Source organism: Hyalella azteca, unplaced genomic scaffold (genome assembly GCF_000764305.2).
Source record: "Hyalella azteca isolate HAZT.00-mixed unplaced genomic scaffold, Hazt_2.0.2 contig15263, whole genome shotgun sequence".
NCBI classification, from domain to species: Eukaryota; Metazoa; Arthropoda; class Malacostraca; order Amphipoda; family Hyalellidae; genus Hyalella; species Hyalella azteca.
The window spans coordinates 51,753-123,841 of NW_025945120.1; the positions used below are offsets into that span (position 1 = coordinate 51,753).

Genomic DNA, 72,089 nt, shown 5'->3' on the forward strand with positions numbered 1-72,089 from the left:
TATTTGGATCTGATTAACATTGTCAATTTCAATTGTTTCGCCAGAGGTGAAGATTCAATGATTTATTTTGCTTTCATTACTCTGTGAACGCTGTTATCTATATTATTTTATTTTATAATCTTAATTAAAGATTTATTATACTTACAGTATTTTATTACTCGAAGATATGGATTCTAACAGCATTCCTTTAACCTTATGTGTTCAGCGTTCAATTTTTACGATGGAAATTGTAGAAACAATTTTCTCTAGATGGAGAGGGAATGTGTGAGCGAGTAGAGAGGAATCTGAAATCGAAGAATTATATAGAATCTGCAGATCTTATCGAGGAATCTGAATCTCTTTATAATTTCAGATTCTCCGAAGAGGAATCTAAAAATTATAACTAACCATTAATTGTGCTGATGTCGTATTAATTTAATAATTCATAACTTTGTTTGACATGCCGCTTATTAATTATTAAGAACTTAGCATTAAATACCACAAGGTGTTTTCAAGATTCCCAGTTGGATTTCCTCCACATTGCATTGGAGATGGACGTGTATTTTTCTTCTAAAAGTGTCATCCTCCGGTTTTTCGTACTGTTAAGTAAAGAACTGTATCCTTATCTCTTAATCAATTACTTTTACAACCTTTATTACTGAATAATTGAGTAAGGTATGAACTACGATTTTGACCGGAGGTTCTGAACAAAATGTTTTCTTGGTTTTGTGTCCATACGATCGAGGACGATCTTCTAGACAGAGTGGAGCTGTCCGGTGTCAATCTGGCGTCTCATTTATTTAAGTATTTTTATTTTTTAAGATTGGATCATGTGGAATTGAGACGAAATTTTCACTAGACGTGGCAGAGATTGATGGAAAAGTACTTGACCTGAGTCAGCCTGGGCAACATCACGTGACAGATCAAGCGACCAAGACCTCTGTAGTGAACTGAAGTACGAAGTCTATATATGGGCTGGGAATCTTAATAAGGCCCCAAGTAACTGACAATTAACCCGCCATGTAACTCGCGTTATATAGAGCTACTCCGACCTAACGGTCGTCGTTTTAGCGTTATACGACTAATATAGCTTTAAAGCATTACCACTCCGTATCAAAATAATTTCTCGAGATCGATGGTGTGTTACTTATCCCTCTCGCACTTAGTCAACGAATCCGTGTCCTCGGCTAAAAATATTTAATCACTCAGGTGGCACTTAATATGGCCGCCTGGCATGACCAATTCGGCCAAACTATACAAGTAGCTAAAATTGAGTTTATGCCAGCAGGAGCAGTAGTAGTAGAAGAAGTGTCCGTTCCAAGAAGATAATAATCACAACTGACACTATCAGATTTTCTTACCGATTGAAATTCCTCGTGATGCAGGTAAATGTTATTGCTGCCAGAAATAACGACCGGATACACGCACACGGCCTCCCCGGTGAACTGCAGGCCCCTGCGAACCAAGTAGAGTTACAGATGATACTACGGTTCCAAGAAAACAATTCATCATCAAAAACACGATTTAGAAATTCAGTGTGAGAATAATCTTTCTACCTTATCACAAAAGAACGTTATGTAAAAAATATAATTAAATAAAAAATTCAGATTCCGGCGATATACGTAAAAAGGCATATATACGTAAAAAAAGTCCATGGCGATTGCCCGTTCACAACGAGCGATGACACTTTCATGTCCAGGTCTCCCAAGGAAGGTGAATTGGCATTGCTTTTGTATTCCTTCCCTGAGAAAATATCTCCTTCGTACAAGGTGAAGTATACGTCGTTCATAGCAGATGGACTGCCTGCATATCGCAGCGAAAGTACCTGTGAGAGAAAAGTTTTCTATATTGGATTATTCCAATGTTTGATATTGCCAAGTTTGAATTAATCGCATATAAATTGATTAGATTGTGGTAGTTATCAGTATTCATCTAGTCATTCTAGTGTCATGACTCACAGACTGTGGAGAAGAGAAGTTGAAGCACCTGTCGAGGCCATACAAATAGTATACATCTCTTTCCACGTTGTAGTCGTAGTCGTAGTGGTTGTACAACAGCCAACTGGGGATATAAATAAACTTTGCGTCCAATTGCCTATTTGAAATAACATTAATCTTCATATCATTATTAAATTTAACCTAATTTTAAATCCGCAATCGGCTCAACATGTTAATATAAATTGTTATGTGTGGAGCCAGTAAATCAGCAAATGAGCTTCGCCATGAAGTGCGGGCTCTTCGAAAACATCAAAGTTACTGAGTTTAACTGTTTAACCTTTTCGACGCTTAAATGCAGACCTAGCACGAGTCACGTGTACTACTATGAGTCACGTGTACTACTAATCCTGCAATACACGATCCAATAATCCTGCACGAGCAATAATCCTTTAATAATCCTGCACGAGTCACATGTACTACTAATCCTGCAATATACCAGGAGTCCCCGATCCCGTAGCAATGTTGCCTAAAACTTTGATAGAAGATGCCTAAATACAAGCTTACACGCCCGAATAACACGCGCGTTGGATGGTGTTGTCGACGCCCTGGACGCTCGTGTTGGAGGAGTAGTCCAGGAACTCTTTGAAGGGGCTGTCTGGCTTGTTGTCGTAGTAGAGTTTGATATACCGCAAGTCAGGTTGGTCTGCAGTGCAATAATAGATGTGATTAATGGAAATATAGCAGTATTTATGCTAGTCCACATTCCACTAAACACTATAAAGCTTTATTATGTGGTTCATATGCATTATAACGTAAATGCGTCTGACTTTCGTTTGGAAGGAAATTCATGAAAGTCGATCCTAACCTGGAATACCAAACTTCACGAGGGAGATATTAAGTATTTCTCATGAGGCTCACATATAAAGGAGTACAATTATTTATATGCCACAAATGTTTAAGTAACACCGTATTCATACAAAACATCGTATTAAGAAAAAACATTGCACTGAAGTTACGTCACATATTGGATTTTCGTTTCTGGCTAAAAAACGATTTCGTGTATCAGGGAGTTAAGCCGCACATGGCATAAATGATAGATGCAAAATCCATCGCTAATTACTAATCATTACCAAAGGATAGGGTGACACCGTAGGATATCACGGACGCCAGGGCTACAAAGATGCGGACAAGAGCAGCCATCATCTCGACTTGTTACTTCTGATGCACGGTGGCGTGGCAACTGCTTTAAGTGCCTGTACTGGGCCAGGTGGTCACTTCACAGTGATGATTACAGGCGGTCACTTCACAGTGATGATTACAGGCAGTCACTTCACAGTGATGATTACAGGCGGTCACTTCACAGTGATGATTACAGGCAGTCACTTCACAGTGATGATTAACGGGAAACGCATCAGCCGCATATCGTCTGCTAAAAAGTGGCCACTGATAGACTTACTAGGAATTTCACTTAAAAGTGGTATTGGTACAGGAGAATCAGATCCCCAATATATCAGTCCGCAACTTCGGTATAAGATAGTCATGGGAAGAAAGGTTAGTGTTCGATGTTCAAATAACTTGTAATTTAGATAGGAATGGCATTATGATGCACTAAATAATATTCTTATCAGCGGATATCTGATGGGAAAAAAGTCATGTGTAAATTTTTCGAACTCAAACGATATGGGTTCCCACAAACAGCACGCCTTGCCTCAATAAATCGTACGAGGTCAATATTTTATACTATATTAGAATAAACCAGTGGTTCCCAAAGTGGGCGATATCGCCCCCCTAGGGGCGATGGAAAGATTTTGGGGGGCTATAAAGAAGAAGAGAGCGTTTGGGGGGCGATAGGGGGGCGGCATTCGGAAGTCGAAGTCAGAAGTTCGAACGTTTGTTTGACGATTTGTGCACAACACGGGCAGCGCATCATGACTCCCAGCGATGGTTTTTTCACCCAGATCTGTTTTTAGCGCATTTACTCATTTATGAAAAAAATGCACTATATTGTGCTCGCCATGTCCGTCCGTCTGTCTGTCAGTCCGTGACTTTACGTTTTCGTCGACGACAAAATGCTCTCTCTGTCACTCACTGCAGTGAGTACTGAGTTAAATTTTTTTAACCTCTCCTGGGTTTACATCTCCGACAAATTAACGGCCGGACTCGCGGCCGGTCTCACGGCCAATTTCCAAATTCAATGATTAAGGAACACCTCTCAAACTAATAAACTTAACTGGATGAAACTTGGTACACGTATTCATTAGGACCTAACGGTAATGTAAAGCTCGTCAAAATTTTTTGAATTTTACCTTCAATTGTTTTTGCCATATTTATATGGCAATACGTACGGGCCGAATTCACAGTGATCAAGGAATTTCTTCCAAATTACTGAACAGATTCGGACGAAATTTCGAATTTACAGTCCTAACTACCGAACGGTGATGTTTAGCTCGTGAAAATTTTTTCGATTGTGCCTTCGTTCGCGAGTTTCATTCGTGATTTAAACAGCAATACGTGCTTAAATTCGCAGTAATCAAGAAATTTCCTGCAAACTACTGAACAGATTTGAACGAAATTTAGTATTTTAATACCTAACCTCAGCATCGGCGATGTTTAGCTCGTTACAATTTTTTCGTTTGTGAGTTATACGGCTATACGTAAACGACTCTTGGTTAAACCAGCCGGTAGAAAAGCCGATCTTTTCTCCTATATCTGTATAACTTGCGAACGAAAGCGAATAAGGAAGTGTGAAATCAATAATGACGGTAAAATGAAAAAAATCTCGCAAACGACGGTAAAATAATTTTTTTTCAATCTAAAAAACACCATTTGGTAGTTAGGAATGTATATTCAAAATTTCGTTCAAATCTGTTCGGTAGTTTGGAAGAAATTCTTTGATCACTACGAATTTCGGCCTGTATCGCAATATAACTCACGGAAGAAGGTGATATTAAAAAAATTTTCGCAAGCTTAACGTCACCGTTGAGTTCTGATGAATACATGTTCCAAGTTTAATTGAGATGCGTTCATTAGTTTGGGTGATATTCCTTGATAACTGAATTTGGAGATTGGTCGTGAGACCGGCCACGAGTCCGGCCGTAAATTTGCCCGAGACGTCCTAGGTTTCTAGTGCTGAAACGGTCAAAACAGCTAAAAAACACATTGGTTCACTAAAAGGGTCCAATTTATGAAATACACATTTGTTTTTAACCTTTATCTGTTAAAAGTGCAGCGTACTAAATTTCAAGAAAAAGGCGCAGGATTTTATATGTGTCTGTGGGGGGCGCTAGAAATTCACTAGGGAGCCAAAGGGGGCGCCAGCCTGAAAAAGTTTGGGAACCACTGGAATAAACAAATGCTTCATCGGTTACGTCAGTAGGATAATATATACACTTTATTTACGGAGAATATGGTCATGAACCTCTACGAATGCTCAGCTGCTCTTGAGTGACAATATATATATTTTTGTATAGCACCTGTAATAACAGGTGCTATAATTAAACAGCTTGTAATTGTAAAGTAATAACAGCTTGTATAGCACCTGAATTCTGAGTGTATAGCTTGCTCAGTATCAGCAACTCAATCACATCTAGGATGTCAATACCTACCTCTTTATTGATCAAAAACACAGAATTTTTAACGGAATCAATGAAGCTTGTCAAGCCTCTTGAACATACTCATACGCGCTTCACTTAACATGTGCATGCTAAAGCTCTCATGATTAATTATGACATGTGCAAATGGCATTCCTATTGTGAGAAAAATGTTATATAATTCGTATATGCATTTTAACCCAAATACGAAATGCTATATATAATGAAGCGCTATATTTCTGCCCCAAAATAATCACATCAACAGTTAAAAGTTGATAAACATAATAATAAAGCTGAAGTCAAATTATTATCAGACATCACCGATTTACGGTAAATGAAATGAAGCTTCCAATGACTGGAGATTCTGTTCCAGATTGCCGCAATTAAAATGTCACGTTTAATGTGAACAGGCCTTTTCGTTCTAGAGTGATCCTTGGTTTCCACCGATTCATATGATGATATTTATTATCTTAGGCGTTACGCAAAAATCTGCCCTATTCATTAATTCTCAAACGGATCAATGATCTGTCATGGAGCATTTATTCACATACCGTTCACGTACTTGTCTCCTTTCTGCTCCCTCAACCCTTCCCTCCAACCCTCAACCCTTCCCTCCAACCCTCAACCCTTTTAAATGCCAACCTTGATATATTGTGGCCTTGTTGCACAATATTCAAAAAATAAATAATAACTATATAAATGGTTAATATTATGGCCTTCATCTTAAATATTCTATCAAATTCAAATCCTGACATCAGCGACTCTATCTACAAACTAGCAGGTGCTATCAAGCCTTTTAATTTAATTGAGAACTTTGACGGAATAACACTTGACTGCGGTCAGGTGTCACGCATGGAGGCTCCATTATACTCACCGGGATGGTCCGAGGCGTTCACGTGTCTATTGTGAGCCATTGAATATTTCATATTTACGTGTGTGTATTTGAAACTGATAATCTGAATCGAAGACCCCAATCGGTTTCACTCCTTGCTCGACAAAACAAATAATCAGATTAAAATTACGAACCAATGTTTGTAAAGAGAATTTTTGCTGGTCAGGCAGATAGCCATTTATACAGGCATTGGCGATATTATAAATAAGAAATAACGCTGGCATAAACTACATTTGGCTTAGCCACCAGAGGGATTAAGAAGCGTTCGGATTTTAGGCTTTAATCACACCTCAAAACGCAGTGGATCTGAAAATAATGACGGTACAAAGGAATAAATAAACTAGCTACATATGAAAGGAAATGAACAATATATCAAATCTGATAACAATAGTAATGTCGCAATATGAGAGAACTTCTTAAATTGAGCACAAATTAACTTACGTATGTGCTTGACCCAATATTTCTGAATCCTGAATGAAAGATCTTTCCACCATTGAATTTCTTCCCTTTAGCGGCGGAATTTCCTTCCCCTTTCCTTAACTTTAAGCTTGCACGTTTTACTAACACATTGAGTGACAGTTGCGTGTAAAACAATTGACACAAGTAAATGAAAGTAAATATACATATAACAAAGTCATGAATAATACTCAAGTAATATTCCAAAGTAGTAAATTTGGAATACAGGAAAGGACATAACACCAAATTATCTGGTCGTACGTGTGTCGAGATAATGAACAGCTGACGTGCTCGATGTAGCGGTTCCTATAGTCTTACCACTAGCTGCATGAAGAAAGAATACGCCTGAAGAGAACATAATTATAAAGAAAAGATAATAAATCCTGTTGAAAAGGACAAGAAATTTACAGTTATACGGCATAACATTGCGATTGTCACAATAGTTTCGAGTATTAAGGTGATGAAGGAGGTGATGAAGGAGGTGATGAAGGAGGTGATGAAGGAGGTGATGAAGGAGGTGATGAAGGAGGTGATGAGGTAGGTGATGAAGGAGGTGATGAAGGAGGTGATGAAGGAGGTGATGAAGGAGGTGATGAAGGAGGTGATGAAGGAGGTGATGAAGGAGGTGATGAAGATACGTACTGCGTGCTCGTGTGTACAGTGAATGTAATGACCTGTACGTACTGCGTGCTCGTGTGTACAGTGAATGTAATGACCTGTACGTATTGTGTACTTGTGCGTTCATTGAATGTAATGATGCAAACGTAATCTTTGTGAGAACAAATTGCGTTATATGGTCTTGCCAGCGAAGAATTGATATACCATGTATGGCACTTATGTTACTTAATAACACATCGGCTAAATTGACATCCTCGCTAACGGATGAGTCACACAATGAACGAGAACAATCATAACGAAATTTACACAACATAATATCAAATATTGATCGAATACATTGTGTTACATACTCAAAAGTAACTGTATAGTTTTTAATAGATTGAGTAACGCGCAGGTATCCACCTATGTTAAAGACCATGTCACACCAGGTGTGGTTTACACTCACTTTTGCAGCACAACAAATTCCTTAGCGATAATTTATAAATGAAAACTTAACTGTGCTTTTAAAGCACTGAATTATAACATAACATTTCAATCAGCTAGTTCTTACATTAGCATCTTATTTTCCTGCCTTCTGATAATCACGTGATTATGCAGCACTAAACAAAGCATCTGGGACACGATGTGGCAGCTGTGGCAACCGTGGCACCTGTGGCATCAGTGACACCTGTGGCATCAGTGACACCCGTGGCGTCAGTGATACCTGTGGCGTCAGTGACACCTGTGGCGTCAGTGACACCTGTGGCGTCAGTGACACCTGTGGCATCTATGGCACCTACGTGGCACTTGAGTCACGTTGAGATAACAGCCTCCTGCCATCTTTCCCTGCCGCTTGTCAAAGACCTGCTTGTGACCTCAGCGATCTGTGTGATCTATGGCGAATTATTCACATACATGGAGGTCGCGATAAACAGGCCATAAACTGCCTCGCGATTAATTAGAATAGAATGTATGCATCGACGCCTAAATTAATATTGCAGTATTAAGGAGCTATATTCGCACAACATACAGTATAGGTCAACATATAGGTAAGTACTAGGTAGTTAGTTTGTTAGTAGAGGTAATTAGTGACTGGTATAAATTGAACATCAGCGAAGACATTCTGCATCCATAAGGCTATTACAATAATTAGGTGCAGGAGTTTGTTAGTACACAAGCTCCTTCAACACTAGGTAAGCCTTCACTAGCCTAAATAAAAACTCAAATATACTACATTTGTCGCATGTGGAACAACCTCGAAGATAAAGAGATCATGGGAACGGGAATAACTCCCGTACATGACATACAAACATCTTATGCTAATCGTGTACGAATTTGTGATGTACCGACTCTACTTGAGTCGGTACTAGTTCTTGTGCTAATTGAGTCGGTCTTGCGCTAATTGTGCGTCAAATGTGATGTTGCACCGACTCTGTACTCAGCGTATATCTTGTGCTAATTGTGCGTAAGAATGTGATATTGCACCGACTCTGTACTCAGCAGATATCTTGTGCTAATTGTGCGTTCAAATGTGATGTTGCACCGACTCTGTACTCAGTGAATATCTTGTGCTAATTGCATTACAAGAAATAAGAGTTAAGCCTCGATAAGATCTTATTAAGAAATGCTGCAGAAGATGTTGAAGACGCTGAGTGTGCTGATGCTGGAGCTCGGCCCATGCCGGTCTCTGCAACGAAGATAAATTATATCATTAGATGTTATTTTTCTGATCATTTCTCAATATTACATATTTTATTTTGTCCAATCATGAAAATTTTGCTTAACTACTCGTAGACTCAGACTAGAACCTGTTTAAGCAGAATTGGTAAAGTGATTGCGAGCCCTAAACGGGAGTGCGTTATGTGATGTTATACATTCAACTTATGTCTGGTGGTATGCTGACATGATGGCATGTAAGGTGGCATGATGGCATGTAGGGTGGCATGATGGCATGTAGGGTGGCATGATGGCATGTAGGTGGCATGATGGCATGTATGGTGGCATGATGGCATGTAGGGTCGCATGATGGCATGTAGGTGGCATGATGGCATGTAGGGTCGCATGATGGCATGTAGGGTGGCATGATGGCATGTAGGGTGGCATGATGGCATGTAAGGTGGCATGATGGCATGTAAGTGAGCATGATGGCATATAAGGTGGCATGATGGCATGTAAGGTGGCATGATAGCATGTAAGGTAGCATGATGGCTTGTAAGGTAGCATGATGGCATGTATGGATTGTATGATGGCATGATGGCATGTAAGGTGGCATGATGGCATGTAAGTGAGCATGATGGCATATAAGGTGGCATGATGGCTTGTAAGGTTGCATGATGGCATGTAAGGTAGCATGATGGCATGTGTGACTGTATGAATATTGTGATATTTTTTTTTTAGGAGTAACCTTTTGACCACGACTGAAACTAGGAATCTCCTTTGTTGTGATTTCATCTGTCTGTAGCGTTGCGTGCAATCGTCTGCTAGAAACGTATTGTGCAGTGGTCGCCGCCGCCCCGCCGGTCACGATTGCTACGCGGGGCGCAGCGGCCGCCACAATTTGTCCACTTAACGGTCAATGCCACACCAAACTTGCCACATTGTGGCACACAATGCCGCACCAGACTTGCCACATTGTGGAATACAATGCCGCACCAGACTTGCCACATTGTGGCACACAATGCCACACCAGACTTGCCACATTGTGGAATACAATGCCACCCCAGATCTGCCGCATTGTGGTGCAGAATGTCACACCAAACCTGCCACGTTGTGGCATATGTCATTCATCCTGCGCAACATTCTCCAAGTATGTTTGCAGTATCACGCATAGAATGCAAGCGCCATTCATCTGGCGCTATTTTCTGCAAGTATCCTGCACTGTCCTGTATAGAATGCTCATGTCATTCATCTAGCCACTAGATGAATAACATGAGCATTCTAGGCGGGACACTGCAAGTATCCTGCAGTGTCCCGCCTAGACTGCACGCGCTATTCATCTAGCGCAATATCCTGCAAGTATCCTGCAGTGTCCCGCTTAATTTACCCTGCAATTCATCTAGCGCAACATCCTGCAAGTATCCTGCAGTATCCCGCTTACCTTGCCCTGCCATTTATCTTACTGGCGACTTTAGTGTATTTTACCACCCATGGCTTCAGTGCCGCCCGAGGTCTCTTGTTTACTGCGCATCGCTCGGCTCATTTGTCTCCGGCAATAACGTGCTATTTAAAGGCCGTAATAAAGTTGTCCGGCCACCGCCTCGGGCCTTTTGTGGCCTTTAAAACTCGCGTAAAATTTTCGTTCTGCGCGCATCGTGCGCGGTCAACTAGAAAATAGGCTATGTTTTATTGCATATATTATACCAGCGAGCCGTGCAATATACCAGCATGCATTATACCAGTGAACCATGCATTATACCAGCATACATTATACCAACGAGCCATGCATTATACCAGCTAGCCATGCATTATACCAGCATACTTAATACCAGCGAGCTATGCATTATTCCAGCATACATTATACCATGCGAGTCTTTCTATAGACCATGCATGTATTATACCGTCGAGCCGAGCATTTTACCTGCAGGCATTATTAATATTATTAGCTAGCCTGTGTACAGACCGTACATGCATTATACCAGCGAGCCTGCCTATACACCGAGCATGCATTATACCAGCGAGCCTGCCTATACACCGAGCATGCATTATACCAGCGAGCTGCCTATACACCGAGCATGCATTATACCAGCGAGCTGCCTATACACCGAGCATGCATTATACCAGCGAGCTGCCTATACACCGAGCATGCATTATACCAGCGAGCTGCCTATACACCGAGCATGCATTATACCAGCGAGCTGCCTATACACCGAGCATGCATTATACCAGCGAGCTGCCTATACACCGAGCATGCATTATACCAGCGAGCTGCCTATACACCGAGCATGCATTATACCAGCGAGCTGCCTATACACCGAGCATGCATTATACCAGCGAGCTGCCTATACACCGAGCATGCATTATACCAGCGAGCTGCCTATACACCGAGCATGCATTATACCAGCGAGCTGCCTATACACCGAGCATGCATTATACCAGCGAGCCTGCCCATAGACAAAGCATGCATTATACGCCGTTCTGATTTGTTCTGCTGGAGTCCGTGTAAGTCTTCGTTTCGGTCCATCAGAGTGCGTTGTGCAGAAACCAGGGCTCATTGGCCCCAGTCTTCACTGCGGTCCAGCAGACAGCGTCGTACAACAGACAGGACTCATTGGTCCCAGATTTCACCTCGGGTCCCACGGCAAACCCCACGGCGTCTCCGAGGCTCCTTAGGCATCAGAAAAATCAACGCGGCTGTCAAATTGGAATGAAAAGTGCAGAAGTCATGGCCAGGTCCCTGACAGAGGCAATAAGAGAGCGCTAAAATCTCTGAAAGAGGCAAAAAGAAAGCGCTAACACCGCATCAAAATGTCCCGAGGTAAACGCCTGCCTTGGCAGGTGTTACTTTATATTATGTAAATGTCAGCAGGAGCTTCTCCGGCTGACCATTTCTTTTTCCAATGGTCGTTTATAACGTAGTTATTACATGAGTTTAGGTACACTAGTTCTTTCTATCTTCAGGGAATATTTTGAGGCTTGTAGGTTCTACAAATACTGTCCGAATATTTGCGATTAAGAAGTTCTATTCGTAGATAAATGAATTTCATAACTTCCTTTGCTTAATTCTACACTATAATTCCTTATATTGTATCTGGAATGATTAGTTGGTTTCGATATAATGAACTTTTTACTTTGACTTAATGATCTCTTGGTTCTAACGTATTGAATATTTACTTTCGATGTAATGAACTCTCGGTTTCGATGTAATAAACTCTTGATTTCGATGTAATGAACTCTTGGTTTTGATGTAATGAACTCTTGATTTCGATGTAATGAACTCTTGGTTTCGATGTAATGAACTCTTGGTTTTGATNATGCCTAACTCTTGGTTTCGACATGCCTAACTCTTGGTTTCGACATGCCTAACTCTTGGTTTCGACATGCCTAACTCTTGGTTTCGACATGCCTAACTCTTGGTTTCGACATGCCTAACTCTTGGTTTCGACATGCCTAACTCTTGGTTTCGACATGCCTAACTCTTGGTTTCGACATGCCTAACTCTTGGTTTCGACATGCCTAACTCTTGGTTTCGACATGCCTAACTCTTGGTTTCGACATGCCTAACTCTTGGTTTCGACATGCCTAACTCTTGGTTTCGACATGCCTAACTCTTGGTTTCGACATGCCTAACTCTTGGTTTCGACATGCCTAACTCTTGGTTTCGACATGCCTAACTCTTGGTTTCGACATGCCTAACTCTTGGTTTCGACAAATTTACCTCTTGGTTTCGGCTTCTACAACTTACTGTTTCGACCTATCCGCTTACGATGAACCTTCAAGACAGGGCAATATACCACACCGCATCCATGACAAACTGCTGCAATTTATTTATGGAAAAAATTGACATGCGACAAAATTATATGTCCATCTGGTTATTTCCATTAGCCAGAAATTAAAGGCGACATATGTGTCCAAATGGACGAATGTGCTTCATTCATAAATAAAAAAATGCTATTTTGAAAAGCGACGTATATGTACAGCTAAAAGCTGAAGGTTAAGTTTTGGTTCCGGCGTATTCAACTCGTCGGATGTCTTACATTCTTCTCTTGAACACGTTGCTCGCTCCTTGGAGGTTATATTGTCAGCATTACATCTAAAAAAATAACTTCCATGAATAGATTTTTTAATGTTTATGCATTTTTAACGGTATTTGGAACACAAATTTAGGAGACCTCGCCGTAAAATGATTAAACAATGACTTCATTTGCACCACGTATGTTAACATCCTTTTTCCGATTCACTCAGTAGAGCTTTTCGCTCTTCTCACAGCACTGCCCATGGCAGTGGCAGCTTCCATTGCCTTGCCACCGCCCCTGCCATGGCAGCGGCAGGTCTCCCTAATGAAGCCATCGCGGCGCTCAGACGTTAATCCTGCAACTCTGTAGGGCAGGCGACAGTGATCGCTCCCCGTGGTGCTGTTGGTTTATGTAACAAGTCACAACCTGCTAATGAGATGTAACAATGAAGGAGGTGATGAAGGAGGTGATGAAGGAGGTGATGAAGGAGGTGATGAAGGAGGTGATGAAGGAGGTGATGAAGGAGGTGATGAAGGAGGAGATGAAGGAGGTGATGAAGGAGGTGATGAAGGAGGTGATGAAGGAGGTGATGAAGGAGGTGATGAAGGAGGTGATGAAAAACTCAAGCTTCACTTACAATAAATAAGTCGTCTTCTCCTCTTCCTATCGCGAGCAGCCACTTTAATTGTCACTTTACGGCCCATATGCAAAAATGATATGTAAGAATAAAATTTGTAAATTTGAATTGCGAATCACTGAATTTATTTTGATATTAACTTTGGTACATGTAATTGTTGAAGAGCTCCCGAATACGAACCGACGCAGTAGTTACATGGGTTATATTTTGATCCCTGCATCTCTACCACAGAACATATCGTTAATTTTGGCCCCATTTTTGCTCTCGAAGACCTGCAGTAAAATAAATATTTCCAGACGATGATGCACGAGAAATTGTCACCCCTACCTCCACCGTAATTAGAAATTAACTTCTGCAAGCAGTTTTTTGCTTGTTCTCAATTAATGTGGCAAACGCTTTTTCACACCCAATGTTTTTGGAAAAAGTAAATTCCAGACATGAAAGTTAGTTTTTTCAATAGAACATTTTTATCCATGTTAACCTCCATCACAGTTATATTTTGATGTTGTAGCGCATCCACTACGGTTAAAAATCGTTAATGTTTCATGTGATCCATAGAGCCTGTATAAAGAAACAGAAATATCGCTGCGTGCGCTTTGATTAATTCCCAAATTATTTTACTAATGTTCGTATATAATTCATTTGATGTCAAGTGAAGACATTTATCGAGCTTTTTCGAATTACTGTCACAATTAATAAAATAATGAGCTAAAAATTACAGTTTGTAAGGACCTTGGCCTTATATTGTCTTGACACTTTTCCCTGTAGGTAGCGGCGACATTTCAAGAGTCGCTCGATAATTGCTCTTCCACACTTGACCTGAAATGCTTTATTGCTTGATAAGAACTATGCATTGACCTCATTGCTGAGAGGTGTGAGTACTGCAGCTCTATGAGTACTGCAGCTCTATGAGTACTGCAGCTAGCAGCTCTATGAGTACTACAGCTCTATGAGTACTACAGCTCTATGAGTACTGCAGCTCTATGAGTAATATAGCTCGCATGTGTCAAGTGGTCGTCTGACATCACCAGTTCAATTACGTAGGCACTCGAGGCTACGCTTCTTACTTGCAACTATATAATAATGATAAATGTTATCGAACTGTTCAAGGTCTGCACAAATATATTTGTAACGAATTAGTTTAATTTTCATATCTGAGTGTTCGTTAGCAAGAAAACTTAGACAAATGCGATAGACGAAAAAATAAAACAGTTTTAAGCAGAGGCAGGAATGAAGTCAAATGGAATCTTCCCTGCGAAAACAGCGTAAATTTGAAGCACGCCTCACAGAGCGACTCTGAACGTTCCTCATCATCATAAATAGCACATATACTATTTTTCTTCGTCACTCTCTAGGAATTGAATTATTTCGACAGAACCACTCCCAACGTCACGGCTGCAACACTATTCTGCCTCGAAAGACAGTCTCGTTACTTGCACTTTACTTGAAACTAGTAAAATGCTAAATTAATTGACTAAATTAATGTTTTCCAATGTCTTTCGTGAAGTCGACTATCTTTTTCAATGAAATTTGCCTGCATAGCTGATGTTATAGTGTCTAATGTTTTACCAACTCAAAAAAATACAAAATACTAAAAATATAACTCATAATATTTATGAGATATATTATTTCAACGTAAGAGTTTACACGAAGTGCTGCAAATAACTACAAATTGGCACACGTGTTTTGTGCGTCGTAAGAATCTAATACTTTAATGGAATTATCTAATCTAAAATCTGTCGTATGTCTCATCTTATAACTATCTAATGCTAGTACTGTTGATTAAAACTCCAGTAAATTCTCATGGGCCAATTTATCATCTTTGAATGAGTAACCTGCTTATCGCGTCACCATAAGTTTGGTATAACACAAGACGGTGTCGCTAGCATCGCATTACTACAACCGCTCTATACGGATCATCCGATGTCATAGTTTGCTAGTTCAATTAAGGGCCGGCGACTATGATGTGCAATTCACTTCTGTTTTCGTATGTTTAAAAATACTCATAAATTTATGAGTGTGATGAGTTTTATCCGTGTACCTACCGGTTGCACGTGTTAATTCATCACACAATTTAGAAGAGTCAAAAAGTGTGCCTTTGCGAATGAAGTTGATGCGAGAACTTGAGCAAACGTTACGAGCGTTTACAAGTTGCTGCAGAGTAACTGGCACTGTCAAGATTCCATTCAATTAGTTATTTTTATTTTTCTCTCAATGCATCTGTCTCGCTCTATAGTTTCGAACTCAACCTAACTTTCTGCTCCATTGCAATGATAATGAGATTGGTTTTATTTGAGTCTACTGCAATGTTGCAAAAATGATTCCATAAAATTAAATGAATATATACGAAATGTTAACCGCAAAACAGTCATGGAATATAATTTAATAATTAGTATATGACTGTTACGTCAATGTTTCTATTGAAGGAGGTGATGAAGGAGGTGATGAAGGAGGTGATGAAGGAGGTGATGAGGGAGGTGATGAGTGCACATCACCTCAGTTGGGACGAGCGCTGCACTGACACGAGGGACGCTGCCTTCCTGTTGGTGTACTCGTACCTACGAACAAGATTACATGCAGTACAATAAATGTAATGGCTTTGTGTGCTCCAAGAAGGGAAGTACAACATAACGTTGTAGCGACTTCTATCATCTTGTCTATAAATATAAATATATAGATTAAATTCGGTTAATGCTTCACAAGGGATTCGGATACTGAGGATACTAAGGATATCGTGCAGTACAACTATCGTGACATTGACATTACGATGTCCCCCAAACCCTACAGGGCAATGTTTGCACTCATTTGGAATACAATAAATAATATTGCTCTGAGGCCAGCAGGTATAAGAGTATTATAACCTATATCGCTGTGCCGTACAATAAACAATATTGCTGTGATCGCCACGTAGGTGTGAAGCTGGTGAGTCGAGCAGCTCAAGAGGCCGCCACTTGAGGCGCGTATAAAGACGGCGCGCTGGCGGGGCAGTGAGGCACACAGATGAGAGCCTCCTAGACCTGCGTTGTGTCCTCAGCCAAAATAGTTCCTAGGAGTACTCCCTTCACTCTAATACCTAGCCGTAGTTTGTAATATGTTTTATGATTATTTGTTATTTATTTACTAATATAAATTTGAGCAATGAGGCGGTGTATTGGAACTTTGAACTTCAATTCTGCAAATTCTTAAGAATAGAAGTTGTGTTCATAATTATTGTATCATTAGCGTGAGGATTTTTTGAACTAAGCCAACCAACATTTCACGAGACCGACGTGAACGTCTCTTGCCCAAGATCATACCAAAATTTAGCATATTTTTATACAAGTGTGTTTCAGTAAAAACTTTATTTTTTCTTCAGATTCACACCCTGGAATTTATTCCGTGTAAACAGAGCCACAAATTGTTTATAAGTTATTCATCACGCAAGTTATATTATTCAACAACATGAAGATGACCAAGCCTCTCCTCGTCCTCCTGAGCCTCGCCGTCGTCCTGCACGTCGCCGTCGCCCAGCCCGTGGACGTCGTCCAGGACGAGGCGCCCCTGCAGGACGCCTTGCTCCAGGACGAGGCGCCCCTGCAGGACGCCTTGCTCCAGGAGCTGCAGGAGTTGGTTCTTGCGGACGCGGAGTTGCAAGATCAACTCGGGGCGCTGGACGCGGAGCGTGACATGATCGTGACCGTGCCGATACCCAAGTGGCTGTGTGATGTGAGTCAAGCAGAATATTGAACACGACCATACCATTTACTGCATATTATGAGATGTACATACATATATTAAGAGTAATATACCTACCGGAGTTGTCTGATACCATCTGCAATAATTGAACAGCAACAGGATGCAAATCAGTGAACTTTTTCGGTTTCAAACATCGACGAAAGTTTAATGTCAATTCAGAACAATTTTTGAAGCAATTGGGCAGAAGGAGCTTAATCTGAAATTTTTTGAAGCAATTATTATTATCGGTAGAATTTCGATGATGAAGTTGTGAATGTTGCATAAATGTTGTCTTTCTTTTCAGGTCCTGAAACCTGTCATTCCGCTGAAAATAACATGCACTGATGCGATCACAGCTCAGTAAACCAGCGTTCCAAGCAGGATGGCACAAGATAACCGCAACTCTGGATACGTTTGTCGGAAAAATAAACATTGAAACAAACTGCGCAGTTACTTCCTTTCATGAATCTTCCAAATAGCTCTCGTATACTATAGTTTGAGCCTCCATTTTCTGAAAATTGTGTAGTTCCTTGCCTTAAAACACTGGGTTGTATAGATTGTTAGGGTAAGGATAAAAGCTTTATGATTAATGTCATCATAATTTATAAACGGCTGATGCCAGCGTTGATATAGATAATAAGGCATACATGCCACTGCTTGCATCAACACGCGGCCGGTCACTTAATTCTTAATCGCCCTGCCTCGCGTTGGCCAAAAACGTCGCACGGTTCACATGCCTTACAACGAAGGACGCACCTCGCAAGAATACGTGTCGAGATGATTTTTATTGAGCTTTAGCTGATGTCGGGTCAATCAAATTTACTCAGTGATAGTTTAATAGAAATCAGTTCCTCAGTTCGTGTAAAGCGGTCACACTTCGCAATGATGGCAAGATTTGTGTTTGTTTTACAAAGTCTGGTCTTTGGTCTGTCTTATAAAGTATTTACTAGATTGATAATGCCACTTCAGCAGGCCGCTCTACAGCAGGCATGGAAATGCTAAAACTGTGATGTTAAGAGTTGACTTTTTTAAGTAATAGCAAAAATTTTTTCTGATAAAGTTTCCGTCCCGCAACATATATAAGAAAAATTCTGTGACTAAATGCCTGATAGGTAAACGTTGATAATTTTTATTCGTCCAAATCTATCGTCTAAAAAATCAACGCTTGGAAAGAAAACTCAAAAAAGTTTAAATTATCTTCAATCTCGCCACTTCATGATTAGGCATAGAAGCCCGCAAGTTGCAAGCTCCCTGCGTGACATTTCCCATCAATTTTATCCTAATATTTCCTTCCAAAGATATTTCCCGTGCTTATATTTAGCATTCGTGATAAGTGTTGCAAACGTAGCAGTCCCAGGCTACGGGGACTATGATATATAACTTTAGCGCCAATGATGCCCTCAGTTGGGCCAGCTGATGCCCTCAGTTGGGCCAGCTGATGCCCTCAGTTGGGCCAGCTGATGCTCTCAGTTGGGCCAGCTGATGCCCTCAGTTGGGCCAACTGATGCCCTCAGTTGGGCCAACTGATGCTCTCAGTTGGGCCAGCTGATGCCCTCAGTTGGGTCAGCTGAGGCCCTCAGTTGGGACAGCTGATGCCCTCAGTGGGACAGCTGATGCCCTCAGTGGGGCCAGCTGATGCCCTCAGTTGGGCCAGCTGATGCCCTCAGTTGGGTCAGCTGAGGCCCTCAGTTGGGCCAGCTGAGGCTCTCAGTTAAGATGCCCCCCCACCCCCCCAGGAGGAGCTGGAGGCCGTGGTTGGGGCCCTGGTGGGGGTGCTGGGGGCCCAGCGGGGCCTGCTGGAGTACCTGCCCGCCATGGGGCACCTGCCCCGCCTCGTGGAGCTCCTGAGGGCCTCCCCCAGCAGCGCTGCCATCAGGGCGGCCCTCCTCACCCTCCACCAGACGACCTTCTCGCAGGTCTGGTCACTAGTTACAATGGTTACTAGTTACAATGGTCACTATTTACTACTAGTTACAATGGTCTTTAATTACTACTAGTCACTAGTTACAATTGTCACTAGAGCTAGGTTTTGCCTCTTAAAATCTAAGAATTTTAATTTAATTTAATTTTAAAATCTAAGAAAATTAAAAATTAGACTTGGATTCTAAAATACATGAATCATATTCATCAGAAACGGAAGCTAACATTCAAAATAATTTTCTAATGTAAATGCGGTCAGCTGAATGCGGTGGATGCGCAAGCGTATTTCCAGTGCGATAACAGCCCTTGTGTGTAGGTGTGCTGTGCAGAGCTGCAGACCACGCCTGTGCTGTCTGCTGTGATGTCTGCACTGCAGACGCGGCCTGATCTCATCGCTGTGTCTGTGGAGACTCTGCACAACCTGTTTCTGCACACTCTGCAGCCTGCTGCTCTGCACCAGCAGGCTCTGCAGGTCCAGAGATTGTCCTTTTGTGACCAGGACAGATTTTTTATTTCAAATTTTTTATTAAAATGCATTTCATGCTATCAAATAAATTTTCATATAAATTATTCAATTTTATTTCAACTTTTTTATTAAAATACATTTTCCTGTCATGTGGATACATTTTTTATTTTAAACTTTTTATTAAAATGCATTTCATGTGAAAAATAAATTTTTCATGTAAATTATCCAAAATAGGTATGTTTTTTGGTATATGAAATATCTAAATTATTTCTTTATAGAAAATTAGCGGACAAAAAACACAAATATTATTTGAAACACGAACCTTGCGTAATGATCAATGATCAAGTTAACCATGCTTTTCAAGGAACCATGAGTTTGCTGAAAATTAAATTGCACTTTATTGCCCTGGGATTCCGTTGATTAAAACTTCAGTTATCATGGATAAATCTCGACTTTTATTTAAGTAAAGAGCACTTAAAAGCAATACGTTTAAAAATACAAAAACTAGCACGATAGACATTACACTGCTTGATGAAGCGTTTGTAGCACAGCCACAAGAACTAATGTTGTGGCACAAGATCGCTAGTGGAGCAACGGAGCGAGGTTAGTTAAGACTAGAACCTTAACTAACCTTAGGTTAGTTAAGGCTAGAACCTTAACTAACCTTAGGTTAGTTAAGACTAGAGCCTTAACTAACCTCAGGTTAGTTAAGGCTAGAACTGTAGGGCTGGCGGGACACGAATGACTACCTGACTCACAGCCGCTCAGACCTGACTTTGCAGTACGTAGCCACCGCTGAAGTTGAGGTCCGACATCAACGTTACTAAGGCGGCTACTCTAGATGTGGCTTCTGGTATGCACATGAGATGAAAAATGAACGTGGCTAATAGTGAAATATGTCCACTCCACCGTTCACAACATTAACTCTGCACTCTGCTGATATTGTAACTCTGCACAGGTGGGGCTGGTGCAGAGTCTGCTGCAGCTGCTGCAGAGCTCGTCGCTGCCCGTCACTAACCTCGCCGCCACCAAGGCTCAAATTGTCGCCTGCATCAAGACATTGTCCGCGTCACCCCTCTACGGCACACAGGTGACCTCCCTACCTCTACAGGTGACCTGATGACCTGACCCCATAACCCCTTTCTATAGGTGATCCCCGAACCTCTCTCTACTGCTGACCTGACCCCTCCTAAACCTTTCTCTACAGGTGACCTGACTTCGTAGCCTCCCTTGTTTATGAGGCCGATAACGAGCAAAAAACACAAGTTGAAAATTGAGTCAAGTTGAGCAAAATTGTAGAAATTTTCAAGGTACCCCTAACCCCCCTCTACTGGTGATCCCGTTAACCCCCTTTGTAGTTGAACCTCCCTCTCTATGACCCCTTGTTTATGAGGTCGATTACTTCTGACTGAGGTTATCCCGGATCAGAATGAGAGGTGATCCTGGATCGCCTGGTCATCCAGAATCAGAATGGGATCGTCATATGATTATATTCTGGCTTTATTGAATTAAGTAAGGCTTCTATCCTAGCGAAAATTAGATGCGGGACCGACTCTGTATCAGGTGCCGCCCAGGATTCGGGGAGCGCTTAGATCAGCCGCTCATGTCCGCTTCGGCTCAGGGTTTGAAGGACAGCCTGCCGGCTCGGCAAGACACACTTGTCATACTCTCATGACACACTTGTCATACTCTCAGGACACACTTGTCATACTCTCAGGACACACTTGTCATACTCTCAGGACACACTTGTCATACTCTCAGGACACACTTGTCATACTCTCAGNACCTCCTAGCCTCCCCACGTACCCTTCACGTACCTCCTAGCCTCCCCACGTACCCTTCACGTACCTCCTAGCCTCCCCACGTACCCTTCACGTACCTCCTAGCCTCCCCACGTACCCTTCACGTACCTCCTAGCCTCCCCACGTACCCTTCACGTACCTCCTAGCCTCCCCACGTACCCTTCACGTACCTCCTAGCCTCCCCACGTACCCTTCACGTACCTCCTAGCCTCCCCACGTACCCTTCACGTACCTCCTAGCCTCCCCACGTACCCTTCACGTACCTCCTAGCCTCCCCACGTACCCTTCACGTACCTCCTAGCCTCCCCACGTACCCTTCACGTACCTCCTAGCCTCCCCACGTACCCTTCACGTACCTCCTAGCCTCCCCACGTACCCTTCACGTACCTCCTAGCCTCCCCACGTACCCTTCACGTACCTCCTAGCCTCCCCACGTACCCTTCACGTACCTCCTAGCCTCCCCACGTACCCTTCACGTACCTCCTAGCCTCCCCACGTACCCTTCACGTACCTCCTAGCCTCCCCACGTACCCTTCACGTACCTCCTAGCCTCCCCACGTACCCTTCACGTGCCTCCTAGCCTCCCCACGTACCCTTCACGTACCTCCTACCCTCCCCACGTACCCTTCACGTACCTCCTAGCCTCCATATGGGCACGGTCGTCTTTATTATTATTTTATTTTGTTCTTTTAAAATCATTCAATGTTCTCGGTTATCATTTTGTCTTTATTATCATTTCGTATCAGTGCACAAAAGTATTAATGATCATATGGATTCATTTCATACGGAGTGCTGGATTCATTCAGTTTTTGAATTTTTGTTGTATTTATACGTTATTAAGCTTTTCATTACAGAAAAAAGTATATGGAATTTAATTACATTATTTGTTTTCAACTTTTTTTGTATTAATGATGTATTAGGGACGGATCTATTTAAATATTCCTTGTATATTCCATAGGAGTTTGTATGGCCATACAGATGTATATTCCACACAGGTGTGTCTAGCGCCTGTATTTCCATTACTCGTATAATGTATTAGGTTCGTTACTATGTGTTACTTCTGTTTACTCTGTATTTCTGCCCTCGTATTGCTCTGTATTGTATACATCATACAATGACCTTGTATAATATAATTTTGTATGAACTTCTCGTTCTGCTGAGACACATTTAAATGTTTCTTATATATTAATAGTTAACATTAAAAAAACTTATTTCTTATAAAAAAAAACTATTATTTCACGTGTTTCTACAGTAAGAGAAATAAGTGTGTCGTTTTGACCCACAAATGCGCTACGTGTGTCAAAAAGTGCATCGAGATTTAAACGCGGTTGACTACTCTAAGTGAGTCATCCAGACCCACTTATTATCTCGGGAAATATAAGAATATTAGTAAGAAACAATCAAATGTTGATGATAAATGATACTCTTGTTACGTATTATCATTAATCATTATGTTTTTTATGTGTATTATTGGCCATTACATAAACTTATTGTTCTCTTTTGTTATAAGTTAAATATGTAAATAAATATTTACATATTTATGTAAATAAACTGCCTTTGCTATGGTAGTGGAGGCTAAAATACAAAGTATATTAATAATAATTAATATACAAAGTATGTTAAACTTTGTATAAAACATTATGCAAGTAAAACTTCTTCCACTCAACTTAAGTTGAACGAATTTTGCTATCCTTTTCTATGGTGATTGGCAGAGGCTTGGTAACGTGGCCTCAAACATGGGGATTGGTGATTGGCTGAGGCTTGATAACGTGGCCTCAAACATGGTGATTGGTGATTGGCAGAGGCTTGATAACGTGGCCTCAAACATGGGGATTGGCAGAGGCTTGATAACGTGGCCTCAAACATGGGGATTGGCAGAGGCTTGATAACGTGGCCTCAAACATGGTGATTGGCCGAGGCTTGATAACGTGGCCTCAAACATGGTGATTGGTGATTGGCCGAGGCTTGATAACGTGGCCTCAAACATGGTGATTGGTGATTGGCCGAGGCTTGATAACGTGGCCTCAAACATGGTGATTGGTGATTGGCCGAGGCTTGATAACGTGGCCTCAAACATGGTGATTGGTGATTGGCCGAGGCTTGATAACGTGGCCTCAAACATGGTGATTGGTGATTGGCCGAGGCTTGATAACGTGGCCTCAAACATGGTGATTGGTGATTGGCCGAGGCTTGATAACGTGGCCTCAAACATGGTGATTGGTGATTGGCCGAGGCTTGATAACGTGGCCTCAAACATGGTGATTGGTGATTGGCCGAGGCTTGATAACGTGGCCTCAAACATGGTGATTGGTGATTGGCCGAGGCTTGATAACGTGGCCTCAAACATGGTGATTGGTGATTGGTAAGGCATTGCGACGAAGCTTCAACATGATGAAATGTGATGATAACTCGCATCACAGCTAGCAGGAGGTTCAACACACAAGTCAAAAGCTAGAGTAAAAAAATCGCAGATTTTGGAATTTTCTATTTCACGTAAAAAAATAATACACAGTAGGAAATATGGAAAAAGTTCTTAACATTCGCACTTACTTGATTTACATCAATACGCCAAAATTATAAACCTCTCGAATAAATTTTGTGCAACTTTTACGAACATTAAGAATAAATAGTTAAAATTTACATAAAAACCTACATAAGCAATAACTAATTAAAAACGCAGTTAATTCAAGGTACAGCACGACTAGAAATTCAAACTAAAATTAAAGAGTTCAGGAAATCAAATTTTCTGATTTTCAAAAAGGAAAAATTTTATTGATATAATCCATGAACCAACTGATTGTACCAATCACTATAAAAAAAGATAATTTTATTCATACAATCCACGAACCAATGAATCATCACAATCAACTTTAAAAAAAGGGAAAAGCCAATAACAATTTGTCCTAGAACGCCCAACGTAAACATCACGACATGTAAAACATCGCCTGCTACGCTGGACTCGCCGTCCATTCCAAACAAACGAATTAAACGAATTAATCTCTCTTCTAATTATTTAACCCTCTACCTCCTGACACGAGTACTTCCCAAAAAGGATCACGCGCCTACCTCCCATAAAGGATACGTTCTAGTGAGCGCAAAGTGACTTGCACTGATGGTTGCCGCCACGTACGACAACTTTAAAATGTCCTCTGTTGCGTACAAACGTCCTCAGGTTGCTACACTCAATATTTTACGTATAATTTAAGTTGAAAGTTATGTTCTCGGAGAGTGACATACGGCGGTAGAGGGTTAACTTTAAAGTTATGTTCCCGGACAAGTGATTGTCACAATTACCATCAAAAAGGAAAATTTTATTTATACAATCCACGAACCAAGTGATTGTCACAATTACCATCAAAAAGGAAAATTCTATTTATACAATCCACGAACCAAGTGATTGTCACAATCACCATGAAAAAGATCATTTATATAATCCACTCATACGCTGTCAACAGCAATTCCTCGCAAGGCAAAATCTCCTCTCGCTGCAAGTTACTAATCAACTTCCGGATTTTTGCGTCTAATTGCGCACCAAATCGCTGAGCCTGCTCTAAGACATGCGACACTAGCATTACTCGTAAGTCTACGTGAGTCGCAAACTGATGAACTAACGTATGCTGAATTAATGCAGCCACTGCGCTGTTAGGAATTGAATTGATTCGTCGAATAATTAAAAGAAAAATTCTGAATTGATTTAACTAACATCTGTAAAAATTATGTAGCCACTGCACAGTTGAAGAGCTGAAGAAATCCCCGAGCGATTTTTTTTTTCGGTGGTGAAGCATTGTAGTTGTAGCAAACTGAAAGTATTATCTAAAAGCCTTTCACTTGGCAGGTTTAATATTATAATTATATTCAGTTCCTTAGCACTCCTGACGTGACTTCCGAATTGAATTTTAATTTAATGCCATAAATTTTATCAATCGTAAGTTCATTCATGCTTATACGAGCACAAGCAGCTGTTTCGTAGCTTAATACGTATTTCTTGCATAATGACTCGAAATAATAGTCCTACTTGCGCCTGTTTCGTGTCCAAGCAACGAGTCTATCCCTGATTCTCGCAGTTTACAGTCTATTATACACACTAACGCTACACAGTCTGCTCCTCGCCCTCACGGAACGAAGTATATTGCTAATCATCTCTGAGTAAACACACAGGTGGTCGGCATCTGTGCATACTTACCGGCTACATCTTTACTTCATCTCTTCAAGATGGTTTATACCAACTTCACTTCTCTTTATCCCATTCAAGCCGTCTCTATGAGTCATTTGAGAACTACGGAGCGTTCGGAGACTGGCGGCAACTTCCATGTGGGCCTTGGAGACGTTGGACCACTTAGGTAATGTAGCTGATGTCTGGTGATGTCAATTTGCTCTTCGGTATTTTGGTCCTAGCACATGGAACGTTCTGTCTGCGCGTAAGTACCGCTACTAGCTACAGCGCCCAAGGGATCGGGGGACCAGGGGCGGGATTATCAAAACATCGCTACGTACACGTAGCCACTTCTATTAGGCGTAAGTGCTTCTAGGAAGAAGTAACTCAGCTATCTGCGTAACCGAACTGATTGGTCATTCATGGAGATGAGTTGAGCGAAATAATTCGCAGTGTTCGCAAAAGCTTATTCATAGTGCCTTATCTCTCCATTCTAGGGTAGAACCTCTACTTGTGCATGTATAATTCCAAGAAAATTGGAAGTCCTATCTCCATATATTTGTATTTAATACTATACATCCCGATGCCTTATAGCAAAACCTACCTCACCGTTTTCCGGATTCTCAATGCTTTTTACCCTAACAAATTTTTTATGCGTATCTGACTCTGAAATGCGTGCCGCCTAGGACTCGGGCAACACGTAAAACAGCTTTTCTATGTCCTCTTGATTAGGAATAATATATGAATAATCTATGAATAGAATAGTATATGAGGGTAGGAGGAGAGAATTCAAATTTAGGTGGAGGAGCTAGAGCCGTTTAGTACGCGTGCGCGATACCGGCGGGTATATAAGAGCAGAGCAGTCGAGAGCGGGGAGGCCAGTATAGGAAGCGCAGTCAGAATCAGAGTTCAGTGCGGAAGGTTGAGGCATCCGGCCGTAGTGGTGTGACCAAGCTGATGGTCGGTGCAGTAATTCGAGGACTAGCTACCACAGTATAGATTTTTTCGCTTGTTCCCCCCAGAAGAGACTTATTTCCTATTCGTGTTCAGCGACGAACGTCCTGCCCAGAAAAGACTTATTTCCTATTCGTGTTCAGCGACGAACGTCCTGCACAGAAGACCTATTTCCTATTCGTGTTCAGCGACGAACGTCCTGCACAGAAGACCTATTTCCTATTCGTGTTCAGCGACGAACGTCCTGCACAGGAAGGACTTATTTCATCCTCGTGTTTTCGACGACTGCCGAAGCCACGATCGCGAAGAAGAATTCACGTAGCATCCCCGACTCTGCGAAGTGTACTGCAACCAACGGCAACAGCCAGACCGCCCTCAGCTTCGCCTTGGACTCTATCGTCTCCACGAGCCCGAGTGATGTACCACTGTGAAAATTGAGATACTATAGCACTTCCGTGTAGCCACCTTTGTTTAGTCTCGCTGCGTTAGTCTAAATTAGCAATTCCGGGCCTGTAGTAATTGTGTCTAGCGCTTTTGTCTCCGGCCCAGCTCGGTATAGGATAGGATTTTCTTTCTGCAAGTAGGCCTGTGTGCTCGTCATTTCACCGTACCCAGTTCTGTGTAGGATATAGCTCCCATTTTAGGATATGAAGTGATATAATTATTTGTGTCATTCTCCTTGTCAAGTCGTAGCTGCCAGTGTGAGAACCCTTCGTGTCCTGATACCCTCGTGCGAAACCTGACAGTTAAGTTAATTAAGAACTCTACCGAAGATCGAAGGAAAAAGTTCATTCGGGTGATGGATAAAACGACCATAGGCTTTGAAACATACAGTTTGAAAGTAATAAATATAAATACAGATCTTCGCAACCACTTATATCTACATCAATCATAGTTCAATCACAACGTAGAAATTACCGTAGTCTAATCACTCTTCCGCTCAGGGTTGAAGAGCAGCTTGCAAGCTCGGTATTGCTCGGCTTGGCCAACCCTTTTCTCGACTTGGCCAAATTCGTTAATAATAATCAGTTTTTCAAGTGTAAGTGAAAGAATTGAAAATCATAGACATCGTCATTTGAGCTGAGCTGAGTAATCAAGTCGATAAAATATGAAATATTAAAACTATATACTAACTTTCACCATATTAATTGACCCTAAACTTAATACTCTAGAAAAATTGTATAGTCGAACATTTAGAGGCAGTGAAGTTATATGTTAACTACAGGGTGGGGCAGAACCGTTTGAGCAGTTTTCAGGCGAAATAAAAAAGTAATGGAGGTACATAGAGAAGAAAATTTATTTTCCTCGAGGTTAAAATCCTGCTGTAGCCCCATCCTGCTGGAACCACACGTCTCTCAATGCTTCATTTTAAACAATGTTTTTTCATCCTGGTCTGCAAGAAATTTTGCAACATTGCAGCATAGCATTCGGAATTCACTGTCACGGTTACTCCCTCCTCCTCAAAGAAGTATGGGCCTATCACAGCAAATTGTGAGATGGCACACCAGACCGTTGGTTTGGGAGAATGTAGTGGTCTTTGATGAATAATTTGTGGGTTTTCTTCTACCCAGTAACGAAAATTTTGCTCATTTACAGTCCCACAGAGGTGAAAATGCGTCTCATCACTGCTGAAGAACGCTGTGTCGGGAGCAATCTGTTCAAGCATGTTCTCACACAGATTTCGGCGGCTGGCAAAGTCTGCTTCGTTCAATTGTTGGCCATCATCATTTTGTAGGAGGGATGGAAATGCAAATCCTATGCAGAATCCTTCTCAAACTGAGTGAGGAGATTCTCAAAGCAACGGCACGCCGTCGCGCAGAACGTCTTGGCGAGTGGATGACTGCTGTTCTCACCGTCTCGACATTTTCTGGTGTTCTGATGGACCTGCGTCGGCCATGTGTATCTCTTCTTAGTGTGCTACCAGTTGCCTCCAAATGCCTAACCCAGGACCGAATTGTGTTTGTCTGAGGAAGAGCATCATTGCGCGGAATATTGAACCGCCGCCGAAAAGCTCTTTGCGTTGCAATCACGGATTGATTGTTCTCGAAAAATGCGCGCACAGCAAAGCCACGATTTTCTCCTGACCACATCCCTGCGAGTACTGACTGCTCTAAATTGCTCAATCAGTTCTGCCCCACCCTGTAATAAAGTGTTATAAAGCCCTTATGATATACGTGAACATTTTGAGTTCATTCCAACATTCTGAGTTCAAAGATTCTATAATAATATAATATGATATAATATAATATATTATAATATAAAATATTATAAAATAATATAATAGGTACAAATATTTTCCTCTCTGGGTCTTTGTCCCAATAGCGTGGGTGCTACCATAGTTAAACTAATACAAGGTTGACATACGCACAGCTGCGCCTTGCGGATGTCATTTGTTATTCCACACGTGATGTCACCTTGGTCATTGTGACGTCACAAGGTGACGTCACCGTGTGATTCAAACTGATCTGTAACACATGTTCTGCTTAAATTAAAACTAGTTGCAGGAAATAAATTTTTTGTGCCATTCTAATGAGGAAATTTTTTTACATGGTTGAACTAATACAAGGTTTTCCCTAGTGCAGCTGCGCCTTGCGGATGTCATTTGTTATTCCAACTGTGACGTCACCTTGGCTAGTGTGACGTCACCTTAGCTCTTGTGACGTCTGTGACGTCAAACTGACGTCAAACTGATTTGTAAAACCGGTTTTGCTTAAAATAAGACCAGTTGCATGCAGTAAATAAATTTTCTCGGGCCATTTTTATGAGATAAATTATTTTAATGCTTCCAAAGACGAATTGAAAACAATGTGTTGATCTACGCTATTTACATTTTGTGCCCATAGTGGGTCACTCTAGAGAGATGCGCGAAACAGCGAAAAATCGTAATCGCCGTGGGTCAACCTTATATTAGTTCAACCATGGATGCTACGCCATCAGTGTTACGGGCAAAAGTGCGTCGATTTTAGCACAATGTGACTCATTCATTCTTCTGAGTGATTGTTAAGAACTAACGTCATAAGGGAAACAATTTTAAAATCCCGAATGAACTTTATCAGTCCTCTCTCATTTGTGGTATTTAAATTAATAAAGAATGTGAATATTTTGTCCTGAGAGTTAAGCACGTGCAGTTTTTTTCTAATTATGATGGGAAAAGACAACGTGCACATGTCAAAAATCCATGGAACTGAAACTACATCCCCTGGAAGAAGTGAAAGAAAGCAAGGTTATTGCAAATTATTCTGAAGTAAGGTTAATAAAAAATTTTTTGAAGCAAGTTTAATAAAAGTTTTTCTGAAGCATGGTTAATAAAACTTATTTTGAAGCAAATTTAATAAAAAATGTTTGAAGCAAGGTTAATACGAATTTTCCGAAACAAAGATAATAAAATTATTCTGAAGCAAGTTTAATAGAAAATTGTCTGAAGCAAGTATAATAAAAATTATTATGAAGAGTGGTTAATACAAATTATTCAGGGAGCAACTATTAATAAGGAATACATAAACGTTCAATTAGTCAGCAGTCCTCATAGTCAGTGGTCCAATCAGTCAGCGGTCCAGTCATCCAGTAGTTCGACTATTCAGAGGTCCGATTAGCTAGCGTCCCAATATATCGATACTTATTGCATTCATTTTCACCTCCCTGCTTGATCATTGCAGTGCAATTCACACAGGGAAAAAGCTGGAAGCTTTATTGCTTCAATAAAATTTTGACCATTCGCTGCCTAGCCAAGCTACGTGTTGCCGATGAGGCTATACAGGGGTTCGTTAAAGCTTTTAGGTTCTAATTTCTTGATAGCCTGTTGAAACATTTTTTGGTGATCATTTAGAAAAGCCAGTTGAACCACTTCCAGATGATTATTTCTGAGAAGAATATAACGTCTTCCGAAAAAATTTTGTACGCTGATTAATTCGCCGATATTTATGTCCCTCTCATTAACCATCTTTTTCACGGGGTCGAAATTGCAACAATTCATTGAATGCACAAAGTTGCGGCCAGATTTGATGTGCAGGCGCCGTTGCGCAGCCGCTTGGTGTTCGTGACGAGGAACGCGCACTGCCTTATGGTAGGCAGTGAAGGGTAGCCTGGTTCCAAGAGCGCATCGTTCGAGAGGAGCGTAGACCCGTCCCCCCAGGTCCAGCTTACTCCATTATAACTCAGATCAACCCAAGCCTCTGCACGAAAGAATATTTATTTGAATAAAAATAAGTGGAATTTTCAGATCAGCCCATGCAAGCCTCAGAGTGAAAAAATATCGTGAGTGAAAAACATGGGAAAACTTCAGATCAAAGTCTCATAAAGTTCTTGTAGGCCATGCAGTTCCGTTGAGATAACTCTATAATCTCTCAACGGAAACATCGAGTTGACGATATTTAAAAACAAAATCGCATAAAAAATTAAAAAATTATGGGTTCTATGATAAACTTACTGACAAGTCTCCCAAAGAACTGATAGCCAATAAGGTTGTTTCTGGAGTCGAGGAGTTTCAAGCGGTTTCTGGTGCACCGTATTTTGGCATCGCTTTGTGTGGTGAGGCGAGAGCTGTAGGCGTAGCAACTGCCCAGGGGACGGTACGGGAATATGTTCAAGCCATCCACTTGTCCTGCGGTGAAATATAGATCCCAATACAAAATAATCCTATTGGTACATCACATATTGTTCTATAGGAAAATATATAGTAAAAATGGGCTGAATGGAGATATGGATTTAGAACAAATTCAATGCTGAAAAAGTGCAAGCGGGAAGTTGTAGAAGTACATAAGAGAGAAGTTAGATCACTGTGCCCTGCCACATCTGTTATGATATATTTTGTGTAAGATTTCCTTTATGTATGTCATGGAAATTGAAAGAAATATCGCTTCTATGCAATTCCTGACAGTGGCCGACTTAAACCAGTATTAATGCTAGGTTAGGTAAAGTAAATATCAGAAAATGTTTTCGAAAAATCGAATTTGAAATTTGGAAATCGACAAAAGAACGCGTCCTAAATTGAATGTAACAAAACGTTTTTTCCATGGTACATTTCATGAATATAGTTTGATAGAAGCTGTTCCTTAATGCAAGTTTTGTAGTGGCTGAGAGATTGTTATAATCCCCATGAGATAATTAGGTGTAAAACTGTATTTTGTCGCATATTTAATACCGTAAATATGTACGGTTCTCGTGGACTCTGGCGATAGCCATATCAAATAGTCTAAATGAAAATAAAATGATCATCACTGTAAGCCAGTTAATCATTGCCAGTTTTGAAATCTATAAATCTGATATTTTTGTAATAGTTTTAAAATTTTGTAATAGCAGTTATTTCGTGTTAGTTAACTCTAGGATAGTTAGTGTTAGTTAACAGTTAACTCTAGGATAAAACTAAACTGACCCAGCCATCGTGGCAACATTCCGAACCACGCTCACTCCTACCGCGTAGTCCGCTACCCAGTCAAAATTAGAAGCAGTGTAGGAGCTGAGCCGGCGCTGAACCAAGAGCACGATAGAAGCATGAGGGAAGCAGGAATCCAGCAAGGATGTCCGCTTATTTAGGGGTTCAAAACGTTCTGCGCAAGGCCTTATTTGGGCGCTGGCGCTCGGCTGCAACGAATCAGTCCTGCCGGGCTCCGGCTCACTTACAGCCGACACGCCCCATACGCTGCCCTATACCTGCTCTCTCCATGCTTACTTTATTTTCTTTCGGGGATAACTAAAGAATTCTGTCCGCACAATTAAACGTTTATTATACTTTTTTACACATTTACATAACCTATGCAAAAAAGATGGATTGGCAGAAACGCCGCTTAGAGAATGATATACTACTGGCTTTATGCATCATACATACTCGCAATAATGAGCAATAACACATTTATGAACATTATTCTATATTCTGGTACAACTATTTCTGACAAAAATTCAGCAACATGTTAAGACACTGAATATACACACATCAATAATGCGAAGGGCAGAGCAAAGCGTAAAAATAGGATAAAAATAATTAATGCAGTAGTCCTCAATCATAAGTCATATTAACGAGATTAAATGATCGGATATCTCCTTCCTTAACCAAAAAATTCTCAAACCCATATTAACCGATGTAACAAAAATTATATCATTATATTTCGATGCAAGAACTAACATCAACGTAAGTTCAGCGTTACCTCAACCGTCCTACCTGTTAAAGTAATACGTTTCAACAGCTTCAACTTAATTTCTGAACCTAGATATGAAAAGGCTATGGCCGATTTGCATTTGGTATTTATATCAACACATTAATTGCAAATCGAGAAATCGTCATAAAAAAATAAACATGGCTGATATTGATAGTTTCGGATCAACAAGTGACCTAGCTGGATTGATTTTGAACAAATTAACCATCACTACATATACATTCATATATGATAGAAGAATGATTAATAAATTGAGTGAAATGCAATTTGCATTATTTTACGCGTCAACAGATGATAAACTGACATGCATTTCTAGTAAAACTAGTAGTCTTACCTTCACTGGACGATTGATTTTGATGCCATCAGTCCTACACTATAATCTGCTTCAGATCTTCGAACTAAGTTCGGCGGGAGCCCGCCCATCCACCAATACTTCCAAGTTCAAGTAATACCGTGATTACCGTCATTGTCAATTCTTACAGATAACATCTCCTTTCTAAGCATAATATATTTATCATGTAGTATATTAAGCATTGTGCATGTTCCCATCGTAAACAATGAACAACATTATGTATTATGCACTTGGTATCCACAGGCACTGCAACACGCCATGACGAAGAACGTCGTTTGTCATTCGGCTATTTTAAAGCATTTTCCCCTGGGCAGGGAAAAATTATGTTTCTCAAATTTCTAATGCAGTCTTTCAGAATTTCCTTAGCGAACTGAACAATTCATTAAAAAACTGTAAAAACTATTTGACGTATTTCCACACTTGGTAATTATTTTTAACTTATTGTCTGAACAAATCTTTAGAATATACTCCCGCATTCTGAAATTTTAGGGTGGATTTCAATTTTTTTACCCCAATTCCTTCTCAAATTACGACTTGCGCCATAATCGCTATTCTTTTGTTAATTAGAGAATTTATGACGAATAATAATATTCCGAGCACTATTTAGAAAATCAATTAGACTGAATTTATGTCAAAATATTTTTGATAAATATTTCTTATCAATATTTATAGTTTATAGCCTGTTACGAACTGTTTTATTTATTTCAGGAAATCAAACAGTTTTTCAGGAGGAAGATTGTTGATTGTACCTAGATGCAATATGGGATTTTATGCTAATCATTCTATATGGAATACCTCTCTTTACGTTACAATTCTTTTAAAAACTCATCTATTGCTTTTATATTCTTCGACAAGAAAGTTTTTTAATACATTTAGTCACCACCGTATAATATGACATACAAATCGTGAGCAAGATAAGATATGCTTCGCCATGGTTATGACGTATAGTTGCGATTTCAATAAACATAGTATACAAAACGTTTAGGTAAACTAGTTGTCAACATAGAAACTCATTCGCTCTCCCACTTCTTACCAAACCCCCAATTCACCCCTATTGATGTCCTGCTCTCACCCTGCCTCGACACGGACACGGACGGCGAGCCGTTGCCTATATATATGACGCTGTGAAATTCCAGCCAATATGCGGCTGCTCCCTGTCTCGATTTTTAACAAGGGACAGTTTCCTGAGATTCCTGCTGCAATGCTGCTGCTAAACTGTTCTTCTGCCGTGAACGGCGCAGAATGCGTCTCCGAAATTTAACTGGGTATATACTAACTTGTGCTGCTCGTGGTGTAAATATTTAAAGTGCCATTGGGTGAGTAAATAACCGTATAACCTTTGTAGACTAATGCCCAATGCAATGCTTATCTTTTCACTACTATATCAGGTATGTTCATGTATTATTGAGAGTTAGAAAACGTGTTCCATCAATTCTAGCTTAGGAGGCTAGTCTGCAACCTGGCCGATCTAGCTTAGCCCCTAGTTGAAAGGAAGGAAGATTAGGTGTAGAATATCACATATTCAAATTATTGCTTATCAAATGGGATAAATAGTGGGACGATTAATTCTTTATGTAACGCGAATTATTATTAATCAATTCCTCAATTAATGCAACCCGTGGGAGACTAATGTTCAACCGTTCACTACATCTTGACTAGAGTATGAATATTGTTATAATGTTGATTGAAATTTTATCCACGATAATGTAAACCTTAAATATTATGATGAATTAGATCATTTATTCCTCATTCCTCATAGTAGTTCCCGCATAATTACTAGGCTAGAAAATGAAGTAGGACGATGAAATAAAAATCGCGTATTAAAGCTTTAGGCAAATTTTAACTGTGAATAACTTTGATTTAGGATTAAATTTTGAATTGAAAATGTGAAGATGAATTTTGAAAGCTGTAATCCGTACCTTGATTGTTAGTTAAACTCCAAGTATTAAATAAATCTAATTTGAACCTTCTGATGAAATTAATTTGTGAATTAAATAAATTGTAAATTCACAGAACAATTGTAAATTCCTTGGCATAGAAATTAAACAGCGGAGTTAGGTTATGGTTATGCTTAGAATTTGCTTGATGAATTTAATTAGCCCCATGTCATGTTCTAATACTCGTTCCCAGGCCTATTTTGCACATGAAGATAAATAAACCATCCAAACCTTGAACTCGAACACCTCTCCATTATCCTACAATTAGGGAAGCTAGCTGCCAAACCAGTTCAATCGTCTATCATCAGATTCCCTCGCAATAACGCCATAAACCCTTAGTCACTACCTATATCCCCCTTAGTTTTGTCAAAGACCATACAATATCATAAAATAATGCTTACTAGAAACATTATGGATATAAAATGAAATTCCTCTTAGAAACGTTAATTTAGTACTTCACTAATTATTAAAGAAATTTAGTACTTATTCACTAATTATCTAGAAAACTAGCATTATTGGTTGAGTTTACATTGATAAATGTACTAAAAGATAAAAATTCAAAGCGAGATATTATTTGAAATAAATGTTTAATCTAGTTTAATGAAACAAAACAGCAGAGACAAACATTGACCTGCAGTAGGGTAAGACGGCAAACTCGATGGGGATCCGGCGTAGGATTCATCGGCGCAGTTCTTTACATCGAGGGTGAACGTCGAGCTACTGCAGAGCGGTACATCATAAGTAACAGTGGTATCCGTTGTCACTGGGTATTGAATGCTGACGTCATTCACGCTGATTTCAAAGCAGTACGCGTCAGGGCACGTGGCGGTGAAGTGAACATCGAAGGATTGGGCCAGATTTACGTTATCTACAGTGAACGAAGTAATATCTGGAACTGAAACAAATAATTTTCGGTTATCAAACCGAACGTATATAGACAATCTAGACAAGCTTTCCTACGTATATAGACAATCAACATGGTACTATATACATCTTGTTTGGACCTGGCCAGTTTGACTTCGAATTTGTCTACTCGTGCCATTATGACCAAGGGCCAGATATAGGTAGTGACCATTTTCCTATTTAATGCAAAATAGGAATTGAAATTGTTGAGTCTCCTGAAAAGACATCATTTCGGTGGAAACTTTATAGAGCTAACTGGCCACATTTTCAGTAACTCCTTGACGAGACAACTGTCCCTTCAGAGTATGACCATAGAGATGCTAATAGTGCCTATATTTCTCTGCCGAATTCCATAGTGAAATCTGTCTCTATGTCGGTGCCCCGCAGTTTTGGACAAAGACACTGTCTCTTCGCCACACCATGGTGGGATGGAGAATGCTATAAACTCTAAAGCAGTGGCAAGACGTAAAGCTAAGAGAAAATTATGGCGTTCCCCTACTCCATCAAATCTTGTTGAATACCAGCGGTGTGATGCTGCGGCTAGAAATCTCAAAATAAAAAAGCAGCGCTCCAACTGGATGGAGTATATATAAACACCATATGTCTTCATCAACAACCACCGGAGATGTTTGGGATAAAATACGTAGTATTCAGGGAAGGCCAATATGCAGTTTCTCCTACCCATTGGATAGTGTTGTGCACGATGATGATCTTTGCAAAGCTAAACTTTTCTCTAATCATTTACTACAGATGTTCCTACCACTGACATCAAGAAGGTGTGGCTGATGTTTTAGAGGTGTTTAAAGCCATAGCCAATCTCAAACAGTACAGCTGTGCACCTCTACAGTGGGTGAATTTTCTATAATTTTTTTCTCTAAAGCACTTAAAAATAGAGCTTCTGGTCATGACTCAATAATGAATATCTTCTTCACAAAGGCTACTTTGCGCTGCAAGTAGGAGCTTTTTGCACTTCTAAATACCAGCTGAATCTGTGGATTTGTTCCAGATGCATGGAAGCAAGGCATTATAATTCCTATACCAAATCAGGAAAACCTCAGGAACCGTTGACAGGATACCGCTCCATCACCCTTCCACCGTGCATGGGTAAACTCCTGGAGCGAATGGTTTTGCGCCATCTGGAGTACACTCTGGAAAGTAAAAGTGTTTTTCCCTTTCTACATCTAGGATTCTGTAAAGGCAAAAATACAATTGATGGCTTGCACTTATTGGAAAATGCCTTCACCACTGTTCGAACTGGTCATGAATGCTGTACAAAAATCTGGTGGAATTCATTTTAAATGTTAGTCATGAATAATCCGCTTTTCTGGCCGGTGTCAAGCCGAACCTGAAGAAGAATCATTGCCGCAAGAAAAATGCAGATTTCCTGCACCAGCCTAACCGCACGGTGCTCCCGCTTCACCTGTGTTTGCCTAGCAGTTTTTTAGAAGGCATACCTGCAGCATCTTACCTCGGCCGCGGTCCTGCTCTCCTCTTGATCTGGCGTTGTGGTGGCTCGACGAGAGCGTGGTTCCCCTACCTGGAGCTCAGACGTTCTCCTGCTCGGCAGTTGTGGTCACGGTGGTGCTACACTCCTGGAAGCTACACTCCTTGAAGCTGCGGAGACGTCAGAGGTGAGGCTTGATTCTTGGCCAGAACCTGCTTACCTCGCTCCTAGCCAATTTCTCAAAATTGGATGATCCTTTAGGACTGGACCGTTAATAATTTGTGAATTCCACCGATTTTTTGTTGAACACTGATATTAATTAGCAATGTACTATATTCAACCAATTCTCAAATTTGGGTTTGTTTACCGGCAGGTGTAAACCGTGTGAGGTTCGTGGTCAGCCATGGATGACCGAGCCAGCATTTGATCCATCCTTCGAACTTAAATAAAGCCTCTTCAGTTTCTAGTAGCAAATCCATTCTTATTTTCCTGATTCGTTGAAATTGGTTATGGTTGATAACTGAAGTCGAAAATTCAGTCATCTTCTATTAGAAATTTTATTCAATATTCATTATTTTGTATAAATGCTGCCTGGTTGTATACTTAGATATTGAAGGAGCCTTTGACAGTGTCTAGCCTGATGGATAGCTTTTTAAATTGCAACGCATTGGAGAAGGTGACCAAATGTTGCCTTGGTTGTACAAGTATCTTCAAAATCGGACTTTTCAAGTACAGGGTGGAGTTTCTAAATCGTTACTTGTGCCAACCCGTGAGAGAAGGAGTTCCACAAGAAGCTGTACTTTCTTAACCCTCTCTAATGTGATGCTTCATGACCTTCCACACTCTCCACATGTGACAAGGGTGAGGTATGCGGATGACATAACACTTTTCGTCAATGGTTCTTCCTTGGCTGAGGCTTCGCATCATATACAGCGGTGCTTTGATGAGATAAGCCAGTGATGCACTCACTGGCAGTTTCGGCTTAACCCTCCAAAGTGCTCGCATCAGGTATACACGTCACTCCGGACAGCCCCTGCTACCACACTTAAAGTCTGTAACAGGAATATTCAGTATGTAGCCTGCCAAAAAGTGTTGGGATTTCATTTTGACTCTCCACGCCTTAAATTTCGGGAACACGCCAGGATAACACGCAGTGCTTGTTTGAAACGAATGCAGGTGCTTCGTGCACTTGGCTCAGTGAAGTGGGGTGCCTCTCGGCGATTGTTGCGCAGAATATATGTGGCCTTCATAAGGAGCAAGATGGAGTATGGCTCAATAATTTTATGGGACATTTCCAATGTTTTGTAGAAACAACTTGAATCTGTTTATAACTATGCCCTCCGAGACATCCAGGGAGCCCGCCGTATTTCACCGATAGTGTCTCTGCAAGTTGAGAGCTTCATTGCACCTCGGAATCTGCGATCCTTATATCTGTCCATTAAATGGGTCATAAGGTATTTGTACATGCCTGAAGGTGACCAAGTATCGACCAAACTAGGACTCGCTGACCAAGGACTTCATGGTGACGCACCGTTTGCTATCAGAGCTCATGAAAGCTTCCGCAAGCTGGGCCTTTCACTCCATCGGCGTGCTGCGACTCCCTTGATAAGTCCAGTTCCTCCACAAGTGGATCTCACTGCAAACATTCTTCTCAACTTGCAAGACAATCCCTTAATTAATATGCCGCATCAACTTATTGCAGAATTTCTTTAATAGCTTTCTCCTGGAACACTATCCAAGACATATCCAAATTTATACAGATGACTCGAAGTCTGAAGATAGAATAGAATAGAAGTGTCGGCACTGAAGAAATAGGCCCATGGCCTGTTGATGGTGGGTCTGTTTCGGCTGAACTTTCTGTTCCATCAACCCAGTTGGTAACTGGTTGGTTGCTCCGGCGAGAGCACACGGTTCTTGATGCAGAGTTGTTTGCAATACAAAGACCATGCAACTTGCAACCGAGAATGGATCTCTGAAAGGAGAGCCCGTCCATATTCTAACAGATTCAAGGTCTGCTTTGCAGCTGTTATCCCACTCATTTGGGCACTCATACCGCACAGTTATCTTAGAAATACAGAGGTTGATGCTGGTGAAGGGACTTGACAGGGTACTGCTCTGCTGGATCAGAGGCCACAGTCTTAGTTGTGAAAATGAGGCGGCAGACAGGATAGCAATACATTCAAACAACCGTTCAGCAAGATCTCAGCTGTATTTTGAGGAGTGAATCTATTCCATGAAGTCTCTCCCGGTACTAGAATGGACACGCCAATGGGCAGCTGACGTGCTAAAGACAGGCAAGGGAACCTTCAGAAGAAATTTGGGACCTGAAATAGCCTTTGTTGATTATGGAGTGCTGCCACGCTCAGTTGAGTGCGCTTTGTCAACCTGCGTCTGAGACATGCTGGTGTCAATGCTCATTTAGCGAGATTCAACTTGGCCAATTCAAGTAACTGTTTAGTATGCAATGTGGAGGACACAATTGAACATTTAATTCTACTCTACATACATTTCTCCAACCAACGAAGGGATTTCCGCTCAAGACTAGACGGCCATTCACTTCAGTGGGATCTTTTCTCTGCTCTCGGCGGTGGAGACGCCCCAATGAGAGGAGCAGCACTGCTGCCATCCGTCATCTGGGCAGTATTTGCTCAGCTTCAATATGGTGATCAGGCTATGAAAGGCTTCAAAGTCTAATTATACTTCTTTTCTTTACAATTTAATGCCGCACCGGCTGGTGAAAGTGCTAAAAGTAAATGAATATAAAAGTGGAATGATCCAAAAGAGAAACCAACAAGTGAAATGGAGTGACCAAAATCCCAGTTTTGCTCAGGCTGGGAGGTATGCTACCCGCATACCCGAAACCTTCAAATCACATAAGAAAATAATACAGTCCAACGCCAGAAACCGCATTTCTACCCTTTTGAGTGTATTACGTAGTATTAAAAAATTACCAGTTGCTAGAGGCAGGCTAACATATATTAACAGTAGTCAAGTCGATTTCTTTGCCGTCGACACTGTAGTAACCAAGAACTTTGCAACGACACGAATTATGGTAGTGACAAAGAGCTCTATAGTGACACCAATTACTGCAGATAGCACATAACTTCATGACATTAGTGTCCGAAACGACAAAGAATTTCCAGACGCCTTAAGTTGCGTAGAGATGAAGAGCTTCACAATGCAACGAATTGCCGTTGTTACAAAGAGCTTAGCGACGACGTCGATTACCGCATTGGCAAACAACTTCGGCACGCTCTCTATTTCCGTATCAACGTACGTTTTAACACTGAAAACATATCGTATTATAGAAGAAATTTTCGAAGACGTCAATTACCGAAATAACAAAGAACTTAATGAGTACGCAAATTATCGTAGTGACGTCGATTACAGGAGCGACAAAGAGCTTCACGACGCCGAAAATTTCCTCATTGACAATGAAATTTAAGAGGTCGTCAGTTACCGTAATGGCGAAGGAATTTATGCCATCTTCAGTTGACGTAGCGACAAAATTATCACGACCGTTACAATTACTTTATCGTCGAAGAAATTAACGGCGCCACCAGTTACCGTTACGCAAAAAACGTCACGACGATGTCAATTACAGTTGCAAAAAAACCTTCGCAAGCCTGTCAATTGAAGTAGCGGCGAAGCAATTCATGACGCCATATATTATCTTAGTGACAAAGAACTTTACGACGACGCTAAGTACTAGTGCTGAAAAACACTACACGGCAACGTAACTGACGGGCTTCTAACTTGAAACCTTTAACTGTTTGCAGCTAGTCATACCTTGGTCATATAATATCTGCATACATGGAATTTAGTGTTATTCTCTCCATCTAGCAAAAGGAATAAAAATTGTCATGTTGGATGAACTATTAATGAAAAATTTAGACAATAAAGAAGTTGCAATTGATTACATTATGTATCATAAATAATGAACGTTACCTGGATCTGTGATGTACGGCAAGTCCGTTGAGTATCCGGCGTCGGTTTCATCGGCGCAGTTCTTGGCATGGAGGGTGAACGTCAAGTCAGTGCAGGGCGGTACATCAATGGTTTCTCTGTGTATTGTTTGTGAGTTCCATCTACAGTTAAAGCCCAATAATATGTTATTTATATCACAAGAATTATTTAGGGGGATCGTTTAATCGGTTATTGAAGCTCATGACATTTCAACCATTGCATGCTTTTATATTTTGTTGTTAGATTATGCTTCAAATTTAACTTTAAATCTATATGATCACCATCACGCATCTATTCTAATGGAACTTGTACTTGTATACTGGCATTCGTCTGCTCTTGAATCCTGTACTGTTCGTCTATACGTGTTCGTTTGATAAGTTAACTTCAAATCTGTGGTATCCGTTGTCACTGGGTATTGAATGCTGACATTATTCTCGCTGATACCATAGCAGTATGCGTCAGGGCATACGGCGGTGAAGTGAACATCGAAGGATTGGTGCAGATTTACGTTGTCTACAGTGAACGAAGTAATATCCGGAACTGAAACAGATAATTTTTGGTTAGCAAACAATTCTGTTTTAGATTATTCAATGACATTCATATGCATCTTAAATGAAACGCATAAGGCACGTGCACTCTACAGCACTTGTTTGATTAGTGTGGGCGAAGTTGTACGCTGAACGATGATGACATGAACGATTATATGCACTGTAGGAATGTAATGTTGAGTGAGATTTGATTTTGTCGATTATTTTTCATGAAAATATAGCAAATAAGAAATTTATATCGGCAACAAATTGCGAAAATTATAATCAGAAACTGATGGGAAACATGGAGTTATTCGTCTTCTTGTGATTTCCAAGTTCATGTTGCACATTTGCGGAAATTTTTATGCAAATTTACATTCTGTGAGGTATTTACGATTCAATAGAATGATAACACGTAGTAATTTTCCTTAAAGAAAGATGTCGTCACAGAAACTTTGAGCAACGGACATTCAGTCCAACGTCAGAAAACGAATTTCTACAATTTTTAAGTTCTAAATTGGTATAACATAATTATCAGTTTTTAGGGGCAGGCTAACATAACATATATTCTAACAGCAGTCATTTTGATTTCCTTGCCGCCAACATTGTAGTTACCAAGAATTACAACGACAAATATTACCGTATTGACAAAGAACTTCAAGGTCGACACAAATTATCGTAGTGACAAAGAGCTCTACGGTGACACCAATTACTGCAGAAAGCACGTAACTTCACGATAACACCAGTGATCGAAGCGACAGAGAATTTCCAGACGCCTCAAGTTGCGTAGCGATGACGAGCCTCAGGATGCCACGAATTGCCGTAGCAACAAAGAGCTTAACGACGACGTCGATTACCCTATTGGCAATTAACTTCGGCACGCTTTCTATTTCCGTATCAACTTACGCTTCCAACGCTGAAAATTGTCGTATTAGCGAAGAAATTTGTGGAGACGTCAATTACTGAAACGACAAATAAATTAATGAGTACGCAAAGTATCGTAGGGACAAAGAACTTCACACTGACGTCAATTACAGAAGCGACCAAGAGCTTTAGGACGATGGAAATTGCCTCATTGACAAAGAAATTTAGGAGGCCGTCAGTTACCGTACTGACAGAGAACTTACGACGCACACAATTACTGTCATGACGGAGAAATTTACGACGCATCAATTACCGAAGTGGCGAGAGAATTGATGCCATCCAGAGTTGTAGTAGCGACGAAAATCATCACGACATTTACAATCACTTTATCGTCGATGGAATTCACGCGGCACCACCAGTTACCGTTGCGTAAAAAACATCACGACGACACGACGTCAATTACAGTTGAAAAAATAAACTTTGCAAGCCTGTCAATTGAAATAGCGGTGAAGCCCTTCATGACACCGTCAATTACAATTGCGAAAAAGAACTTTACGAAGATGTCAAATGCCAAGGTTGAAAAAGATTACACGTCAACGTAACAGACGTGCTTCCAGCTTCAAGCCTTTTACTATTTGCAGCTTTTGATACCTTGATCATATAATATCTGCATTCATGGATTTGGTGTTATTCTCTCCATCTAGCAAATAGAAGAAAAATTGTCATCTTGGATCAATTATTAATGAAAAATTTAGTTGAATGAAAAGTTGCAATTACATAACTTATCATAAATAATGAACGCTACCTGGATCTGTGTGATACGGCCACAAGCTCGTTGAGTATCCGGTGTCGGATTCATCGGTGCAGTTCTTGGCATAGAGGGTGAACGTCAAGTCAGTGCAGGGCGGTACATCATAAGTAACAGTGGTATCCGTTGTCACTGGGTATTGAATGCTGACGTCATTCACGCTGATACCATAGCAGTATGCGTCAGGGCATACGGCAGTGAAGTACAAATCGAAGGATTGGTGCAGATATACGTTATCAACAGTGAACGAAGAAATATCCGGAACTGAAACAAATAATTTCCGGTTATTATCTAAATTTCACGAATAAACATCAACGAATTTTCATGTTCTGCTGAATCATAAATGTTTAGATGAAAGTAAAAATATATTTCGAGAACAAACACACTCATGAGGACAGCACAAACACACTCATGAGGACAGCACAACACACTCATGAGGACAGCACAAACACACTCATGAGGACAGCACAACACACTCATGAAGACAGCACAAACACATTCATGAGGACAGCACAACACACTCATGAGGACAGCACAAACACACTCATGAGGACAGCACAAACACATTCACGCCAAACTGGGCCGAAATAACCCACACAAAGGCACAAAATGCAGCGCTATTAGGACTAAATATCACTCAGAATTAAATTAAATAAATTTCGGACAATATTATCAAAATTCAGAAAAAACTACGATTTTTTCCTAGCTGTATCCAAAAACTTCTAAATATACGTGGCTGAACATTTCTTGCAGTAAATTCAAAGCTCACCTTAAACTTAACTTCTTAAGTTTAAGAGTTTAAGTTTAACTTTGATCCTAAACTTCTTTGCCTTTCCAACAACTCCCCCGTAGGATGGGGTGAGAGTGAACGTCATTGTTGTGCAGGGTTGTACGTTGTACGGAATTATGTCACCGGAGTGAACAACCCCCAAGTTCGTCTTTTTCCCGACTTTGAGGCTGAAAGTGAAGTATGCTGAACAGGCAGCGATGTATTGCACCTTGAAGTTTTGTCCAAGGTGGAAGTCAGTGATCCAGAAGTTGTTTATCACAGCAGCTATATGAAACAAAGAGTTATAAGTATTATTTTCATATAAAAGTCAAATTTCTATAACTGGTAAGAAGCCTACAAACGTACATTTATTTCCAAAAAACTAAACTCGACTGCATATCAATGATTAAGGTAGAATTTGTGGATGATTTTCTAAGATTACATTAGACTTTATCGTTAAGTTTATTATTAAGAAATTATACATATCTCCAATTAAGTTTGAGATTAAACTAATAACACGGCAGAGAAGTCAAGTGGGTGAAATTAAAAGCCCCCAGAAATTTAAACAGTGTGCTGCGGGTTTGATCCGAGCTAGCTACAAAAATTAAAGCAAAAATTTGAATGATGGCCGAATGGTTGAAAATCAACTTTGATGCAGTGAACTACGGGTTCAAATGCCTAGCTGGCTATACAAATTCTGCGATGTGTAGAGTCATTGTAATGCAAAATTTAGCCCATTTTACGCCCAAACTGTAATTAATAATATTATTAGTATTATTATTACTAATTCCAGGGTTGAAGTTAACAAAGGTTAACTAAATGAGGTTGGCACGAATGATCTTCCCTAATTGAACGCTCTTCGTCTGGAATTAGCTGGAGATGGGAGCAATTTTTAGTTTTCTTGTATAATAACCGTTTTTTCTGTATGTGGTTGAATTTTTTTGTAGAAATAAATTTTATGAAATAATATGTATATTAGTTGTAATGTGACCTTTATACGCTCACCTGGTAACGTGAATGCCTTGACCTTGACGCTTGAGGAGAAAATGTTCACGCTGGGATTGGGTGCGGGATTGAAGGTCGGGGCCGGCCACAGGTTAGATGCGTAGCATATATTGTCGGGGTCAAAGTAGTACGAATTGTGCGCTGGGACATCAAACATGAGGTAGTATGAGCAGGGGAACAAATTGTACGCTGTGGCATGAAACATGAGGTAGTATGAGCAGGGGAACAAATTGTACGCTGTGGCATGAAACATGAGGTAGTATGAGCAGGGGAACAAATTGTACGCTGTGGCATCAAACATAAAGTATAATGGGGTATAGTATAAGTAGTTTAAAATCAACATATTTCCGAGGGCTTTGATATCAAGAATGTCAAGGGTTTTGATAGCAAGTATTTATTGGTTTCTGATTTAAAAACATTCAGGGTATCTTCACATTTTTTACCTATTTTGGAAAACCTTCAATTTTTAAATTATGAAAACACTTCATAAGAAATATCAATTTAATAACTTTTTTTACGGAATGATGCTACTTCTTGTTGTTAGATTTAGAGTTCAATAAACATGTACCGAGAAAAGGGTCGCATTCACATTTTAATAGAAACCAAGTCCTTATCGTACTCAACAATTATTTTACTAATTTACATCTCATGCATTCATTTACCAATTTACTAAATTTCATTACTTTTTATTAAATGGAAGAAGGACTTTTGAAGTATTATGTTCACTATATCAATATATTAGAAGTTAGTCTATATACTATTTGCGATACCATATTTTCAATAATAATAATGACATCATTCCACATATTCCTGGGCAGAAACAATTTACTCAGCACCTGCAGGCACCCCATCTACTCAGCACCTGCAGGGACCCCATCTACTCAGCACCTGCAGGGACCCCATCTACTCNGTTGAACTCAGCCTGGGACGCCGAGTTGAACTCAGCCTGGGACGCCGAGTTGAACTCAGCCTGGGACGCCGAGTTGAACTCAGCCTGGGACGTCGAGTTCAACTGAAAAAGGGACGCTGGGTTTAACTCAACACACAAAAAACAAGTGAGACTTCGTCCAAATCGAGACGCACTTCTTAGCCTCGTGCACAAATTCTGACCGAGTGTGGCCAGATAGAAAAAGTGCATTTCATTGCTTCGTACGATCTGTTTCCGTGTTGTGGATAAGTAAATGTGTCAGTATGTGGTCAATATGACCTCTCTACTTCACTGAGTGAATGGTGGGCTCTGTCAACGGTATCGATATCAGGAAAATATCGATATCATGAAAATATCGATATCAGAAAATATCGATATCAGAAAAATATAGATATCGAGAAAATATTGATAACAGGAAAATATCGACATCGGAAAATATCGTCATCGGAAAATATCGATATCAGAAAAATATAGGTATCAAGACAATTTCGATATCAGGAAATTAGTAATTCCGGAGAAATATTTATATCAGGATAATATCATTATCAAGAAAATGCCAATATCAGGAAAATATCTATTATAGAAAATTATCGAAATCAGGAAAATATTGATTTCTGGAGATTGTCAATATCAGGAAAATATCGATTTCAGGAAAATATTTGTTCATCGTATTATAGATTTGGCAGATGAAGTACATTCTAAATTATGTAGATGTATAGGGTAACATGGGGCAGCGAGCCCACTGCGGGTCACGGGCCCATAGCGGGTTTCTCGCTAAGTATGGCAGATATTGGTCCGTGTTCTCTACCGGCGGTCGACAGTTTCACTGGGATGAAGTGTACGGATTTACGTTTTGCTAAGTGTTTGCGTTATTAAGTTATTTGTGAATAACTGTTTTAGCCCAGATGAAAGTTTTCCGCTATATAAAACTGTTTTCGATTACTATAGATGAAGCTTTTGAAATTACCGTGAAATATATTTCGAAAGTAATATTTATAGGGATAATTTTGATATCAAGTTTAGACTATAAGCTTTTAAAATAAAATGTTGACACGATATAAATTGAAAGGATACCTAGTGGGGCAACGGGCCCACGCGTGTCGCGGGGCAAAGCACCCATGATGAAGTCTTGTGTTATACATCATTAGATTTGTCTCATTGACATTTTCAAAACTATGTCTAGCTTTTTGAATTACAAATTACACTTCACATTGCATGATTTTTCGACTTGCCGCCTCAAGGCAGCAGGTTTAGTTTCTAGTTATGCGTATTTATGACCCCTTATCGAGTTCTTGACTCTTGCCTTGCCAAAAGTTGATTTCAGTCAACACCAATGAGCCAAAAGTTGATGAGTTTTCATGGTGTTGGCTGAAATCACGATTAGGTACGAATTCTCTGCACATAATATCTGAATTATGGACGAAACTGGAACGAAGTTTTTTTCTGATCAACAAAATATATTTTTTCTAGTCAAGTATACATTTTTCATGTCAAGGACGAATTTTTTATCGCAAGGATATACTTTTCAAGTCAAGGATATATATATATATTTTTATATCAATGAAATATTTTTTTCGCGTCAGTGATAGATTTTTTAAGCCAAGAGTATATTATTTTCAAGTTAAGGATAAGATTTTTCGAGTTGTTAATAAATGAATGAATGTAATTTTTTTATTACATTTTTCTTATTTTTACCTGTAAAGCGTTGTTTTATTATTTTTATGCAATGAAAAATATGCAATTGTGGTAAAGGGACCAAGGGTGGGCGCCTTGCCCCAAGCCCATGGGCCCATTGCCTCAGGGGTGGGGCAATGAGCCCATTTTGACACTTTTTACATAATAATGTTTCATTAAAAATTGAATATAATCATCTAATTCACATCATACATTCCTCATTAGTTGTACCTTAAAACAGAACAAAGAACCACCTCGTATCTATTAAAACTTCATCAAAAATTTAGTTTAAAAAAAAGGGGGGCGCTGCCCCATGTTACCCTACTAGTAGTAAATAATAAATAGGTCCCACAGCTACCAAAATTTAGAGAATCTGCCATATCTGTGTGCTGCATAGCATCGAAGAAAAAATGTGTTTTCAGTATAAATTATTAACTGATAAACATGAATTAGTTTCATTCTAAATTTCATAAATATATAAAACTAATCACAACTTTTCTCAATAAAAACGATGAATAGATACAAAAATTTATTACTCCGAATGAGTTAACACAAAGAAAAGAGTAAACACACGATTCTTTTTCTATTCGGGCATTATGGAAAAAACTTCCATGCATGTAGGGATTTGCTCCCCAAAAAATGCACGTTTCCCAGGACAAAAATTTTGATGGTTATTTTTTATTTTTTTTTCAAATTAAAATTATAGATTCTCGAATGCATGTAAAAATTCTGTTATATCTTCTCCGTTAATTTATTCACATCTCAATAAAATAGGCTCCGATTTATAATATATTATTTATTTCTATACCAAATTATTGATAATGAAAAAGGAAACAAACTCAGATATTCGCTGTGCATAACACATTATTTTTCTTCTTCAATAATATTATGTTTGTCTTTATGTATTAAATGAGCAGTACGAGCATAATTTATTTGTGAAATAAGTCGTATTTTAGGTTATATATATTTAGGTAATTATCCTAGTAGATTTATATACTGAATAATTAGAATTTAGCAATAATTTATTTACTGAATAATTAATTTTCAGTGATAATTCACATACTAAATTATAAATATTCAGTAATAATTTAAATGCTGTATTATCGCCATTCAGTAATAATTTATATACTGAGTAAAATTACTAACTATTTACTAATTAATGAGTTATTAGTGAAGTAGAAATTGAAGTAGCACTTGCGGTAGCATTAGTGGCACTACTTGTAGTAGTATTACTAATGGTATTAAAAGAAGTAGAAGTAGTAGCACAGTAGCAGGTAGACTACTTACCACGAAGAGCACCAGGGCCAATAGTATCCTCATCATGGCGCTGAAAACTATATAAACTATATAACTGAATGACTTAGCGAGTCTATTCCACTTTCCACTGAAAAGATCGTACATAGGCCAATATTCATATAGAGAATTTTTAAGGTTTTAAAACAAAACATAAATATAACAGTTATACTATAATATAACAACATTAATAATGTAATATAACAGTTAAATTTCACGCGTAAAATGAAAAAAGATCCTATTTTCGTACATGCACAAGCGTGGCCTGGGACTGCTACATCTGGTACCACAACAAAGGGACAGACAACCGTCATATAGCTTGGGAAAGGAGAAATATTTAGAATATTCGATGGTTATAATGGTTTTACTTTCATGTAATTTCTTAATAATGAAGTTTGCTGAAAACTTACGCTTGAGGGATCAAGATTTCAACATGGCAGTGCATCCCGGTTTAAATAATATAACTAATTACAATTATTTTGTTTTAGTTATTTAGATTATTTAAAATATATTTCAAATAATTATATTATAATTACCAGATAATTATATTTTATAATTTTTCGACGCTTAAAAGTAATTAAAGTAACATCAAACAGTAACAACGTGGCGTTCAATGTTACTTAAAAATTACGAAAGACGGAGCCGCCCAAATTCCATCGTTAAATGACAGTGGTAACATTAATTAATAAATTAATTGTAGTATACAGCTATAGAGAATAAAAATTAAATATTTAACTGTTGAGAATTTTATTGCAAATTTTTTAATTTTAGATTTGAAATAATAATTAAGTAATGCAGACATAACAGACAGAAATTTTACATGGATATTTTATTAGCAAAATGATGTTTCAAGACACAATGAAATTTCGGGGAGGAAATTGAAGTCTTCCGCTGAAACTTCAGCAGCCGGAGCGCAATTATGCCTGCGAGTGTCCCAGACATTTTTATTTTCCGCGATCAAGCCATTTTCGAATGAGCTTTCACAGAAAAGGTTTATATATTAATTAAATCCTTGTGCACTTTTTTACAAAGGCAATCTTTCACTTAAGCCTTTTTTCGTATATAAATTTTTCACATAAACACTTTTTCACAAAAAAATTTTTAACAAAAACACTTTTTTCGCAAAAACATTTTTCACAGAAACACTTTTTCACAAAAGCATTTTTTCACAGAGGCACTCATTGTACATATGCGGGTCATATTAACACAGTTTGGCCCCGCAAAGATGCGTATGACGAATAAAGAGTGACTGAATGAATAGAATAAAATCAAGAAATTTAAACACCTTCATCAATTACCATTTACTGACACCTTGAACAATGTCATGGTAATATTATTACCAAACCAAAACTTTTAAATTCGAATTAGCTTCAAATATTATTCTGAAATTTACTTATTCTAAGTTTTGAGTTAAAGTCCACTTATTAGGCACGAGTCCTGTATGTCACCGCTACTTGGACAAAGTCACACTAATTTTCGTGTGTGCAGTGGGTCACCATAAAGTGGGTCTCTAGCGTGGGGCGTGTGGCCCTCAAGTGAAGCGGTGTGGTCCAGTGACACTCCTTTATTGAATTCAAATTCGAATGAGAAATTAGAATTCGATGTGATCCAATAAATTACTCCCGCATATGTCCCTTATCTCGTGCATGATTCAAGATAAGAGGCACACTAATGCAGAGTTCGCGTGCACAAAATGAAGAGTGTAGAATAATGTGTAGAATAATGTGTAGAATAATGTGTAGAATAATGTGTTGAAGAATGTGTAGAATAATGTGTTGAATAATGTGTAGAATAATGTGTAGAACAATGTGTAGAATAGTGTGTAGAACAATGTGTAGAATGAAGTGTAGAATAATGTGTTGAATAGCGTTCATATGTCGGTTTCTCGAGAACAATATTTTCAAAACCATCGTAGACTTGAAATAAATATAATATGGTAATATTGGTCATTATGTCGTTCAAAATAACAATAATGAATGAAAATAATTATTAAATAATGAGAATTAAAAGATCGGCGTTATGAAGCAGATTGGATGGACTGTTGACAGAGTATAAAAAGATTCCGTCATTTGTTTCGGAATATCCTTCGAGTCAATAAAATTTGTGAATATTATTCATGATGAATTTTTATGAATTGCATAAAAATCAGTTGATTATTTAAGGGTATTATTCTGTGAAATATTAGAAAAATTATTCTGAGTTGTAATAAAAATTCTAATTTCATAGCCCCGCCCTGAGTGATATTTAGAGAACAGAACCAACCACACCAACCATATTTATTTAATTTATTATATAATATACAATAACATGTAACTTACATTGTATTTGTATTATTATTATTATTAGTATTATTATTATTATTATTATTATTATATTTTAAAGTATTATTTAATACACAATTTGCTTAATCCAGCGTGACTCGGCATGGGGTAGATTCGAGAATCATGTTCTTCTAAATCCAAAATACTATAATATTAAATCCTGTAATCCTGTAATCCTACATCCTGTAATCCCAAATCCAGTAATCCTAAATCGTGTAATATCAGATCCAGGAATCCTAAGTCCGTGAATCCTAAGTCCTGAAATCTTAAATTCTGTATACTCAAATCCTAAATCCAGTAATCCTAAATCTTGTATTCCTTAATCCTGTAATCCAAAATCCTATAATTCTAAATCCTGTAATCCCAAATCCAGTAATCCCAAATCCAGTAATACTAAATCCTGTAATCCCAAATACATTAATCCGAAATCCAGCAATCTTAAATCCTGTAATCCTAAATCTTGTAATCCTTGCTTTTGTAATCCCAAATCTAGTAATCCTAAATCCAGTGATACCAAATCCTGTAATCCCAAATCCTGTAATCGCAAATACAGTAATCCTTAATCCTGTAATCATAAATATTTTAATCCTAAATCCTGTAATCCCAAATCCAGTAATCCCAAATCCAGTAATTCCAAATCCAGTTATCCTAAATCCTGTAATCCTGAATTTTGTAATCCTAAATCCTGTAGTTTCAAATTCAGTAATCCCAAATCCCGTAATCCCAAATCCCGTAATCCCAAATCACGCTTCGTATGATGATAAGGAAATAAAGGCTCCAGCATTCCAGGCGGTGATATGAGCAGCTCGATGACGTCCGTGGGTGCCGCGCAGGTGACAGCCAGGGACATCCATTCTATTGCTTATCTAATGCACTGATTATTTTAAAGAGAATATTCTATTGCTTATCTAATGCACTGATTATTTTAAAGAGAATATTCTATTGCTTAGTACCACCAGTACCACCAGTACCACCAGTACCACCAGTACCACCAGTACCACCAGTACCACCAGTACCACCAGTACCACCAGTACCACCAGTACCACCAGTACCACACCAGTACCACCAGTACCACCAGTACCACACCAGTACCACCAGTACCACCAGTACCACCAGTACCACCAGCACCACCAGTACCACCAGCACCAGTTCTCATGAATGTTAACGAATTTTAATCAAAGGGCTCGGGCTTCTTATCTTCTTCATTGGCTCGAGATAGACTGTAATGTGAGCGTGACTCACGTGCACTATATTTTAATATAATGTAGAAGAGATTTTGCATTATATTAACGTACAAAATTTTAAGGATATTGAGGCATTAAATGAACGAATTATTGGAAAATGATATAAATGATCTTTTGGCTTAATGGAATATAAATACAAATAAAAAAAATAATGATGTATAGGACAATAAATGATTTTCGTCGTTATATAAGTGAAATATTTATAAAGTTAATAATATTATTGGATAAAATGCAACTACTTCAGAGCAGTTGACCCATTAACTTCTCACTCAGGAGTTCTTAAAGAACGGCAAAGAAAAACTGCGTCATTATTACAGTAAACTAGTATCTAGTATTTGACTAGAATCTTGCGATAAATTAGAATCTAGCGAAAAACTAGAATCTATTGATGAACTAGCATCTAGTGTTAAACTGGAATCTTGTGATAAACTGGAATCTAGAGATAAACTATAATCTAGAGATGAACGAGGATCTGGCAATACGCTAGAGCCTAGTTAATAACCTAGGATATTGCTGTAAGCTAACGTCTAGTAATACGCTAAATTCTAGTAATACCTTAGAATCGCAACAATGAAGCTATGTAGCAGGGGAGTTAAACGTATTGATGATTCAAAAATATTTCCAGTAATACAATAATATGCGTTTAAATATTAATTTTTAAAAACAACACTTCTAAAGAATCCAGTGTCTACGATGTCACACATGTACAATGAATTTCTAATTTAATTTTTATATATAAAAAAATAATTGTTTTTTAATATTTAAAAAAAAATAATACATAAAAATTTTCTTTTTTATTTTCAAAATCATTTATTCTCTCAGTTGATTCATGCATTGTCTCCAACTTTACGAAAGTGTGCAAAATATCAGATTAATTGGAAAGGTAGTAATAAGTTAAATATAAATTATAAGATTTATAGCAGACAAACAAAAAGAAGTGAAGATAAAGAGAAGTGCTGTGAATATAGAGCTTCCAGCGTCTCATTTTAACATTGAACATTTCTATACTGCATTTTGCATGAATTACTTCATCGAATTATTATAAAATAAAATATTCGGTCAAAAAGAAGCTTAATTTTGGGAGTATTTTGTAACTGTTGCTGAAGTTCCAGATTTCGACTTTGGATTTTTTCATCAAATATTCATTTCTATTCATGAAATAATTATTTTTATTCATTAAATATTCATTTCTATTCATCAAATATTTATTTCTACACATAAAAACTCATTTCTATACATGAAAACTCATTTCTATATATAAAATGTTCATTTTTTATAAAACATAAGCTCGCGCGTACAGACAAATCAAAGGATCCGAACGGCGCGTTTTAAGTATTGAAAGTCGATTGGATTTCCGGAATACATATAAAAATTTATGTAACTAATTGATTAGAAGCTTTTGATTGAAGTTCAGGCATCTGTTATGTTTAAAATTGCTTAAATATGGGAGAAATTAAATTGACCGTGGAAGAAATTATGACATAATCCAATTAATAACATTTTAAATATTAATATAAATCATTGCACTCAAAAAGTCTGTGTCATGAATGTTTTCACAGTGTTTGAAATGAGGAAAGGATTTTCGATACCAATGACGAAATTTGCGTCCCATTTGAATTATGCGCAGCCCAGGCATGCGCGTGAAGATGGCTGTTATCAAATAAAAAAAAATGTTATCAAATCCAAAAATAAAAAAAATCCAAAAATCAAGTCAAATCTGTTATCAAATCCAAAAAAAAAAAACCAAATCCAAAAAGCATGTCTCCCTTCCCTCTTTGTATTGCGTATGTTTTGCTCAAGACCCGCATTTTATATGGCTTCAGCTGGAGATAATGTCATTGCCGAGATTCTGAATGATTTTATAGCTAATATATTATTATAATTATTTTAAAGCTAATATTAATATAATATATTACAGCGCTGGTGAAGTTAATCTGACTTAAGTTAAAATCTGGCACTTCAGCAAGAGTGATAAAATACTCACAAAATTACGCTTCTTTATGACCGAATACTTCATCGGTATAATAATTCGTCAATCGAAATACAGCTTAGAAATGTTAAATGTTGATTTGAGACGCAAGAAGCTCTGTATTTTATTATTACTGGATGTCTTTTTGTATCATCAATACGTTTAACTCCACTGCTATGTTGCTTCAATGTTGCTTTCAGCTTTCTAGCGAATCACTGGAATTTAGCGTATTACTAGATCATAGTTTACAACAATATTCTAGGTTATTACTAGGTTCTAGCGTTTTGCTAGATCCTCATTCAGCTATCTCTAGATTCTAGTTTATCAATAGATTCTAGTTTATCACTGGATTCCAGTCTAACACTAGATCCTAGTTTATCACTAAATTCTAATTTATCACTAGAATCTAGTTTATCACTAGATTCTAATTTATTTCTAGATTCTAATTTATCTCTAGATTCTAGTTTATTACTAGATTCCAGTCTAACACGAGATTCTAGTTTGTACTACACTGTAGGAAAAAAAATCACCGTTAAACGGTCTCACCGGCGTTCTAGTGGCCGGCCGACACGTGAAAAGAAACACCGTATGGCCGTTTTTATTCAAATTTAACACTAGAACCCCGTACAACATCTAAAAAAAACGAAAAACTATTTATTTTCCAAATTTAGCACTAGAGTCCCGTACAAGATCTGGAAAAAACGAAAAACAATTTATTTTCACGTGACAGCAGGCCACTAGAACGCCGGTGAGACAATTTTTTTTACCACTTTTTCAAACAGTGTAGATACTAGTTTAATGTTGTGATGACGCAGTTCTTCTTTGCCGATCTTCAAGAAATAATATATAATATTATTATAGCGATAAATAAAAATATTTATTTAATAAATATTTTTTATTTATTATCAATATCAATGAACTCCTGAGTCAGAAGTTAATGGTTGAACTGCTCTGAAGTAGTTGTATTTTATGCAATAATATTAGCAATCTTTAATCAATATTTCATTGATATAATGAAGAAAATAATTTATTGTGCAATAAATCATTATTTTTATATATGCATTTCTATGCCATAAAGCCAAAATATCATTTCTATTACTTTCCAATAATTCGTTCATTTAATGCAACAATGTCATTCGAAATTTGTTCGTTAAAATCATTCATGTGTGTCACGCTCAGATGAAAGCCTATCCCGGGCCAATTATAAAGATAAGAAATTACTATTCATTTAATTAAAATTCGTTAACCTGCAGTAATGTGAACTGAATTGATAAGTCTGGTCAGATATTGTAGTGAGAGATAAGTTATAAATCCTTGTGGTGCTGGTGGTGCTGGTGGTGCTGGTGGTACTGGTGGTACTGGTGGTACTGGTGGTGCTGGTGGTATTACTGGATTTGGGATTACTGGATTTGGGATTACTGGATTTGGGATTACTGGATTTGGGATTACTGGATTTGGGATTACTGGATTTGGGATTACTCGATTTGGGATTACTGGATTTATGATTGCAGGATTTACGATTAGGGGATTTGGTATTACTGGATTTAGGATTATGGGATTTAGGATTACAGGATTTAGGATTACAGGATTTGGGATTACTGGATTTAGGATTACGGGATTTATGATTTATGTAGATTTAGGTTTACAGGACTTGTGATCTCTGGATTTAGGATTACTGGATTTTTGGTTTTAGGAGAAAATGATTCTAAAATTTACCGCATGCCAAACCACGCTGGATTTAGCTACTTGTGTATTAAATAATATTTTAAGGTACTCTAATAATAATAATAATAATAATAATAATAATAATAATAATAATAATAATAATAATAATAATACAAATAAAATTATATATTATTGTATATTATATAATAAATTATACAATGTGGTTATTGTCGTTGTTTCTGTTTTATTCTTGGTTGTAAAATCAGAATTTTTATTACATCTCAGAATGATTTTTCCAATATTTTAAAAAAATAATAGCTTTATTTAATAAACGGATTTTTTATGAAATTCATAAAAATTCGTCAAGAAGAATATACGCAAATTTAAATTGACTCGAAAGATATTAAAAAGCAAATGACGGAATTTTCTAACACTTTGTCAACATTCCATCCAATCTGCTTCAAAACGCTTATAATTTTAATTCGAATTATTTATTAATTTATTTTCATTTTTTTATAATTATTTTAGACGTCATAATGACCAATATTACCATATTATTTATTGCAGGTCTACGATGATTTAGAAAATATCTTTTTCGAGAAATCGACATGTGAAAGCTATTCAACACATTGTTCTATACATTATTCTACACATTTTTCTTCACATTATTCTGCACATTATTGTACAAATTATCCTACACATTATTCTGCAAATTATTCTGCACATTATTCCACACTCATCATTTTGTACACGCGAACTTGACATTAGTGTGCCACTTATCTTCCATCGTGCACGAGATAAGGGAAAAATGTGGAAGGAATTCACCTCGAATTCAAATATCATATTCGAATTTGAATTCAATATAGGAATGTGACTGGACCACATCGCTTCACTTGAGGGCCACAAGCCCCACGCTAAAGACCCACTTTATGGTGACCCACTACACACACGAAAATTAGTGAGACTCTGTCTAAGTAGCGGTGACACACAAGACTCGTGCCTAATAAGTGGACTTTAACTTAAAACTTAGAATAAATGAACTTCTGAATAATACTTGAAACCGACTTGGCTTTAAAAGTTTTGGCTTGGTGGTAATAACATAACCACGACATTGTTCAAGGTGTCAGTAAATGGTACTTTTTGTATGTATATAGTTGTTGATATTGTTCGATTTTATTATATTTATTCATGCATTCTTTTTCTTAAAATACTTTTCATTTTGAGCTGATTGTGACAGAGCGATGGCCACAGCTTAGGCAATTAAGAGATTTTGTGAATAAATGATTTTGTGAAAGAATGGCTTTGTAGATTCATTGCCTATGTGAAAAACTGCTTTTGTGAAAAAGTGTATATGCGAAAAATGTCTTTGCACATAAAAGTGTTTATGCGAAAAATGTCTTTGCACATAAAAGTGTTTATGCAAAAAATGTCTTTGCACATAAAAGTGTTTATGCGAAAAATTTATATATAAAAAAGCTTGAGTGAAAGAATGCCTTTGTAAAAAAGTGCACAAAGATTTAAATAATGCAGGTTTCACTGAAGACCAGAGAGTATTTCTAATTGATAGTTTTCTTATTGTTTTTCTCTATTCGGCGAATTAGGCTCTTGATAGGAAGTGAAAATCCAAATATCAGGTTTCCAAGGGACATTTTATTATAATTTTACGACGTTTCGAATGCAACTTCATTCATTATCAAGTAGAGGACGAGTTTCGCAACAACTGAATTTGAAATTTTGAAATGACATTAGTACAAACATAGGTATTATGGATACAGATTGGAATCAAAGCTTAAATTACGAGAAAAATATCAACGTCCTGACAAATCCGGTAGTTTGTAAAATTCTGGTAAACAACAGTTATGCGAATAAAACTATCGACAACGAAATCTCAAACTATCGAGTACGACAAAACCATACGGAAAATGGACCAACATCGAACGAAAGTATTATAACAATTTATTACCAAAATCAGATGACTGAAGGCCACAAGACTGACGAAAGAGTCCTCAAATCAATCGTGCTGAATAACATCAGAAGCACGACCGCAGCCGACCGAATCAAACTCCTGATTTACTATAAGAATATGAAAATCAAGAATTTAATAATGAAAAACAATCCGTGCAAAAAGTCGGGCATATTACAACAAACTAATGTTATTTACAAATATTCCTGCCACAAAGAAGGTTGTAGACTTCTCCAGAACGTAAATTACATTGGTTTGACCAGCACGACTTTGAGCCGCCGCCTAACATGCCACCTCCAGACCGGAGGACCGAAGAACCACATGAGAGAGGCTCATAATGAGACACTCACTCGCGCGACATTGGAGACCCACACCAGAATCATCATGAGATGCCCAGACGCCACAAGACTGACGATAGCTGAGGCTCTCATCATCAAGCAGAAGTCTCCAGCTATTAATTTGCAAACTACCGGATTTGTCAGGACGTTGGAACGGTTCTCGTAAGCTTTGATTCCAATCTGTATCCATAATACCCTATGTTTGTACTATTGTCATTTCAAAATTTCAAATTAAGTTGTTGCGAAACTCTTCCTATACTTGATAATGAATGAAGTTGCATTCGAAACGTCGTAAAATTATAATAAAATGTCCCTTGGAAACCTGATATTTAGATTTTCACTTCCTATCAAGAGCCTATTTCGCCGAATAGAGATAAACAATAAGAAAATTGTCAATAAGAAATACTCTCTGGTCTTCAATGAAACCTGCATTAAAGAACAACTTCTGCCAAACTACACAAAAGATTTAAATAATATATAATCCATTTGTCTGAAAGCTCATTCGCAAATGGCTCGATTGCGGAGAAGAAATTTTTCAGGAACACTCGCAGGGAAAATTGCGCTCATGCTGCTGAAGTTTCAGCGGAAGACTTCAATTTCTTTTCCAAAATTTCAGTGTCTCTAATTCTTATTTTGTTAATAAAATATCATTGTACAATTTTTGTCTCTTATATCGACATTACTTGATTATTTTATTTAATTGACATGGCCATGCAATAAAATTTTAGATATTTAGATTTTTTTTGTATGACGGTGCAGTCCCAGGCCATGCTGGTGCATGTACGAAAATAGGATCTTTTTCATTTTAAATGTTTTTACGAGTGAAATTTAAATGTTATATTATTTATAACTGTTATTATATTATATTATGACTATTATTATATTATATTATATTATATTATAACTGTTATCATATTATATTATAACTGTTATCATATTATGTTATAACTGTTATATATACTTTTGTTTTTTAAATCATTACAAATTTTCTTTATGAATATTGACCAATGTTTGATCTTCTTTTCAGTGGAAAGTGGAATAGACACGCTGAGTTATTCAGTTATATAGTTAATATAGTTTATACAGTTTATACAGTTTATATAGTTTATACAGTTTATATAGTTTATACAGTTTATATAGTTTATATAGATTTCAGCGCCATGATGCGGATACTAGTGGCCCTGCTTCTCTCTGTGGTAAGTAGGCTACCTGCTACTGTGCTACTACTTCTACTTCTTTCAATAAATTAGTGATACTACAAGTAGTACTACTAATGCTACCGCTGGTGTTACTTCAATTTCTACTTCACTAATAACTTATTAATTAGTATAAAATTAGTAATTTTACTCATTATATAAATTATTACTGAATAGCGATAATTCTGCACTTAAATTATTACTGAATAGTTATTATTAAGTATGTAAATCTATTATGAATATGTACCTAAAATATATATCGTCAAAAATACGACTTATGTTTGAAAATAATACATTAAGAAAAACATTATATTAACGGAGAAGAAAAATAATGTTTTATGCACAACTAATTTCAGAGTTGTATCCTTTTTTATTATCAATAAATCTTTATAATAAATAAATAATACAACAAATCGGTGCCTTTTTTATGGAGAGGTAAATAAATTAACGAGGAAGAAATATCAGTATTTTTTCCTGGCATTTGAGATTATATAATTTTTATATGAAACGAAATAATAACCATCAAAATTTTTGTGTCTTTTATGTTCTATATCATTTTGAACTGGTGGGAAACATGCATTTTTCGGGGAGCAAATCCCTACATGCATGAAAGTTTTTTCCATAACGCCCGAATAGAAAAATAATCTTGGGTTTACTCTTTACTATGAGTGGACTCATGCTGTGTAAGAAATTTTTATATGTATGCATGGTTTTTATTGAGAAAAGTCGTGATTAGTTTCAAATATTTATGAAATTTAGAATGAAACTAATTAATTTGTATCAGTTGATAATATCTACGGAAAACACATCTATTCTTCGATGCTATGCAGCACAAAGATACCGCAAATTTTGTAAATTTTTGTCGCCGTGGGGACTCTTCATAATTTAAAACTCGTATACATCTTCATAATTTAGAATGTACTTCATTTAACAAATCTATAATACCACGAATAAATATTTTAATGACATCGATATTTTACTGGTAGTGATATTTTCCTGATATTGGCCCGTATGCTAAATAGGGCACTAGCACTACGAAGTAGCACTACGCACTACGAAGTGTCCTGTTGGTATGCTAAATACGTCACAAACACTAAGCACTTCGAAGTAGCTCTACAATGTTTAATGTCGCTTAGTGTCGCACTACTGATTCGTATGCAGAAAGACTTTGAAGTGCTACTTCGCTGTTAGAGTACTTTATAGTGCCGCACTAAGCTATGAGTCTATTGAAGAATGATAGTTAAGTGTTCAAATAATTAATTATTGCCTAAGTAATTCTCATTCTTTGCAGAAGATTGATGTAAAATGTCTAATTGTGATGGTATATATTGGTACTAGTGAAAATTGTGATGGTGAGCTGAAATTCGCAATGCGTCTGCGCACCTTCCCCATCATATATACAAAGTCCACGCTTCCCAAAGACATCGAACAAAAGAGAGAAGCATGGAAAGTTCTTGCAGAAGAATTCAAAATGACTCCAGAAAACAAAAAATAAAATTCAAAACATGGTATCAAAAACGAGAAAAGTATTTTCTACTTCTACGCTGTTCATCTGTTTCGCCAAGGAAAATGTCAGCCATAAGTATAACATGTTGTTCACTGAAGCGGTACACTTTTTTATATTCATGGCATGTAGTTCCTGAGGTTGTTACGCGATGATGCCTTTGCTGTAAGCCAAACAGATCCATAGCTGACGAAGTAAACAAGGTGAAATATACCGTAGTGTCGTCGTGAAGTGCGGTGTGTAGGACCTGTCTCTTATACACATCTAGATGTGTATAAGAGACAGNGAGTAGAAGTTGTGCTGCAGGTGCTGAGTAGAAGTTGTGCTGCAGGTGCTGAGTAGAAGTTGTGCTGCAGGTGCTGAGTAGAAGTTGTGCTGCAGGTGCTGAGTAGAAGTTGTGCTGCAGGTGCTGAGTAGAAGTTGTGCTGCAGGTGCTGAGTAGAAGTTGTGCTGCAGGTGCTGAGTAGAAGTTGTGCTGCAGGTGCTGAGTAGAAGTTGTGCTGCAGGTGCTGAGTAGAAGTTGTGCTGCAGGTGCTGAGTAGAAGTTGTGCTGCAGGTGCTGAGTAGAAGTTGTGCTGCGGGTGCTGAGTAGAAGTTGTGCTGCGGGTGCTGAGTAGAAGTTGTGCTGCAGGTGCGGAGAAAATTTGGTGCTGCAGGTGCTGAGTAGATTGATTAACTGTAGGTGCTGGGTAAATTGGCTTCACAGGAATATGCGAAATGACGTCATTATTATTATTGATAATATGGTATCACTAATGGTATATAGATTAAATTCTAATATATTGATATAGTAAACCGAATAATTAAAAAGTCCTTAATAAAAAGTAATGAAATTGAGTAAATTGGTAAATGAATGCATGAGATGTAAATTGACAAAATAATAGTTAAGTACGATAAGGACTTGGTTTTTATTGAAATGGTGAATGCGACCTTTTTTTCGGTATATGTTTATAGAAATCTAAATCTAACTTCAAGAAGTTGCATTAATCCGTAGAAAGTTTTTAGATTGATATTTCTTATGAAGTGTTTTCATAATTTATAAATTGAAGTAATTCAAAAATATATAAGAATGTAAAAACACTTTGAATGTTTTCTGAATAGAAACCTGTAAATACTTGATATCAAAACCCTCGATCTTCTTATGAATAATGGAAATATATTGATTTTGTGTTATTTATACTATACCACATTATACATTATGATTTATGCCACAGCGTACAATTTCTTCCCCTGTTCATACCGCCTGATGTTTGTGGCCACAGCGTAAAATTTGTTCCCCTGCTCATAGAATAGTATAGAAGTGTCGGCGCTGAAGAAATAGGCCCATGGCCTGTTGCCGATTCTTGAACTTTTCGTGACTTGATTCACAAGGGTTCCGGCCTTTGGAACCCGATCTTTCCATAGCTGACGATTGATTGAGATAGCTGCTGGACTTATTGCCTGGTCCGTAATTTGCTAGGCATTGTAAGACTGAACATATGCTCCTGCATAGCTTCGTCTAGTCTGTTCTTGAAGGCGTTCATAGTCGAAGCGTCAACGATGCTATCAGGGAGGCTGTTCCACATGTCGGTGACTCGAAGCGAGAAGAAATGTCGCATGAATGTGTTACAACGCAGCTTTTTTAGTTTATAGCCGTGGCCCCTGGTGTTAGTTCTTGTTTCAAGTTCTAGTAATCCTCCCGGTACCTTGTATAAGCCATGAGTATACTTGTATGCTTCAATGAGGTCCCCACGCAGACGTCGATAACTGAGGCTTGGAAGCTTCATAATCTTTAATCTTTCCTCATAGGACCGTCCTTTCAAGCCCGGAACTGTTCTTGTTGCGCGTCTTTGAACACTCTCTATTAAATTTTTGTCCTTTTCAAATTTCGGTGACCACAGGACGTTTCCAAACTCTAGGTTCGGGCGCCCGACAGCAACAAACAACTGCTTCATCGCTTCTGCATCTATGAACTCGAAAAAGCGTCTGATCAGTCCAAGTTGTTTATTGGCTTTATTAACTTGACCTTAAATACGCTTAGAAAATTTCAACTCATTGTCGATATTAACTGCTAAATTTTTTTTCCATTGCCGACTTCGACATCATTACTCTGTCGTTGCAACCGTGTCTTCTCATACCGTTTTGCAACCGTGTCCTCTCGTTGCAACCGTGTCTTCTTCTCTTGCTGTTCATTATTCTTGCCAAGGTGGATAACTTTACATTTGCGAGCGTTAAAACGCAGCTGCCACTTGTCAGCCCAGTCAACCAGCCTGTCAAGATCACCTTGAAACTGTACTTTTTGCGACATATTCTTCACTGTATTAAAAATTTTTGTGTCGTTAGCATACATCGAGCAAAAGCTAGACACAGCTTCTGGCAGATCGCTTATAAACGCAACGAATAAAACAGGCCCGTGAACGCTTCCTTGTGGAACGCCGCTGCGCACTGAATCCCAGTCTGATACGGACCCATTAATACTGACACGTTGTCGCCTCCCTACTAGAAAATCTCTGATCAATTTGAGTACATAACTCTCAATTCCCAAAGACTTAAATTTACGCAACAGCCGCTCATGTGGGACGCTATCAAATGCCTTGGCAAAATCTAGGTACACTGCATCTACTGGCTCCCTTTCGTCCAGCAGGCGGGTCCATTCGTTCAGAGTAGACAAGAGGTTAGTGGTGCAGGATCTCCCGGCAATAAAGCCATGCTGACAGTCTCATAGGAGATTATTAGCAGTCAAATGATCTAACAATCGATCCTTCACAACAGATTCCAGTACCTTGCAAACGACGCTTATCAAACTGACAGGGCGATAGTTGCCCGGGCAGCTTTTGTCACCTTTTTTGAGCCATTGTGTCACTTGAGCTTCTTTCCAGTCAGCCGGCATGGTCCCTTCGTTCAAAGTTTTTCGGAAAAATTACATCAGAGGGCCGGCTAGGACAGTTGCTAACACTTTGAGTAATCTGGGGTGGAAACCGTCTGGTCATCATGACATGTTTGGATTTACAGCGATAAGGCGCTTGAGAACCTCTTCTTCTTGTATTTCTAAACTTGTTAATTTAGAACCTTGCCCTCATCAGATGATATCTTTCTTTGATCTACTTTCAAATCAGAAATACCGTCCTTCAACTTGCACTTCGAGCTAGCGTACAAATAGAAGGCTTTTGGGTTATTTTTTTTTGCATTTTAGCAATACTTTTTTCGAGAGTTTTTACTGCGGTGCGACAGCTTTCTTAAGCTTGATTTTGAGCTCTTGCGTATAGGTAATAGTCAGCATCGCTACGAGTCTGTAAATAATGATGGTAGACTTCCTTCTTTGTTTTCAGCTTAGCTAAAACTGTACTGTTCATCCACCTAGTTTTTTTGGTTCCACCAAGCTTAATTTTAGGTACACACACTTCAACTGCAGACATAACCGTGTCCTTGAAAAATGACCATGACTCAGTCACATTCATGTCCTTAATACATTTCGAAATACCGTTCATACTACCTGATGTTTGATGCCGCAGCGTACAATTTGTTCCCCCTGCTCATACTACATTATGCTTGATGCCGCAGCTTACAATTCGTTCCCCTGCTCATACTACCTGATGTACAGCGTACAATTCGTTCCCCTGCTCATACTACCTGATGTTTGATGCCACAGCGTACAATTCGTTCCCCTGCTCATACTACCTCATGTTTGATGCCGCAGCGTACAATTCGTACTACTTCGGCCCCAACAATATATGCTACGCATGGAACCTGTGGCCGGCCCCGACCTTCAATCCCGCACCCAATCCCAGCGTGAACATTTTCTCCTCAAGCGTCAAGGTCTCCGCATTTACGTTGCCAGGTGAGCGTATTAAGGTCACATTACAACAAAAATATATATATAATTTTTATAAAGAGAAATAACTACATAGAAATAACTACAAAATAATGCAACCGCATACAGAAAAAAATGGTTCCAATACAAAAAAAAAATAAAAATTGCTTCTATCTCCAACGAATTTCAGAGGGAGAGCGTTCAATTAGGGAAAATCACTCGTGCCAACCTCATTTAGTTAACCAGTGTTAACCCCTAGAATTATTAATATTATTACTAATAATATTATTGACTATAGTTTAGGTGTAAAATGGGCTTAATTTTGCATTACAATGACTCTACACCTCGCAGAATTTGTATAGCCAGCTAGGCATTTGAACCCGTAGTTCACTGCACCAAAGTTAATGTTTCAACCAATCGGCCATCATTCAAATTTCAACCATAATTTTTGTAGCTAGCTCGGATCAAACCCGCAGCACGCTGCATAAATTTTTGGGGCTTATAATTTCACCCACTTGGCTTCTCTGCCATGTTATTAGTTTAATCACAAATGTAATTAGAGATATAATTATATAATGATAACAAATGTAACAAAAAGTGTAATGTAATCATAGAAGAGCATACACAAATTCTACCTCATAGATATGCAGTCGAGTTTAGTTTTTGAGAATAAACGTATACGTTTGTAGGCTTCTTACCAGTTTTAAAAATTTGACTTTGATATGAAAATAAAACTTATGACTCTTTGTTTCATGTAGCTACTGTGATAAACAACTTCTGGACCAGTGACTTCAATCTTGGGCAAAACTTCAAGGTGCAATACATCGCTGCCTGTTCAGCATACTTCACTTTCAGCCTTAAAGTCGGGAGTAGGAGCATTGGTGCTGTTAAGTCCGGCGACGTAATTCCGTACAACGTAAAACCCTGCACAGCAATGACGTTCAGTCTAACCCCATCCTACGGAGGAGTTGTTGGAGCGTCAAAGACGTTTAGGACCACCATTCCTAGTGGTGAGCTTTGAATTTACTGCTAGAAATTTTCAGCTAAATATAGGTGGAAGGTGGAAGTTTTAGAATAATGCCAGGAAAAAATCTTAGTTTTTTTCTGAATTCTGGTAATAATGTCCGAGATTTATTTGATTTAATTCTGAGTGAGACTTTGTCTTAAAAGCACTGCATTTTGTGCCTTTGTGTTGGTTATTTCGGCCCAGTTTGGCGTGAGTGTGTTTGTGCTGTCCTCATTGTGCTGTTGAGTTACCACAAAAGCCAAGGTACTCGTATATTCTACTTTTTTTGATAAATCATGTAATTAAAAATTTGTTTTCGTTTAAATTTGTTATTAAGAGTTTATGTCAAACTAGCAATTTTTTCTTTCTGCTTGATGGGTGGTGCCAAGTACATGAACGTTGATACACAAAAAACATAATTGGATGCAGATAATCAGAAATGTCTGAAGCTGGAAGCAAGTCAAATTTCATTGTCGTGACGTTCTTTGTCTCTACGGGAATTTACGGCTTCGCGGAATTCTTTGGCTTTGTCAAAGAATTCCTTTGTCTCGTTGTAGACGGTGTAGAGAAATTCTTCGTCGTTGTGGCAATTGACGTCGTACTCAAGTTTTTAATGACTTTTTAATTCACGGCGTCACGAAGCTCTTCAATGCTACGTTCATTGACACGGTCGTGAACCTATTTGTAGCTATGATAAGTCCCGGCGTCGTCAATTTCGTCATCAATACAAAATTATCGGCGTCGTTATACGTGAGTACCCTAATGGCTGTGGGGCAACTGAGGAGCGCCTGACCTGACACTTAATTTGGCAGACGTGTTCGAATGTGGAAACGGACCCACCCCCCCCCAAAAAAAGGGGGAGGGAGGATGGGGGGGATTTTATAATATAAGTTGTTTTTCGAATATTGTCCTAAAGAATATTACGAAAAACATAAAAGAAAATGTATCACCGATGCATAAGGAAGCAACTGGCTAATTTGAACCGGTAATAAAATTAGTAATTAAGACTTTCAGGGGCATCATTCCACGTCACCCACAGCCAAACATTCTTCAACATTCACCAGCGCTCAACATTTTCATACATTCACGGGCGTTCAAACTTCTCCCACATTGCAAAAAGCCAAACTTTATTCAACGTTCATTAGAACCTGAAATTCTCCAATATTCGCCAACGCTGAATTAAGATACAATTGTATCATAATTTAGATATGAACAATTTCCTGAAGCAATTGTGAACCTCACCTGAGAATATTGAAATTTTGTAGACCTTGTTTGAATAACCGAAGGTACACTCTTCAATGCTTGTTATCAGGCAATGCACTGGCATCACAATATTGAGCAGTTTTATCCCAAATCACAGCGACATGAACATATAATAAAATACTTGTAGGCCATGAATGCTAAACTGACATCATCTGTTGCTTTTTCTGCCAATTAACAGCTTACATATTAGTTATGTATGTTATGATAAGAATTTGAAATTTATCTCTTGGAGCTACAAGCACTACTTCTTTACTGCCACGTACTTATCAAGTATTTTCCTGCTCTTGCACCCCTTAATCATATTTCCATGTCTTCAGGCATCCTGTGGTTTTTAAAGGTAGCCAAATAAATTGATATTTTTCTCCTATAATTAATGAAATCTTACATCACGTAAGCTTACGTAGCTTACGTAATTAGTAAAATCAATTTTCATTTCGTTCCATCGTATGCCTTGACAAACGTACGCGTGTACAAACAACGACGCCATATGATGAGCGGGAGATGGCCATTGCTTACTAAAATAACAGCGTCTAACCACAGGGCCTTGCCAGCAATTTTTTTTCGGTCTGGTTAGGTATATTCGGCCTATCGGGATATCGACTCCCCCAATCGGCTCCTATTTCGCCGCTGATTGCAGTTATGTGGCCGATAGGCGCCTGAGTCACCTCTAAGCTGACTGTCTGTCCTTTGGGGCGGCCCCTTATGGAACAAGAAACTCGACCGGGTTAAAGTAGAGTCCAAATTTGATTGGGTAATTGAGGGAATCGTGAAGTTTTCTAAATGATGTCGTCGTGATGTTCATTGTCGATGCAGTCATTGATGTCGGGATGAAGTTCTTGTTTTTAAGATAATTTGGGTCGTCGTGAAGTTTTCTGTCCCTGCGGTAGTTGGCGGGCAAAAAAATTATATTGACTGCTGTTAAAATATTTGATATTTGGCATTTTTTAACAAATAATATACTTCTTTATCGCAATATTGCATTATAAATTGACAATTTTTTCTTTGCATTATATTGTGTGTAAATTGCCTGAAATAAAAGGGAAAAAATCTCTATTAAAGAAAAATTCTTCCATGTTGTCATTGAAGAATAGCAAATTCACTTCATAATGTAAAATTATACGAGAATTTCGGCAAAAATATAACTGAATCATGGGAAGACCAGTAAATCTGTGTTTTTCCAAGAGTATTATAGTTAGAATGTTTGGAATTCGTTCATAATTGTAGATGAGTACCATATTTCCCTTAATTTTATGAAAAATATTTTATCGTTGTCGAACCTGTTCATTGCCTTTCCTAGTGTGAAATATTTAATGTAAATTTCAGCGCGCAACCCTGCCCGCACTGTAACCAAAGCAAGTGTTTTCTGTAGTGCGCACTCGTCTGATCAGTTTCATTTAAGATAAGTTTGAATAAAATTTAATAAATCAAAATAAACTTGGTTGATAACCGGACATTATTTGTTGCAGCTCCGGATATTTTTGCGTTCAATGTAGACAACGTAAATCTGCACCAATCCTTCGATATTCACTTCACCGCCGTGTGCCCTGGCGCGTACTGCTATGAAATCAGCGTGAATGACGTCAGCATTGAATACCCAGTGACTACGGATACCACAGTTACTTATGATGTACCGCCCTGCACTGACTTGACGTTCACCCTCTCCGCCAAGAACTGCGCCGATGACTCCGACACCGGATACTCAACGAGCTTGTCGCCGTACCACACAGATCCAGGTAGAGTTTGCAATTTATTATGTATAATGTAAATGCAACTTTATTTTCATCCAAATTTGTTATTAGAAGTTTGTCTAACATGACAAATTCTATTGCCTTTGCTAGTTGGAGGGAATAAAACCTAATCTATTAATGAAGATCCAAGATCAAGGCATGACTAACTGCAAATTGCTAAAGGCTTTTAGTTTGTAGTTTGTACCACGTCAATTATACGTAGTCTTGTCTAAAGTTATTTTTGAAATACTGGTATTTGACGTCGTCGTAAAGTTCTTTGTCACTATGGTAATTGTGTGCGTCCTGAAGTGCTTCACCGCTACTTTAATCGACGTCTTTGTTAAGTGGTTTAATCGACGTCTTTCGGCATTGTGAAGCTCGTTGTCGCTAGAGTAATTTATGGCGTCTTGAATGCTTTTGTCGCTCTGATCATTGATGTCGTCGTGAAGCGATTTTCTGCTAAGGTAACTGATGTCATTCTAAAGTTCTATGTCACTAAGATAATTTTCGTCGTCGGTAAGTTCTTTTTCGTTTCGGTAAAAGCCGACATTGCGAATTTCTTCTTTAAACTGTAATTTTCAGCGCCGTCAAAATATCCCACGATACTGAAATAAACTGCGTAGAAACTTTTTGCCGCAACAGAAATTGACGTCGTCGTAAAGTTTCTTGTTGCTACGGCAATTCACGGCCTTGTGATGCTCTTCATTGCTATTGTAATCTATGGCGTCATGAAATTCGTTGTCGCTTTGGTCATTAATTTGTCGTGGAGTTATTTGCTTCTACGGTAACTGACGTCGCTGTAAAATTCTTCGTTTGCGTCGTTAAGAAGTTTCTTTGTGTCACTGCGATAATATCTATCGTCGTGAAGTTCTTGGTGCCTTCAGTAGTTGGCAGGCAAGGGAATCGGTTTTTGTATTGGTATGAGAAATGTTTTCTTTGCCTGGCTTCAACAAATGATATAATTTTGTATAGCAGTTCAGCGTTCCATAGTTGTAAAAATTCTCTTTCTGGTGGTAGATTGCATATTCAACGCCTGAAATTTCAGTGAAGTCAATTTTCGGTAAGAAAAATTGTTCCGTATCATGCATATGAATCGTAAATTACATTTCATATGTTAAATTACATATGAATAAATGCTAAAATATGGTATGCACTTAAAAATCAGTGGAACTCGACCAACTCCATCTTTTCCCAAAATTTTTCTAGTTATAATTTTTTGTAATTCGCCTATAATCGTAGATGAGTGCCTTCCTTGTTGTCATCTCGTGCAAAATATTTGACCGTTGACGAAACTGAACATATTACCTCTCCCACTGCATAATCGTTCATGCCATCATCGTTCAGCGAACAAACTCGCCCGAACTGATCCAACAGTGTTGTGCATGGAGCGCCCTCGTCTGATGTATTTCATTTATGAAGTATGAGAATACCATAAAATAAATACTACTATAATTGGTTGATAACCGAAAATTATTTTTTTCAGTTCCGGATATTACTTCGTTCACTGTAGATAGCGTAAATCTGCACCAATCCTTCGATGTTCACTTCACCGCCGTGTGCCCTGACGACATCTGCTATGATATCAGCGTGAATGACGTCAGCATTCAATACCCAGTGACAACGGATACCACTGTTACTTATGATGTACCGCCCTGCACTGACTTGACGTTCACCCTCCATGCCAAGAACTGCGCCGATGAATTTAGGCATGCCTTAATTTCAATTTTGAATTCAACCACTATTTCGAATTTTTCTATCACTATTCGTTACTCCATATACCTTTGATTTGATAGTGAGCTATTTAATGGTGAACTATTTAGATACTTAATGCATTTTCTTTTCAAATGTCTTAATATGCCTGTTAAATTGATTAGATATAGTCCAAGCGTTCATTTAAAATTCTCAAAATTTGATTCTTTTAAAATTTTCACATACCCTGACCTGCGTTATTCATGATTCATATCTTTACTTGCTTGAATTACTTATACACATTTCAAACTACCTATATTGGATGAAACATGATAAATCAATATACCAACAGTAAATAACAAAGTTTGCTCAAATCAGATATATCAGCAATACACTTATCAAATGTTCAATGAACCATCATATTCATCATGTCAAGTAATCACCAAACAATTAAATACATATGCGCCCCACGTTTTTTGTTTTAGATGTTGTAAAATATTTTAACTAAAATACAAAAGACCAAGAGAATGAAGGCAAACAGAGATCAGTAGCTGCCGTAAAATTATTTTCTACTTTTGAGTCCACATGAAAAACGTGGTCTTTAAAATTTTTTTTTATACATTTTATTTTCTACTTTTTAGTTTTTTTAAGTATTATATTTTCTCCTTTTTAGTCCGTTGCTACACATGAAAAATGTTGTTGCGAGCCAATTTACTTGACTTGACGTACGTATCGATGATACGAAACGTATCATCGATATACGCAGTCTAAACACGAATATCCTCTCGAATTTGACGTGCCTTTTAAAGGTTCCCAAACCCCTGCTTGTGAGTTCCTTTAGAGTTTATAACTACTGCAAAAAGGTCAACCATCCTACATAATATTCATTTTATTTCAGTTGGCCACGCAAATGCATGAAAGAAAATTCTTTTCGAAGTTCTGTAGAAAATTGTATTCGAGGGGATACATTGTTGTTCCCGTATTTATCTGGGTGCGTGGCTGTAATAAAGGAAGGTTCGGTAATAA

The 72,089-nt window shown here is 38.5% G+C and overlaps 5 protein-coding genes across 5 annotated transcripts in view; 3 read left to right on the forward strand and 2 right to left on the reverse strand.

The window, feature by feature from the left end:
- Positions 1 to 3,126, reverse strand: part of LOC108682985 — an 8,077-nt gene extending 4,951 nt beyond the window's left edge. Inside the window, exons 1-5 of the mRNA XM_018172259.2 lie at positions 3,047 to 3,126; positions 2,481 to 2,619; positions 1,938 to 2,040; positions 1,620 to 1,804; positions 1,341 to 1,434 (exon numbers count right to left, since the gene is read on the reverse strand). Coding sequence (XP_018027748.1) covers positions 1,341 to 1,434; positions 1,620 to 1,804; positions 1,938 to 2,040; positions 2,481 to 2,619; positions 3,047 to 3,119 — 594 coding nt within the window. The 5' untranslated portion in view covers positions 3,120 to 3,126. The remainder of the gene's footprint in view (positions 1 to 1,340; positions 1,435 to 1,619; positions 1,805 to 1,937; positions 2,041 to 2,480; positions 2,620 to 3,046) is intronic.
- Positions 3,127 to 17,120: 13,994 nt separating this feature from the next.
- Positions 17,121 to 17,916, forward strand: LOC108682995. Its single transcript, XM_018172270.2, has 2 exons — positions 17,121 to 17,465; positions 17,779 to 17,916. The coding sequence occupies exons 1-2, from the start codon at positions 17,202 to 17,204 to the stop codon at positions 17,836 to 17,838; spliced, it is 324 nt and encodes a 107-aa protein (XP_018027759.1). The 5' UTR covers positions 17,121 to 17,201; the 3' UTR covers positions 17,839 to 17,916.
- Positions 17,857 to 27,200, forward strand: LOC108682955 (dnaJ homolog subfamily C member 13). Its single transcript, XM_018172225.1, has 5 exons — positions 17,857 to 17,886; positions 19,211 to 19,390; positions 19,711 to 19,866; positions 20,819 to 20,971; positions 27,003 to 27,200. Exons 1-5 carry the CDS (start codon positions 17,857 to 17,859, stop codon positions 27,198 to 27,200), a joined length of 717 nt encoding a protein of 238 aa, XP_018027714.1.
- A 2,950-nt stretch (positions 27,201 to 30,150) lies between these two features.
- LOC108682965 lies at positions 30,151 to 45,650 on the reverse strand. The gene is made up of 6 exons (XM_047884348.1): positions 45,494 to 45,650; positions 44,633 to 44,773; positions 43,717 to 44,010; positions 35,839 to 36,102; positions 31,196 to 31,369; positions 30,151 to 30,941 (listed from the first exon to the last, which is right to left on the reverse strand). Exons 1-6 carry the CDS (start codon positions 45,648 to 45,650, stop codon positions 30,739 to 30,741), a joined length of 1,233 nt encoding a protein of 410 aa, XP_047740304.1. The 3' UTR covers positions 30,151 to 30,738.
- Positions 45,651 to 65,248: 19,598 nt separating this feature from the next.
- Positions 65,249 to 72,089, forward strand: part of LOC108682976 — a gene marked incomplete at its 3' end in the record, with an annotated part of 7,765 nt that continues 924 nt past the window's right edge. Inside the window, exons 1-3 of the mRNA XM_018172248.1 lie at positions 65,249 to 65,405; positions 66,137 to 66,388; positions 69,114 to 69,380. Of these exons, the coding sequence (XP_018027737.1) occupies positions 65,249 to 65,405; positions 66,137 to 66,388; positions 69,114 to 69,380 (676 nt within the window). The remainder of the gene's footprint in view (positions 65,406 to 66,136; positions 66,389 to 69,113; positions 69,381 to 72,089) is intronic.

Coding starts and splice junctions, on each gene's coding strand:
- LOC108682995 (XM_018172270.2), top strand. CDS start 17,202: ATGAAGATGACCAAGCCTCTCCTCGTCCTCCTGAGCCTCGCCGTCGTC. Junction 17,466..17,778: donor TACCCAAGTGGCTGTGTGAT/GTGAGTCAAGCA, acceptor CTTTCTTTTCAG/GTCCTGAAACCTGTCATTCC.
- LOC108682955 (XM_018172225.1), top strand. CDS start 17,857: ATGGCACAAGATAACCGCAACTCTGGATAC. Junction 17,887..19,210: donor ATAACCGCAACTCTGGATAC/GTTTGTCGGAAA, acceptor CCACCCCCCCAG/GAGGAGCTGGAGGCCGTGGT. Junction 20,972..27,002: donor TGACCTCCCTACCTCTACAG/GTGACCTGATGA, acceptor ATTCGTGTTCAG/CGACGAACGTCCTGCACAGG.
- LOC108682965 (XM_047884348.1), bottom strand. CDS start 45,650: ATGTTTGATGTCCCAGCGCACAATTCGTACTACTTTGACCCCGACAAT. Junction 44,774..45,493: donor CAAGGCATTCACGTTACCAG/GTGAGCGTATAA, acceptor TGTTTCATATAG/CTGCTGTGATAAACAACTTC. Junction 36,103..43,716: donor GCCGTATCACACAGATCCAG/GTAGCGTTCATT, acceptor TATTTGTTTCAG/TTCCAGATATTACTTCGTTC.